At 37.9% G+C, this 64,794-nt stretch overlaps 1 protein-coding gene across 2 annotated transcripts; it reads right to left on the reverse strand.

The window, feature by feature from the left end:
• Positions 1 to 8,208: 8,208 nt before the first annotated feature.
• On the reverse strand, positions 8,209 to 55,538 carry LRRC9 (leucine rich repeat containing 9). Of its 2 annotated transcripts, XM_085314995.1 has the most exons (32): positions 55,442 to 55,510; positions 53,308 to 53,526; positions 52,577 to 52,717; positions 51,011 to 51,074; positions 50,302 to 50,372; positions 49,479 to 49,661; positions 47,901 to 48,056; positions 45,713 to 45,921; positions 44,631 to 44,762; positions 42,906 to 43,082; positions 40,291 to 40,408; positions 39,737 to 39,744; positions 39,200 to 39,327; positions 37,892 to 38,038; positions 36,797 to 36,918; positions 35,626 to 35,835; positions 34,114 to 34,233; positions 32,387 to 32,578; positions 31,420 to 31,545; positions 30,414 to 30,551; positions 23,491 to 23,668; positions 22,207 to 22,427; positions 21,355 to 21,477; positions 20,704 to 20,834; positions 18,954 to 19,062; positions 18,435 to 18,574; positions 15,450 to 15,586; positions 14,656 to 14,873; positions 14,396 to 14,464; positions 12,646 to 12,744; positions 9,001 to 9,184; positions 8,209 to 8,384 (listed from the first exon to the last, which is right to left on the reverse strand). In XM_085314995.1, the coding sequence occupies exons 1-32, from the start codon at positions 55,502 to 55,504 to the stop codon at positions 8,209 to 8,211; spliced, it is 4,509 nt and encodes a 1,502-aa protein (XP_085171121.1). In that variant the 5' UTR covers positions 55,505 to 55,510. The 2 variants fall into 2 exon arrangements, with proteins under 2 accessions (XP_085171121.1, XP_085171120.1); XM_085314994.1 differs by lacking the exon at positions 39,737 to 39,744 and having other exon boundaries at positions 12,622 to 12,744; positions 39,200 to 39,335; positions 55,442 to 55,538.
• Positions 55,539 to 64,794: the final 9,256 nt, after the last annotated feature.

Consider the following 64,794-nt stretch of genomic DNA (forward strand, 5'->3'; position numbering starts at 1 on the left):
GATCAAACTCAGATTTGAATTCAACATCAAACAAACTTGTTAAAGAAAGCTATTCCCAGACTTTACCTTTAATAACACAATCCATTTAGAATTGTTGTTCCTTTTTATTTTRTTTTATAAAAGCAATAGAACAAAACCACCAGACCTCAAATACAGCAGCATTTTATGGTGTAYGTGAACACAAATCGTACCATGGTGTATCACTTCCTTTAAGAATTCTCCCGTTGGTGGAGGGAAGAGCAGTGAGATCAACAAGAAGAGTAGCTAAGTACAAGGAGGTCATTCAGAAGCTATGAGTTCTATAGCAGAGGTACAAGAAAACCCTGTCACTTTCCATCCCATTAAACAAGCTATGAGCTAYGTGTTAGACTCACTGGGATTACCAGCAAACCCCTACCAAGATGTGTGCCAGCTCTTGCTCACATCCTCTATCAATTATTTAGTTCCTTTTATGCAAATACTGTTTCGTAGCAGCAATGGAGAAATCCATAACAGGAAGAAGAGCAATACCCATTTAGAAGAATTAAATGGTTGATGAAAAGGATGACACTTTGCAGACCAGAGCTATTGAAATCCTACAGTACTAGTACCTYTGAAATGCCTGTGCACATACACAGATGGGGAAATTCAAAGTTTTGTTTTGTTTTGTGTTTTTAACCATCAATTTTATACAAAATTATATAACAAGGCAATAAGCAGACTCCTGTATTCACAGTTCTGCCCAGTCGCAGAAGTGAGGCCTCTGTAGCAGATGTCTTTATTATTCAGGTTCTAAGCTTTCATTTTGTATTTTACAGGGCATGTATGTAACAGCTCTGGCAAATGGTGTTTATCTGAAGAGAGGCTTCACTATTCTTTAGATTGAGAAGCCAGAGAAAAACTAAGGGCCACTCCTGCATTCATTTTCCAAGCAAAATGTCCCATTGATTTCAGTGCATATATAGGATCAAAACTATTCTCTTCTGTGGCACCTCTAAAATTCCTGGGCCAAATTTCCCCATGGTGTATGCAGAGGCAAGTCTGCTCCCTTCAGCAGAAGTAAGCTTGTTGAATAAGATTCAACAAAGATGCTCCGAGGAGGCTTGCTTTCTTCCAAGATCCTTCCCATAAAACATACTGGTAAGTAAATGCAGACAATCCTGGGTGCATCCAGCCGAAGCATTGCACGTGTCTCTACTGCTAGCCTTTAAATCCTTGTCTGGGATTTTTCTCAAAGGTTTATCCCTTTTCTTGTCAGTAACCTAATTATAGTTTTCCTGCAGAACTATCCATGAACCGTTTGACCACTTACACCTAGGTTTGCACTGGCAGGTTTGGGAGTGGAGATACCTTACTAATGCCTCTCCACTGCAAGGCCATGGCAAAGTGGCTTGTCACAAACGTACGCAGTTCAGCGGGTGTGAGAAGAATCTCCGTCACCCTTCGTACTCCAACRTAACTTACAGAGTCTCATAACGATCCCTAAATTTATCCCAGAGAACCAGAAGCACGGGTGTAAGACTACAACTTCAAGGTCTTTATCCACTTTCTGCTGCAGCCCCTTTTGCCACACTTTCATAGTGTTCATAGTTGCATACAAGCAGTATGGATTAAAAGTAAACAAAATGTTATTAAATATATCAACTTAATAACTCATTGAATTTGAATTTTCTGGAATTGACATACATAATATTAAATCTACAGTGTTGTACCAGTGTGTCCTAGACATGAAGAGATCTCTTCTAAAAGCTTTGTAATGTGAGTGCCCTGTATATCTATGGTGCTTCTGCATTTAACTATCTTTAATTATACTGTTACTGATAATGGAAAATTTTTGCTAAAACAGGAGATGCTGAAGTGTGTTTTTATGGAGTGTAGTTATCTCCAAGAACAGAATTATGCTTCCATTACAAAATTCTACACTTAAAGTCCTGGCAACTGGCAAAGGCAGAATTTAAAATCTCCGAGAGACATGGAAATAATAAAAAAATTATGCACAAGCATAGATAAGTCCAGAGAACTGAAAAGAAGGAAAGCTAGAGGGCGTACACACACAYTTCTGATTTGGCATTCATCAAGTTGTGCATTTACAGTCTATAGAAAGAGAAGTTATTCTCCTGCAGCAGGCTGCAAGAGCAATTCTCTCCATCTCGAATGGCTGTCGCATGCCACAGAAGCTCAGAGCCCTTTAGGAAATCCTGGCTGCCTTAGGCACAGCATATTTCCAAGCAGATTATTCAAGGGGCTTTCTACGGGGTTCAAAATTGTGCGGAGAGTATAAGAGCAAAAATCTGTCCTGAACAGTCTCTGCAGAGGACTGTATGAAGTCACTGTCACCACCTTCCTCTCCCCTTGTCCCTACTGTTAATAGACCAATTGTTAAATCTTGCCTTMAAATCAGATTGTTACCTATGGGGGGGCTGTGACTGACCTTGCACAGGGATCTGCGGCACAAGGCCGTGGGTACCACATGCTGCATGAGCAGTCCTACTCTTCTTTCTCCTCAACACGGTATTTTCACAACTAGTTCACTCCTAAGAGGGTACCTTATGTTCTGTGGTGTTCCCCCACCTCCACCAGCTGCTCCACCAGCTACTCACTCACATGCTTCTTTCTCCCTTGGGCTCGCTGCAGGGGTAAAACTGTTCTCCTTGAACACTACTGCTATGTTCTTCTTCAGATCCCTCCTTCTGTCCTGCAATGAGCARACCTGACTGCTAGTAGGTAACAGCCAGGCAGTGACCTTTAGACATAATGTGATTCCATTTCTTTGTACCAAATATAAAACCAGTGACACTCAGACTTACTTCCCAAGAAATCAGGGCATCAAATTCATCAAAAAACAAAGATAACCTGATCGCAAAGATATGTGGTAGRCTGTGCTGTCCTCACGGCTGCTGAGCTCTGCAGCACTACACTGGTCTTCCTGGTCCTGCAAAATGTAAAAGAGGACCTAAACCTTTAACGGTAATCTCTTACGCTGGTACAAACGCACACTAACCTGGAGGAAGTCAGAGGAGAGTCTCTGTTATCCTGTGTGCTGTTAACATGCGTTGCTAACTGTGATCTAGAGAATCTACAGTACAACAAAGACACCTCGTGGCTGTCCTGCAAACCGCACAGGAGACAAAGAAAGCGACCGGTCGAGAAGAGGATCTGACCAAAACATGAGTGTCTGCAGTCTGGTAACAATCTTTGCACCTGCTACCTGCCACCTACTTGTAAATAAACTACTAATTCCTCATTCAAATCAAAAATATATTAATTGAGCATAATCATTTCTTAATTACAAAAATTAAAACATGTAATTCACAGAGAATGATGTTTGTTTCCAAATTAAACAAACTCAAATTATGAAATCTAAAAATCACAGTAACTTTAACAGCCATTTAATTTGACCTGATATGTGAAGTGAATGCTATGAAAAATATTTTAAGCCTAGAAGCAAGCTCTTACATTAGAGATAGTACTCTAAAACCTTCTAAGCACTTTAAATTAAAGAATAACATGGTAACTTGCTAACATTTACTTTTAAAACATTTTAAATACATTAAAATACTTACAGTTTTACTATAAATCAACAGTTAGAATAGCGTGTTGACAGTTTCATCATTTATACAAGTGCAACTGTGTGATATATTTTAAAACATAATTTTAAAAAATGTATTTTTAAAAATGAGTGCAACATTGAAGTGCATAATCTACATTCAGATGTACTTTTGTTACTGTTCCTTGTATTAGTGTTCATACTTGCTCACATATGCACACACGCATATATATGTATATACACACATACATGTAAAAGGCCCTATTTAAGTGCATGTATTATAACCAAGTGGCAATTTTTGCTAATACCTACAACCAGATTTCTGAGCAGCTGAACAAAATTGGCATTGTAAATTTACCACCATAAAACCTTGATTCCATACATAGTGATGACTTACTTTCTTCCTTAACTTCACAAGAAAATTCATTATACCACGAAGCATGGTATCTTCCTAGTGTATTAAAACTGAAGAGCAATTAATTCAGATCATGAGGCTGTTGAGAAGAAAAAACGCAAAACAGTATAGAGTAAAGGTGGAGAGATCAGACTCTGCTCTCCATTTCACCAGTGGAAATCCGAAGAAATCATATTGACTTCAGACTTCTTGTCAGGTAAGTTCAGGAATTTGATTATTGATTTACAGCAGGGTGAGTGAAAACAGAAAAAGCCAAAGGAATCTGTCTCGCTTGGGATCCAGATATTCTACATGTAGAATGCTTGCTTCACTGAACTCAAGAATTTTATTAGTTAATTCATGTTTCATTCATTCATAATTACTTTTTATACTGTGATTGTGAATTCAAGTACAAAGGGCCAAATTCTCCCTCCTGTAAGCCACTTAAATTTGTGCAGCACACCTCAGGAAGAATTTTTCCTAGAGTTTCTCATTTTCATAGATGTTATTGACTGTTATGGTCAATTTAGCTTGGAGAGGCTATTGGCTGCCTTCCTGTAAAGAAAGAAACAATTCAAAGTCAAACCATAGAGACTTTGCTTTAAAATAAGATGCGTTAATTTAGGGAAGTTAAGACATAAATATCCTGTTAAGTCAGATGCTGTGGTAACAACAGCTTTATTATGTACACTTCATAGATGAAATTGGGACTTGGAGCTCCGTCGTTAATACAGACAGGCCTAGATTTCACCATGTATTTTACTACACTCATGTGCTTTTGAAGCATTTTAATAACTTTTTTAACAAAGAAGAGATCATTCACCAAGAAGATCAAATACTGAAGACCCTTAGGGCCAGATTTGTAAACATACTTGGGTATTGCTTTGCTGGCCCTGCAAGGCTTAAATATCTTACCAGTTTCAATTCTGCTGAAAGTCAGTTATCACATTCCCCATGGAAGCTGGTGGCTCACAAATGGCAAGCAGAGTACTACGCCATTAGTAGTTCATAAACACCTTGTTGCATCTGCTAGCTCAGTCCAGTCTAACTTATTCATTTTTCTGGATGCTCAGAAAGCAGCTTTGAAAGCTGCTCCAGTTACATAATCACAGCACAAAAACTGTACAGACCCAACATGAGGGAGCCAGAACGTGGCCTGAAAGAACCTCGTAAGATAATAATGTATTATCTTATTATCGCTCTCACCTACAACCAGCTGATGGATGTAGATTGCTTGGTGCCATCAAAGGGTAAAAGGCAAACACTCTTAAACACAGGTGTTTCCATTCCAGTTCAAATACCTCTTTTTGGTGGAATCTGCCTTCTAATAAAATATGATTTACAACTACAATAATGAAAACTGGACATGCCGAAGGCTGGAATATCTTAATACTCAAAAAAGCAAACAAACTTGAAGTTCTGTTACAAGCAGAGGACTGTCATAGGGACTCCACTGATAAAGCAAAGTTCAGTTTTGCACAGGGAGTGAGGGATTCCAACTCCTTTTTTTGTACATGAAGCAGAGAGTGCCTTCCCCAAACATAAATGAACTCTTTAAAAGAGTGAATAGTCTAAGAAAATTCAAGCAAACCCTTCTGGTACTTTTTGAAATAAAGTGAGATGAAACTGTATCTTTCAAGAGCTTTTCCTTCCTGCATGGGTCATTTCTCTTTCTGATCATAAAAGAGGAAAAACACATGCATTTTAAWCTTTCAAGAGAAATAAATACATTATACATAGACTACACTTGAATAAATTAGGTGGCAGTAAATCTAAGTTATTAATAAAAATCATGTACAAGTGTTTTGATTAAATAGGTCACATATAGACTTAGGGCAAGAATTCAGCTGACTCCAAAGGGTAACTGTCTTAATATTGGTACATCAACCAATCACCCTGTGGCATCCACAGCTAATTTTCATGCAACAGTTCCAGGATTCACTAGCACAAGAAACTGAACAGAGTGAATTAAAGTCCACACTAGTGAACGAGTAGTAGCTCTCTCAAAAGATTTCGTAGCTGCATGGTACCTTGAATATCAACGAAGCAAAGGCAGCAGGACAGTGGACAGAGTTGGTGTTGAAAAAGCATTGGTAAAAGATCTGAAGGAACCTTAAAACAAAAACTTTCTGGACTCAGGAGACTTGGATCTTCCTCCCTACATAGATACATGGTCCATGTTGAATTTACATTACAATACAAATTAACTAATTGACCATAGATTAAGGAAGAGCTGCATGACTTCCTATCTTTGCATTTTTCTGGTGATATAAAACAACTGTAAACACAGTTGAAATGATTACTGTAGTCTTCCTGCTTTGACACATCAGTGAATCTTCCCTGAAGTTTTTTTTTAAAAAAGAAAGTACTAGGAACTAAAGACAGATCCAAAGTATCTGAAATCATGAAAACTGAATAACAGCATTCTTGTTTGGTTTCTTATTTAGTGTTGTATAAATTTCTCATTATTAAAAAGTTCCATTAAAATAGAAATTAATGTGCAAATATCAGTAATAAATGTAAAAATGCTAAGAGATAGTAGAACTATCCTCAAGATGAGAGTTCTAAACTTAAGAAACTCAAGGAAGATAATACTTCAAAGAAAACTACACTAAAGTAGGAAGTATACAATTAAGACAYGTGAATAGCTTAAACTCTGCCTGAAATGATGCCATGAAGGGAAAGGTTAAAAAAAGTCCTAATTTGTCCTAACATACCACTTCCTCTAATCTGGGATGACATCACTAGTATTGCTTAATCACAGGCAAACACTTTTTTATGACARTCTGAGTGTCTTTCCTGTATTCTAATTTTTGCATGTTGGATTTCATAAAAAGTGAKATTAAATTTGAACCTCACAGACTCTTTACGTATAGTTTTGTAATGTTACAATACGCTGAGGGAAATGGGAAGAGATGAAAGAACACATGTGCCATGTGAGAAAGGCAAACATACATAGCAGAAGAGAATTCTTGCTACACTTTCTCACCTACCTTATTTAAAAATAYATGATGTCCATATGATTTTTTTAATATGTGTGGATCAATCCACAAGACAGGGAAGGAGTCATGCATTCTGCTTTAAGTGAGAAAAACCCATTTTATGAGTGCAACAGAAATGCCTGTAAAAGTATCCTGGAGAGTATGCAGTTAAGGTAGAATTCAGTCCTGTGAAGAAGTCAGCTTAAATCTACACTTAGGGGGAATTTTTCCCTGTGGAAATCAGTCATGATGATTAATGTCACTTCATTGCTATCATTGCTGTATGTATCAACATGGTACTACCTGCTAGAATAAGGTTCATTCAAAGTGTTTATCTCTTCAGAGACTTTGTGGAAACTACTCCTATCACCTTTGTGCATATGGAAACACCAACTGTAGATGGATGTGTGAGAAACATMTTTTAGAACAAGCCCTTAAATAGCTGTCTCTTTTCCACTGACAAAATAAAACCTACAGTCTTTTAACACAGTTTGCTAGCAAAGAGAAGGCTTATACCATGCTTTATATGTATAATGATATATGAAATATGCCTAAGAACAATGCTTATTTGGGGATGAATCTTTCAAGAAAAGCAACCGTGCATATTGATTGCACAAAGAATCATCCCACTGATGTAGATCTACACAACTGATTTTGAAGGAATCTCTTCAGATAGYAGATTTTAGTAATCAAGATGGAAACGTAAAAATCATAGTGTCAAACCTGTCTGTTCATTTCCTCATTGCAGAAAAATATTTGATACAATAAGATAAACTAGTGTAGTATTTCATCACACACAGGCTGACTTCAGCTGCTGACACTCAATAATAGCAAGATATTGTGAACAGTATCACAATTTTCAGATATATTTAATCACAGTAACAGCKTCACTCTTGTATTCATGCTCTTGTACTTACTATTTTTGATAACTTAACAAAACAAGGCTGCAAGCAACAGAAAACAAAGAATAAACCCAAAAGTCTTGAGCTAGCAATAGAACAGGATTAACAGGGATTTGGGTGATACAAGCTTATTTCTGTTAAACAGATGACCCCATTTGATAGTCATTGTTCTAATTTCAAAAATTTAAGTTGTTTTCTCCTCTGTCTTTCTAGAGAATTGTGAGTTTTACCAAAAGCAAGAGAGAAAGCACATTTTTGGTGGAGCTGGAAACTGGAAAATTTGACATAACTTGGAGAAAAAAAAAGTAGTATTTTCTTGCACATGAGGCAAATGAAGGAAGAAGAGAAGGGCTTTGGATGCAAAACCAAGAAAAGGAAAAGCAGCATTTCAGTCTGGTAGCAGCCTCACCTGCCTTTATTTTCTCTGTTGTTCTGAAGTAGTTGGGTAGTTCGAGAAGTAACACTGTGATGAGCCAAAATATTTAGAAGATTAGCTGCTGCTCCTTTGGCTTGCCAAAGAGCTCTTTCTGCATGAATGCTTCGAGGATTATTTGTTATAATTCCTGGGTTCTTAGACTTATCTGCAACACAAAATGCACATAGATATTCTCCCTACACAGTCTTACCCAGCTACCAGTCATCAAGAATTCCACTCGTTCCCCTTTTCTTCCTCCTAATTTTCCTAGACAATGATTTTTATATCATTTCCTTTGAGTTTTCAGCACAGTYAAAATTTTAATTTACAGACTGAAATTTGTGCTTATTGTTTAATAAACAAATAAATCGTTTTAACTGTGCAGCTTTTGAAAACTGTGAAAAGCTAATTCTTCAATCAACAATTCAGACTGAATCTGAAGATCCAAAACTAAGGTGAAGAACACGTGGGAAAGACATACATTCCCCCTGAAAATGCATGTATTTCCCAGCTGTAGGAAGGTTGTTAGAAACTTACAGAGATGTAAAGTATTGCAAAACAAAAAATAATTATACTTGCTGCGAAATTCACTGCTTTACATGTACACAAAATTTGTTAATTACAGATTTGTTTGCAAGATACCCTGGGAAGATCAAAATGCCCTTGTTAAAACTGTTTTATATGGACTATGTAATATCTAGCATGAGGGAGTATAACTACGTGAAGTGTTCAGGAAAGGAATACTTTGCTTATGTTTACTTTTTATGTTTGTTTATGCTTACTTTTATTTGTTACAGTCAACACAGGTTTTTCAAGTTTGTGATGAAATGTAAAATCAGAGCCAAAGAAATGGTTTAAGTTTTCATTCAGATTCACATTTGTTATTCTGAGAGGAGAATATCTTGGAAAGTTTGCTGGCAATGCAGGAAGTCCACAGCCTTTTGGAGAGTTTGCCACTTGGGAACCCTTGATAAGACAAGGAAAGACAAAATAAAGATTCAGTATCTCAGCCTGTATGATAGAAATGTCTTTTTTTGGTTTGTAGTAGTTACACAGTAATGATCCACTTTTTGTCAGTAAAGGATGAGTTGTTCAAAATACCGTTATCAGCTTAAGATTTTACTATTGAACTTTCTAGACAAGTTGTTGGACAAAAACAGAAGCTAGTCAAACTGTCTATATTAAAAAGCATCAGTAGCCATAAAACTCCAACCAAATTGTGAATACTTCCAAGTACAAATCTACTGTAAAACGCTAGAGCCGATTTTACTGAAGATGGAAAGCAATACATTTTCATATGTAAACCAATTACAGAGGATGATTGGCAAAGAGTTGATAAAAATTCAGCTTTGGGAAGATCTTTATAATATTTAGAAATACTTAGTAGTTCATAAATCTCACTATGTGAACACAACTTCCTGCAGCGATTTAAAGCTGCGTGTCAGTCTGCTGATTTGCTAATTTTGTTAAAACTGTGTACAGTACAGTGCCAATGGTAACTGATTGCCTCCTGTAAATCAGCTTTAATTCAGCGTGAAAACCTTAAAGAGATTTAATCAATAGAATGAAAAAAGAAAATAATATTATTTACAGAGTACTCTGGTGTCAACCTAAAGTAGTACTAAATAAAGTGCTAACCTACTTTCTGTTGGGAAAATCTCTTTGAAGCTTAACATCAAAAGCACTTTTTAAGCTTAAACAATACCATACGGTTTCAATTCTTGCTTTCTAACAAGCACTTTAAAAAGCACAACTAAAATGCAACTGACAAACTTGAAAAATCTTTTGTGTTGTTCCACTTGAATGATCTAATGAGAAAATGGCTCAGTTCTGTTGTAGCTAATGAGGTATAACATCTTCACTGAACCTGAATATAAAACAGAGATTTCGCTAAAGATATAGTCTTAACATGCTTCTATTGCTTTACTCATTCTGCCATGTTTTTATTTAAGTGATGTCCAATGAATAAAAGTACAGGTCAGTTTTGAAATAAAACATTTACACAAGGAATTACTCAATCCACAAGTGCTTTGAACTCTTGTATACAAATGTTGTGGCCTCAAGTAGCAAAATGTGTTTCAGTAGGACACTAGCTTATTAAGATCCTGAATCTGCAAAGAGAGAGATTGCTGTAATCACACAGAGATTTGTGATAGCAGTTTTTTGAGGGATGATGTTCCCAGACAGAGCCCAAGTGCACATGGATTTTAACCTATCTGGTTTTGGCAGTGTCCTGCTGTCAATGTTAAGATTGAGATCTGACAAACCAGTGAAGATACCACTAATACTAGAATCAAATAATGATATTTATTACCATACTACATAGAAGTTAGTATCACACTAAAGGGTGTACAATGACATGCTCATGCCACAACAACTTACAGTCTACTGGCAGTGCTTCTCATCTGCAAAGCACAGTGCAAAGAGGTCTGAGGAAAAATTAGACATGGTGATGAGGAAAGGAGAATAAAGCTGATCTTACTGATGCTTCCAATCATACTTAGATTTCAAATGTGTAAAAGAATGGTTACTGTGTTCCACAAATATAAAACTGAGACTTGAAGAGAGGAATGGCTTGCAAAGCACAGAATGAGAACAGAGTCTGATCACTCATTACTCTCCATTAAACCTTCTGGGGAAATGAATAGTCAAAATGAATACTACAGTTTTTTGAGCTGCAAGGGAAGAATTCTGTTCATSAAATAAAACTCTGGAGAAGCTTCACACAGTGATAGGAAAAACACAGGTCTGCTGTGGTGACAACAAGGTCTTTCAGTGGGTGGGATCTTAAACAGAATCATAGAGACAATGAACCTTCTGTCTGTAAGAAGCACGTGCTGGCACAGCCTCCTCTCTGGCTCCTTGCTGTTATTATTGTTACTATTGTATTCAGAAAACCTAATAGTGAACCCTTGTCTCTGTTCCAGTGAGTTTATACTCTAAAATGAGATGAAACACACCCAATGAACGCAGACAGACTGACAGATGGGTGAGTACAAGAAAATAATGAGAAATAAAACTGGTCAGTGTGACAGAATGGTCTCAGCAGATGCCCAACTGCTGTCGAGTTTTCTTTTGGTTTCATAGTCAGGAAGAATTTCAGAGCAAGGTCTGAAGGAAAGTAACAGTGTAGTTTATCCATGGAGGCCCATCTCAACAAAAGGAGTTGCAGTGGTAAAAATATGGCAGTGAACAAGCGGGTGTTGATGACTGGTCAGCTCAGGGTATGCAATTGCAGTCTCCAGGAGTTAGGAGATGACTCCACTCTCAATAGGAAGCATAGCGATAGACCAAACAACCACAGAAAGGGAGACAAGTACTTTTATGAGGAAGGACAGTGAGAGCTAAGATGAAACTACAAGCTTATGGGCAAAGCAATAAATGAGGAATACTATTTTTGCAGCATTATTTTAAACGGATGCAGATGTGGCAAGACAGAATCTTTCAAGATCAAATAAGATGATACTGCATTATCAAAATATGGTTGAGAAGAATTATGAAGTAACTATTAGCATGAAGAGAATCTGGAATAAGTCAGGCAACAACCCCATTTACCAAGAAAAAATGGGCAGATAAGGTATAATGGTGAATACTGCATCTTGAAATTATAGCTTAGAACCTTTGTGCAGTATTGCTGTTATACTGCATTACATAATAACATTATGAGGTAAGAGAATTAGGTTCCCAGAAGCTTTTATAAAAATAAAAAAAAAATACGTATTTTATACCCTGCAAAAACATGGGTATTCTGAATATGTATATTTGTGTTCAGCATTGACACATCTGCATGACACTGGTATGCATTTGCTATGCCTGGAGGTTTGGCTCATCAGAACTGTACCTGCCAATGGATTTTCTTCCCATGACTTCATTTTATCCATGGTCAAGCCCATCCAAAAGCTGTATAACTTCATAAGCATACAGGTTGAGGGTGAACCCTGCTGTGAAAATGAGTGGACGTGCATGGAACCTCAGGGTAAATGTAAGTTACTACTGGGGGTAAGTTTCACATTTCCAGACAGTAAGATCTCTGGTGTCATCTGTACTTACAGACAGATAAGTCTGAGAATCTAGTGGGTCTTTTGTGTTCTGAATATTTGGTCTGTATTGCAATGCCTATTATAGGTAATTCAGTGAAGGTAATACAACAGCCAAATAGCACGCACCTGCTTGACAGAATGATAGAGACAATCTATCATATGTTCTTACACTCACTAAGTTCTGAGAGGAAGAGATGGAGCATGTAGTATGTCATTCTCCTGACTAGAAAACCTGATATAGACTCTCTGAAGCAATATAGAAGGAAAAAAAAATCTCTTTTAATGCTGTGATAACTACATTAGACATCCATCACAGGTGACCTGAATACTGTTCTTGGAGTTTGATTATAACATTTGCTTTACTTGTTCTGGTGGCTGGTGGTCAGCTCTCATCCTCTCTTCTGCATTTATTGCAGTTCCATCTAACACTTGCAGGGTTGGCAGTCGAAGCAAAAGCAAAGGACGGTAGTTCTTCTTGAAAGAAATCTGTATAAAGAAGATATAAATTAACTTAAAAATGGGATCCCTGTCCAAGAAGACAATCTGTTAGTATCCTGACCACCTGAGCAAAACCTTACATCAATGCTATTCTCCTAGAAACAGAATCAAACTGGGCATAAGTTACTATATACCTTTGAGCAATGCTTTCAACTTTACACAGCCATGAATAACTGCATGGACAAACAGATGTTGTGGGCAAATTTGTACCTTCTTAACAGCAGATACTTAAACCCCACTGATGGATACTAATTGATGCTTACTAATACTCTCTAAGATGCACTTCTCCTTAATGCTACTTTGTATAGAAGACAGCTAAGACCACCCCCTCGATCCCTTTCAGAAGTCTAGGCCTGCAGCTCTAAAGAAGGAGATCCCAGAAGAGTTTCCCAAGAGGAGTCTGTTTTGCTTTTTTCATTGGAAACAGAAATGCTGCCATGACTGTTCTAGCCATTACTGGGTGATGTTCATAGTTTGCTGGAGATGCTCCTATCATTTTATCATTCATTTCGGAAGACAGTTCATTTTCCTTTCTCTATAACCCTTTGAAAGCCGGCTTGAAAAATGTCACAAGTCCAAAACCAATTATTTTTAGTCAGCTATCAAAAACAGAGTACATGACTACATCATATGTATCATTCCAACCTGCCCATACCTTCTCTCTTCCTTGTGTTCCTAGCTTTAGTTCAGAACCTGCAGGTTTATAGTCAAAGAATTAAGGAACATTTAGAAATCAGCCTTTCAGCCTGACCTTCAAGGGTCTGCTTATGAAAACAAGCACATCAACTAGATTTTCAGCTCTGATTTAGAAAGCCATATTTATTTTCAAGCCAGCAATGAAAAAAAATGTATTTTTGATTTCCACTTATGTTTAATGTTACTTTAAAGCTCAGTAGTGCCAAAATACTTCAAGACATAAAGCTAAGCTTCCACAAACTTTATTCATACATTTGGCTTCACTGAGTTCCACTTGCCCCTTTATGGTTACCAGGAATGTCTTTTCTGCCCTTGTGGAAGGGTTAGCCATCCTCTGTCTCATAGCTATACATCTATAAAAACAGAAAAGGTTAGACTCTCCGTAATAGTGTTCCAATGGTTTGTTTGCAGGGAGAGAAAAGGCAAACYCATAATACTACACTGAAAAATAGCAGCATGATTGGAAAAAAGAAAACTAAAATTCCCCTTTGGGATATTTTTGAGAGTGCTGTACAAAACAACAAAAAAGATTACTATTGAACAATTTAAAAAAAAACACAAATATTTCAGAAATACTTTAACATTCTTTGTCCTGTTTTCACATATCTGACCTGTTTTGGAATATTGAAAGGACAGCCCATCACTGCAACATACTCATACAAACACATACATTTTAAATTTATCTTGCAGCACTATGAAGAACAGCGTGCTAAGAATGCACGCATTCTGATCACAGTGTGACACTGAGACAGGCACAGTGAGGCAATGTGATCATCAYGCTTGCTATGAAGCTTTCAATCTTTAAAAAGCGTAATAAGAGCAGATACTTCTTCATTACTTATGGAGAAATTCTTAATAGTTTTAATGATTTAAAAAGGGTAAATAAGTGTATAAACTGGAATATAGATCTGATTTAGATAAGAGTGCAAACTAACATACTCACTGGATTTCCATGTACTGAGAGCACTTTAAGACTGCGAATAACTTCAAGTTTTTCTAGTTCAGATAATTCCTGTCCAAAAGTTAAAAAATAAATCATATATCAAGAGTTCTGTGAAATCCTGCAGCCATTATATATATTTTGGGAAAAAATACTGGTAATTTTATTCAGGCAGGACATAGAAGAGAATGAGAATTTTGTCTGAACACAGTCCACAACATTTCACCCACTGAACCTATATGATTTACAAAAATACACTGTACCTGAATTCTATTGAAGTCCAGAAAAAGTTTCTGTAATTTTACCAAAGGCTGCAAATTGTTTAATTCCCGTATTTGGTTTTCCTCCAGATGAAGAGCCAAAAGAGCATTCTGTTTAGCAAGGGAGCCTTCTGAAATCATTTTAATGCGGTTATGATCCAATACCAACTCCTGCAAAAGCTGAAGGCCTTCGAGTCCTTCAATGTGACTGATAAAATTTCCTAGTATACCAAGAGTAAAAGCATGAAATCATCTCTAATGCAGTTGATATTCCTTTTTAACAAAACATTACCTTGACTAAAAGCAGCTTAATTACTTGTATGTTGTTTTGGACTACTTCAAACACACTGTCTTCCAGTGTCACTGGTTTTCTCTATCTGTGGGCAATTCCTATTTAATTCAAAATACCTTCCTAATTAAAATCTGGGCACCTGAGGAACAAGACCTAGGTCAATCATTATCATCAGTATTGCTTATAGCAAACATAAAATTTCCTTGGTATGGATCAACTTGCTGGCTATAAGCTGACAAACACTTCTCTCCCATGCTGTTTTCCCTGCTCTGCCCTTGTAAAAGACAAGTGAGGCACAGTGTCTCAGTATGGAAGAATTTTACTTTTCTATCTGTAGAATATCTTGGAACTAAGACCAGAACTAAAGTAAGGGCATAATTCTTAGAGGGGTCAAGACCAGAAAAGACTCTCCCCTATGAATCCAAGACACTGACTGAAGACTGGACATAAGGGATACACTGTAAAAATGCTTGGATGAATTTACAGAAGAGATGTTATTACCTACCCTGCAAAAACAGAAGTTTCAAGTTTTTCAGCCTGCTAAGTTGCAGCTGGGCCATKTTAGTAATTCCATTGTAGCCTAGATGAAGAACTTCCAGACTCTGCATTACCGGGGKCAGGTTTCCACCAAATGCTGCATCCCTAAAACAATAAAGTAAACTGGAGTATTATAAGGCCACAATTTGCCTTGGACAGAAGAACTTCAGCATTTCCCAGCCCAAAAAACAATTACAAAGAGTATATATGAATGATTAGAAGTTCACTAATCATCGGATCAGTGAAGAGTATACCCATATCCTGCCAAAAATCTGATGAAAATTGAAAGAAATCTACTACTTGGAGCTAGAAATATTCCATATATTAACTTGCGGAGGTTTCTGGGTCCAGACACAAAAATGAAACAAACACAGAAAACCATTCTTCTGCTTGCAGAAATCTGAGGACATGAAAAGAAAATAGCTGGAAACTGCTGTTTAATTTAGTAAAATACTTATTGGCAACCTTTGGTGTTTTCTCACAACAGCTGGATCGTGGCAGAGCAAAATAAAAAAACATGCAGTGTTCCACTAATTTGCTTGTAAAAGCTTAATTTCTGCTGCATGTGACAAGCAACTAGGTAGCATGATGTAATAGATAAAGAAAGACAAAGGCAAAAAGGGTTCTAATTTTAGCTTTGTTACTTCCTTATGACCCAGCTAATGACACAATGTGCTGAGCAACCTCTATTTCCATGATGCTTGGTGCTAGCGGTCATGACGTGAATACAATCATACAGCACAGACAAAACAATATCCAAACTGGATGTTAATATGTAATATTAGTTTGTGTTAATATTTGTAAATATGTAATATGTATTTTCTGTACATATATATTCTGATTCACACTAACCAGAATTCTACTTCTGGAGAAAGTGTCAACAGGAACTGCAGAAGGTTTAAGAACATTTTCATTTCCAGAATGACTCACAATTAAGAAAGAACRCAGCAGTCATTAAAAAGCCAGTACCCACTTAGTAAAAAATTAAAAACAGCTGCAGAAATGCAAAATAAATTGACAGCAGGAAATAAAAATTTGTAAAAAATTACGGGAGCAAGCACACGTAAGGAGTCATCAGTGGCCTGTAGCATTAAGGACAATAAGAAAGAGTCAAAGTATAGCAATAACAAAAATTACCCTGACAATGATGTCAGACCCACTGCTAGCTTAAGATGATAGAACTATCAATATATCTGCAAAGAAGCACAAGTGTTCACTAAATACTTTTGCTTTGCATTTGTGGAAAAAAGCCCCAGACAATACTATTCATATCACACAGTGACAATGGAATAATTTCCATTCCAGTATTGACTTAAAGGTTAAGTAGCAGCTATGGAGCRAGACTCTGACATGTTTAAATAAGAGACTTTGAATAAGCTACATTTGAGAAAGCTGGCTGAGAAACATTATGGATTATTTATGCTGACTTTCACTAAGTTTGCGAACATCAGCCAAGTTTCAATAGCCTGCAAGAAAGCTAGTATTTTGTCAATATTTAAAAAGAGAAAGGAGACGAAGCAGAAAGGCATTAATGTAAAAAGATCCCACCTATCAACAAGAGAGGCATTTTTGTAGTAAATAAATGATTATTTCAAACCTTTTTTTGAGTTAACAATTTGTGTAAAGAACGTTCATCTCTCATGAAGGAGCAGATGTTTAACATAAGCAAAATGGGCACAGAATTTTTTCACACTATTATGGAGGAAATCCAAAAAGCCCGTAACCATGTGTGCTTCTGTTCCTGTCATTTTTCTCCAAAGAATCTGAAACAAAGTCATGTTATTTCCTCACCCCAGAGAAAAAATAAAATAACGTCAATGCTGTATATATGCAAAGAATGTAGACAAGAAAAGCTGGGTAAGCTCTTGAAAAATATGAAAACAAATAACAAGGTTTTGCAGGATTCTCTGATGCTCTGTCACTATCACTTTATAAAACTTGTCCAATGTATAGAGGGAACTCTGCAGAGTGATTTCACAAGCCCTGTCTGACAGGATAAAACCAAATTTGGCTATGGTTGTTGTCTTATCTCTGAAAAACTGAGTAAATGAATCTTGACAGGTCCCAGAAGTTTCTGTCCTAACAGAGTGCACAGATGAGAAATGCAGACTGAAAGGTAATTTGAAAATGCTCTTTAGGACACAGGCTGACCTCCTGTGGATGGCAAAAGGAAGAAAAAAAGTATGAATGCCTCTTTAAGAGGACAAGAAAAAGAATACCACTTATAAAATGAGCGAAGGAAAGCAGGTTTATTGGCAGGATAAATGACTGCTTAGCCTAGATGCAACATTGTAGAGGAAATTTGGATGAATATGCAAAAAAAAGCTTATAAAAGCTAGTATAGTGTGAATCAGCTGAGATCACTGATTCTAGTAAGTGGCTATGACTGCCATCAGAATACTATACAGTGCAAGGCTGCTCAGTTTTCACAGAGCATACTTAGAAGAGTGCAATACTACCTCAGTATAATGCTCATACTGACAAAATTCTGTAGTGTAATGATATGCAAATCTAACTAAAGACTGCAAACATAGGAGATCAATGATCAGTCTGATCAGAGATACCTGCCCGTGCTCTCCCAGATMAAACTAGTGGCTAGAGACAGGTAGATTGTGCCCCTATTTGAAATGGATTCCTTCACAGGAAGGTGAAAAAAACTTCAAGATATGTCTACCCACCTATGCAGTAGGATCCAAAGAACAGATGGCAGAATACTGGGATAGTTAATTTGATGAAGAAGTGACCTAACCAGCTGTCCACAAAGAACCTAGGAAAGAAAGCCAACCAGATTATATCAAACAGTTCATCAGTGTGCAAAATGAGTACAAGAAGCTACTGGGCTTCTTCAAGGGAAAAAGGAAAAAGAGGAAGATCCTACRGTATTGACATGGAAGATACCTCCTTCCTCCCCAGTAAAGAAGAGAGAAAAGCATATTTTAAAAGCTGCTGGTACCTCCTTCCTTTGSAAAGTCCTTGCCGTCCATAGCCACTAGAGGTCACTTTTTGGTATAGCTGCTGCTTATTTGTTGCCTGATCTGGGAGCTTTTCTCTAGGCAGTATCGATTCAATGTGATTGTAGTTCAGACACAATACCTGCACAAAACAAACATAATTAATGAAACAGAATGCTGCTCTGCTAATAAATTAGCAAAATCGACAATTACAACATTTTTGTGATTYAGAAATTTGATTTTTAGGAAGATGATTGCTCAATCTAAAGTGCAAAGGGCTTAGAAAGTCTGGTGCAATTCACTGATTTTGAACCAGCTGACTGCAACAATATTGTAAAATTGCAGCAACAGTTGCAATTCACAGTGYACATTTTCCTGTTCACCAGCTTTGCGTTGACTGATTACTGATGTTACAAAACCCACAAACAACAGCGGGATAAGGGAGATTAATTTTTTTTCAATCAAAAGAAATCAGTTTAGCATTAGTACTATTCATATAGAAAAGACCATCACAAACCCACCTTGACATTAGGCAGGAAGATTAAACCACTGAAAGATGTGAGATTATTGTTCTGTAAATTCACACTGCAGACATTTCTAAACTGGTCTGCTGGCACCAGCTCTACAGTTCTGAATTAAGTAAAGAACATAATTATGCATTTAGAATACAGACAATACAGTTAAATAAGATATAAGGAAACACATAGCCTAAGCAGATCTCTAACATGGTGGCTTTGGTGTAAGAAATGCAAAATACCCATATGAAAGAAACACCCTAATGAAACCCTCACAACAAATACACATGTTTTTCCAGTATTAAACACGTGACTTAATTCTGGCACTGAAGGCAAGGGTCTATAAGAGTCTGCTCTGTTTGCTTCTACAGGATGTCACTGGAATACTAGCTCTGTCTATCTTGGGCTGTTTTCATCAATTTCCAGTTTGGAGCGGCCAATCACTCAAATGAAGCATTCTCTCCTCCACTTCCCCCAGGACCTGCCAAAACATCCCACAGATAGTAACTGCATATTGCAGCTCATCAGAGCCTGCTTTCAGGGTGCCTGTTGCAACGTAATGGTAGAAGCAAGATTCTCTAATAGTCAGAGAGACATCCCCCAAGTAACTTTAAGGAATTCACAACTGTACTGTTGACATATCTCTTCAAGAAATTCAGGACTTGCAATTGTAATACTTTAAAAGGCATAAAGCCAATGTTACAACATTTTGCTATATTCCTTTATAGCAAAGCCTTAAGGAAATGAATATCCTTGGGGAAAAGAAAGAAACTTGGTAAGAGCATTTTAATACTTATTATCTCTCTTCCATAGTCTTCTGAAGCCAAGAGTTGAACTAAAAGAAGTTAAAATTTCTTTATGAACAAGAGTTGTAGTCAAGATCCTACTTATCTCAATCAGACCACAGACACTGATATTCCTGGTATGGTGATACCACTGTTGCTTAAAGCCTTCTAGGCTATTTAAGATCAAAGGATTAAGGCTGTGCCATGATAACTGTCTTCATGTGTTATAAAGTGAGGGACTTGTACTGACAGATGCAGGATACTGGGAAAGAATAAAATCCAAATATGTCTCCAAGAAGACAGATATATACTTACAACACACAGAAATACTTTCCTRAAGATTTTTATTATCAGGGATGATGGCTTGTAAACAAATGTGACTACTGCTGTGCAAAATCCTCTGTTGCAGAACAGTGACTGTCACACTATAAGCAAATACTACTGTTCATTTAAGGATGCTTTTAATGCAACCATTTACAGGTTGTTCTTGCTCTATGTTCCTGTAGATGTATGATGGACAAGAAGGCTCTTTAAGAAATCAGAAGATGGGAGAAGTAGTACTGCACATAAATACGACATGTCTGTTCTCACTTTGAACAAACTTAGGTTGAAAAGAATCAGATCAAATGTTTTTTGATAAAATAGAATCTCTCTTCTAGATTCTGTCCTAGAGCAGCTACCATCTCTCCTCCCAAAATTTTACGTCAAACTGCACAGGCAGCACCACTCACTGAATGGAAAATKGAAGCATCTACAGAAAGAACATGTATTCAGTGAAACTGTGGAAAATAACCCTTTGTGAGGTAAGATTACTCTCATATTATGGATCAGTCAAGAGAACTCTGCCTACAAACAGTAGGGGATATCAGCCACATCTGCTAAATACAAGTTCTAGCTTTGGATTTTCACATTCTAACCATGATAACAGATGCTACTTTTAACAGATAATGCACTTCTGAAAACTACTGTACCKGATATTAGAGGTTGTCCAATTTAACTCTTGCATTTCTGTGAAGTTTGAATGTCCCAGTCTATCTGCAATCACATCAGAGGTGAGTTTGCCTCCAAACAAATCTTTTGCACTTTCTCCTTCTGTTGGATCCTGTGAAATGAATTTGAAATAGTCTGTTACATTAACGCAGATCTAGAACTATTATAGCAGTATAGGCAAGAAACATTTTAGCCCAGAGGGTAAAACAAAGAATTAAAAATGTTCAGAATCAAAGTAACTTAATAAAAGTTATTTTGCCTTTTTATCAGCAGACCTAGCTGACTGTTTTCTTATGGAACAAATTCATGGGGACAATCTGTATTCTCTCAGTTTGCTGGAAATACAGTCTTGTAAGTAATGTACACTAATTTCATTAGTGTTAGAATTGTTGATGCTCCATAATTACAATTAAAATTCTAGAAAGAACTTCATTGTGCTAGCTGCTATTGCAAAAGAGACAATTTCTACCCCAAGAAGACTAAAGAGAGACAGGAACAGACAATGGGGTATTGTGGAGTATATGATGAGATTCCACAAATGATATTGGCCAGTCTGATCTGCAAGGTCTTGATTTATAAAAGAGTGATTTTAACAAAAGTTACAGCAATAATTTGCATACGGAATAACTTACTACTGCAATGCCATCTAGGGCTTTGAGAGAGGGAAGATGGAATAATACAAATAATCGGTAGTTATCTTGTTTCCAGACTATTAGATTTCCATTCATGTCCAGAATTATAAGATTAGTTAAACCCTGAGGAAAAAAAAGCATTGGTTTTAATATCACTTTAAAATATCCATATACAGGGGCATTCAGGCTACTTTGTTTTCAGCTTTTTCTTCAGCTGTCATCTGCATGAGTCAAAAATGAGATATCACTTAACAAAATGCAAACTTTTACATTTAGATTAAAACCTCTTTGYGTTGCTCAGGCCACAAAGAAAGCCCTCAGTGAGTGTAAACTATACTGACATTCCCTTAAATGCCTTTGTGCTCTCTCACAGTTTTGTAGTCCAAATATAAATATAACTTAGCATCTCAGTCTCCAATGTGTGTCTGAATCCAGCCAACAAAGYCTGCAATACATATATTAGCATTCCAGGCAAGCTAAAAAGAAMTAAAATTGCTGCAGGTGTGGCTGTTTCTTATTTGACATGACTTGCAGAATTATTCCATGGATTGTAAGGTTTGATTTAGCCTATCAGGTATGCATGATATTTAACTCTGTGCAGAAAATTTTGGACACAACCCGGGTAAAGGTTGAGTACTTATTTCTCAGGAATGAGCATACTCAATCAAAAACAGTTTGACTGAGGTTCTAATTACTTTGGTTTCAACTGTAAAAGTGGATGAATGCAGCACCCACGGGCAGAACCTCCAGTTATGTTTTCAAGTATAATTTCTTCAGTTCCAAGTGCAGAAAAATCATACTTCTAATACAATAAAATCAAATTAATTTTTGAAACAGTATATCCATACTTACCTTTAAATGGTGTATCTCTTGGTTGGTAGAAATAAAGTTATTACTTATGTATAGCTCTATCAGGGAATAAGTTTTCTTTAAACCGATTAAAGAAGTGATTTTGTTGTTCTCAACAGAGATGTAATGAAGATGAGACAGRTTTTGAAACACATGTCTTTCCAGGCTGGTGAGATGATTGTTATTTACACTAAGTCTTGTAAGTTTGGTAAGCTTTGAAATTCCTTGAAAAATAAACAAGATGTACTTAGTGTAAAGTAAGTCGTACAAAAAGGTGATTGACACAGATCGTAAAACAAGATACAAGCGACACAGCTTATGTTACTAGGTTCTTACACAAACAGAATTAAAAGAGATTACTGATAGCCACTTTTCTTCAGAAAGCTCAAGATCTCTGCAGAGAAGCTACACTTGYTACCACCACTCAATATCCAGGAAATATTTCAGAGAAGCCTGCCTATTCATAGTCATCTTCACCCATCTGCAAGTGGCACAGATTCTTGGGGTGATAGCTGGTCAACTGGTTCTTTTCCTAACAGTGGTAAAGATGTATGTATGTGGCAGCAGCCAACTTCTCTCTCAAACTACAGTTTCTCAGTAGACTCTCTGACTTCTCTTTCACGTGTCAGGGATGATCTTTCTACCAYCTGATATCAGGGCAGATGCAACTCTCCCCTCCTGAGGAATGTGAGTTATCTCCAAGTCACACCATAACGTCATGCAACTATCCCAAGGCATGTGATGGAGCAGGAGGATGGCTGTGGGGGCACTGAGTCCAGCTCCCAATCAAAGTCCAGAAGTAAGTAGAATCTGTGGCACTGGAATGGAAATGTAGGAGTTACCAGCATCACATCTGGAAGTACAGATTGGGAGTTAGAAGGGGGACTGAAGTTAATTAGCACCTTTGCACTGAATTCACAGCTTACAGTAGACTTGAGATCTGATTTTCAAATTAGTAATAATAACAATGTCTGTCATGATGCATGTGGAGAATATATAACATTTATCCAATAGTAATTAGATCAGCCATGGAGTAAACACATATAARTACGCAGATTTAAAAAATACTTATTTTACTGCAAGAAAACTGTTTTGCCTTACTCCCTTTCTTCTGTTCTGCTAAAGATGCACTGAGAAGCTAAAGATCAGATTTTTCAATATTTGAAAAACTCACATCATTGGCAGCAAATAACAAATCATGCTCTATAACATTTCACTATAAAAATATATTTCTATTAYGTCCCAGCTTAACAGCCTAAATCATCACTACTGTGATAAATACAGTACCATCTAGTGTTGAAATGCAGTTTCCATCCAAAGTGAGTTCTTCAAGATTAAGACAAGACTCTAGACCTTCTATTTGAGTGAGATTATTGTTGCTAAATGATGCCCATCTTAAATGCTTCAATTTTTCCAAGTTGGAAATTTTGAAGAGATGTTGATCATCCAGATCTAAGACAGTGATCTGTAACAAAACTCAGTGTTAGAATTGAAAGAAAACTGCCGGTCAATCAATCCATAATTTAATTCCACCTATCCTGTGCTCAGTTTTTTCATGTACCTTTCATATTGATACTAATGGAAATTTCTTGGGTTCAAAGTGTGATGTTTCCCTATTACATAATGGAGCTATTCATCTTTAATACATTTCAAAAAAGCTCAACTTATTCACCAGAAACAAGGACTCTGCAACATAAGTATACTAGTTCCCAAATGCACCTCTGTGGTTTTAATTGCTATCTAAACATAGYCAAATTTTCTTGTCTGCATTAGATCTTGGATAGTTTTGGTCAATTTAAATTCTTTTATCAATGTAATGTCATTATTTTACTGGCTAGTCTGCTTTACAAATCCTCATTTACAACTGTATTTCAGTGGAAACAAGATTGCAGCCTAAAACCTAAGGATTATTATTTAGTCTAGTAGAGGCTGAATGCAGAGCCGGAACAAAATTTATCCTAACTTTATAATTCTTCATACTTTTGATGAACAGATTAAGTACTCTTTTCTCTTTATCACTGGCTAACAACTTCACTGATTTTTTTATCTGAAATATCCTAAACAAACAAGTAAATATAGATACCAAAAACATATTTTTGAGTCAAAGGACTTTCTTACAGAGGATCTACCTTGCAGTAAAGACAGGGCTGCCAATGATCTTAACCATAATCTTTTTCTGAGGAGACAACTGACGATACTGCAGTAGGCTAGCCAATCATGGCATGATGGGGAGAAAAAAAAGATWGCAGAGTCTCACTCAAAAAATTCTAGTTGTATTGTAGGGGCCCCGGATATCCAGTATCATATGTAGCCTAAGACAAATATTCACTGTTTCATTCTGTGCCATGAAACTGGCTTTGCTGATGATTAAAGAACATTTTTAGCTATATTATTCTATTTTCAAAAATTTTTATCTTACACTTTATGAATTCATTTTCTGATGTCACAAGAGCATAATGCTGATATATGCTAAAACGTTAATTTGCCTGGCAATTTCTATAAATGTGAATTCCCTATTGCATACTGAATAGAATGCTAGGCTCATCAACAGAAATGTATTTTCCTCTAGCTATTCTAGAGTTTACACAACAAATTGAACTGACAGAGGAGATTYTAAGCTTTTATTCTTTGTAGTTTAACATGATTTCAGACGATRGGTCAGAACAGATTAGGATGACCTTGGATCTTCCTTCATTGACTCTTACAGCTTTTTGTTAGCCTAGTTTCCTAAGGAAACRAGGCTAATGTGATCGAGTTCTCTATCAGTCCACTGATCTTACCATAACTTTTAAACCTATTGGTGGGTTTCAACCCAATCTGTCAGATGACTACAGCTCTGAAAGATACTGACTTCCTATAAATTCTATGAAAATGTGCAGCTAGATAGGAGAGACCTGAAGTGATGTTCCCAAGGAAGGAAAGGCTACAGTCTGGCTCAGCTAAAATGCTGGGCACTAGAGAATCCAGGAGASCTCAGTTCTGAATACTCTGAGAAACTGTGTTGAGAGGTCAGATCTCACTAAGCACTGGATAACTGAATAAACAAGGTACAGTGCCAAACCAAACCAAGTCCTGCTGCTCACCAAATAAYTGCCTAATTAGTTTATAACTTTAGGTGGTCTTTCAAGATGAGCAATAATGTTCAAAGGGTTATGGTATGTGGGTTAATGTTTGTTGGTTTGAAATTAGACCTACTATCTMTCTTCTTGCAATCTGGGTTTTCACACTGATATTTATTATAATTTTGTGAAAGTTTTAATCCTGCCAATTTGCAAGAAATGGATTTGTATAGAGAAAGTTCAATAGGCATGTGATAAAGCTTATTTTGTTTTAGCACTGAAATATGCTTAATCTCCAAATTTTAGGGTAGGATATATTTGCAGGCTCAGTATTAGAAAATTGTGTGGTAGAAAACTGTGGCTATATGCATTATGGAATTCATGTTTATAGAATTCACCAGGAAAAATAATGTTTCAACATGTGTCAACATTATACTTTTGTGACATCAGAAAAAAAAAGGTTCAAAATTGGCAGAATAAATAAGCTGAGCATAGCTACTGAATTTTCTAATGAAGAATTCTCAGGACCAATCTCTGTTGATCAGAGAGACAGAATGCAATGAGCTGGCTGCAGTTTCATGAGTCTCTCTTGTTCTTTTGGCCCAGCTGAAATTGAGTCTTGCAAGGGATGTCAAGGACAACAGGAAGGGCTTCTTCAACTACATCAGCAGCAAGAGGAGAACTAGGGAGAATGTGGGCCCGCTACTGAGTGGGGCGGGGGCCCTGGTGACAAGGGATGCAGAGAAGGCAGAATTACTGAATGCCTTCTTTGCTTCAGTCTTCACTGCTAAGGGCAGCCCCCATGAATCCCAGAGCCTGGACATGAGGGAGAAAGTCTGGAGAAGGGAAGACTTTCCTTTGGTTGAGGAGGAAAGGATTAGAGACCTTCTGGGCAGGCTAGACATCCACAAATCCATCGGCACAGATGGGATGCACCCACAGGTACTGAGAGAGCTGGCAGATGTTGTTGCCAGGCCGCTCTCCATCATCTTTGAAAAGTCATGGAGAACTGGAGAGGTGCCTGAGGACTGGAAGAAAGCCAGTGTCACTCCAGTCTTCAAAAAGGGCAAGAGGGAGGACCCTGGCAACTATAGGCCGTTCAGCCTCACCTCCATCCCTGGAAAGGTGATGGAACAGCTCATTCTGGATGTCATCTCCAGACATATGGAGGAGAAGGTGATCAGGAGTAGCCAGCATGGATTCACCAAGGGGAAATCCTGCTTAACCAATCTGATAGCCTCCTCTGATGGAGTGACTGGCTGGGTAGATGAGGGCAGAGCAGTGGACATTGTGTACCTTGACTTCAGCAAGGCTTTTGACACTGTCTGCCATAACATCCTCCTAGATAAGCTCAGGAAGTGTGGGTTAGACGAGTGGACAGTGAGGTGGATTGAGAACTGGCTGAAARGCCAAGCTCAGAGGGTCGTCATCRGTKGCGCGGAGTCTAGTTGGAGGCCTGTGGCTAGTGGCATCCCCCAGGGCTCAGTACTGGGAYCCATCCTGTTCAACTTTTTCATYAATGACCTGGATGAGGGGGCAGAGTGCCTCCTCTGCAAGTTTGCTGATGATACCAAGCTGGGAGGAGTGGCTGACACACCAGAGGGCTGTGCTGCCATACAGAGAGACCTGGACAGGCTAGAGAGCTGAGTGGAGAGGAACCTCATGAGGTTCAACAAGGGCAAGTGCAGAGTCCTGCACCTAGGGAGAAATAACCCTAGGCACCAGTACAAGCTGGGGGCTGACCTTCTGGAGAATAGCTCTGCAGAGAAGGACCTGGGAGTGCTGGTGGATGACAAATTGACCATGAGCCAGCAATGTGCCCTTGTGGCCAGAAAGGCCAATAGTATCCTGGGGTGCATTAGGAAGACTGTTGCCAGCAGGTCGAGGGAGGTGATCCYGCCCCTCTACTCAGCCCTGGTGAGGCTTTATCTCAARTACTGTGTCCAGTTCTGGGCTCCCCARTACAAGAGAGACATGGRGCTACTGGAGAGAGTCCAGTGAAGGGCTACGAGGATKATCAGAGGGCTGGAGCACCTGCCCTATGAGGAATGGTTGTGAGAGCTGGGCCTCTTCAGCCTGGGGAAGAGAAGATTGAGGGGGGATCTGATCAATGTTTATAAGCACCTGAAGGGAGRGTGTCAAGAGGACACTCTTTCAGTTGTCCYGTGTGACAAGACAAGAAGMAATGGGCAGAAATTGAAGCACAGGAAGTTCCGCCTGAACGCAAGGGGGAATTTCTTCACTGTGGGAGTGATGGAGCACGGGAACAGGTTGCCCWGAGAGGTKGTGGAGTCTCCTTCTCCGCAGATCTTCAAGGCCTACCTGGATGTAACCCTGTCTAACATGCTCTAGGTGACCCTGCTGAGCAGGGAGGTTGGACTAGATGATCTCCAGAGGTCCCTTCCAACCTTACTGATTCTAYGATTCTTTTCTTATCCTTGCCACCAAAGTCCTTACTATCTAAAAAACTGCTTAATATTCTTGAAGCTTCCTTTAAAATACTTCCAGAGCATTTAAGAATCCCTGGATCCTCAAATAAAGCAAATAGATTAAGGACTTGGTCTTGCTTCAGAGGAAAATTCTCTAGAAGACCCACTTAAGTGCATCTTATATTAAGCACATTTTTTATACCTTAGAGTTTTTAAAAAATTCAAATTTTCAATGGCAGAAACACTCAAGAGCAAAATGAGTGAGCCAAAAAATTAAATTAAAAAATATGAAGGCAAGCTGGAAAGGTTTTATAGTGTTTAAAATACTTCAAGTTTATACACTTTCTCATTTACAGTTAAAAAAAAAATCTTCTCCATTAAAGCTAAAAGACTAAAGCAAATACTCATGAGTCCTACTGGTTCAGACTAYGGCCCATTTATTCTAGTACAAAAGCAAACAAAAAATAGGAAAAATGGCAGCAATGAGAATAAAGTAGTTATTAAAAATGCAGATAGCTGAAAAGGAAAGCTAAGAATATCACTGACAAATTGATGGCAACACAATCAGAGATAACAAGAAAGGACTGCACAAATACATCAAGGCATAATGAAATTCAAGCAAGGATATAAGCTTGATATCACCTCAGAATTGTAAAAAAAAATAAAAATAAAGAAGAGATGGATAATCTCAATACACATTTTCTTCCGTCTCTGGGAAGATTCAAGGTGAGATGCTCATAATTTACCTGGATAAAGAAATGCTTTGTATTTCATCAGTAACTAAAAAGTATCTAGAACTGCAACTACTGATGCTGACATTTTGAAAGCAGACAATTTTCAATTAAGCATATTAATGAACCAGTTGAAGAACACTCTGAGTCAGTCAGTCAAATTCATCTTACAAAAACCTTACTGTACCTGGGAAGTTCTGGAAGATTACAAACAGACTGAAATATAGACTAAAGCTATAACAGTATTAAGGATATCATAGGACGACCTGAATAGGCCATCGGTTAGCTTGATATCATCCTTAGGTATCCTGGAAAGGCTGATATGCAACACTGTAAATAWATAAAAGTTAGTGGCTTTATTAATGGGTGCATAGTGCATAGGAAACAAGGAAAATTAATATAAAATTGTTTCTGATAAAATTATAAGTGTATTGATAAAACTAGTATCTTTTTCCTGAGACTATGATAAATAATGATATCCAAAATGAATGCAACTTTTGTTAAATAGATAAAATCTGGTTAAATGGTTGATCTCAAAAAGTAAGTCTAGAAAGAAAATCATGATTTTACGGAATATGTTTACTGGCATTCTGTTGGAAATTCTTTTTGTCAATCACTTAATAAAAAACTCCTCAGAAGTCCTTCCTAGTAAATTAGAAGATGACACAAAGATGTTGACAGCATCAGGGCAGCCATAAACAACAATTTTAGAATGGCCAACATGGTGGCCTACACAGCATATATCTGCATAGAAGATATTGTAAATCATGTTGCCAGGAACAAAGAAAGTCACACTCACAACATGAAAGACAGCATCTCAGAAACACTGAAAAGGACTTAGAACTAATGACAGAAAAACAGATGGATATAAGTTTGCTCTGTTGCTAAAAGGGCATCTATGTCAGTTAATATTTAATCTTTGGACTATTTAGTAGAAGTAAAAAAGAATTATTATTTCTAGGTATGTCATTGTAAGTCCAGTGCTGGAAGATTATGTCTAATTTTGCAGGAGGCCATATATTAAAATGATGAGGAGATACTGGAACACGTTCAGAAAGAAGCTAGAAGAGTTTCATGCAAATCGAAAAAGCACTTTATGAGATTTTTAAGAAGCAAGCTAAGTTAGTTTCTTTAAGATTAAGACAGAGYGGCATAATCCGACTAAATAAGGAACAGACTTCTGGTAATACTCTTTAAAACATCAGAAAGAGACAAAATGAGACCTAACGGATGGAATTTGATGGGAATCAAATTCATATTAGAAATAAGGAGAGTTTCGTAAACATGGTAGAGAGACGGAAGAAACATGGTAGATTCACTGTTACTTAAAATCTTTAAATCAATACTAAGAGGGAGTTTCGTACYGGCAAACATCGCTGCCAACAACAGAGGTATTAGCATCTGTGGGGGCTGGCTAGGCTCTCTGTTAGCACACAATTCACTTCAACCTGAAGTACCCCTCTAAACTGTCAGGAGACGCATGTCCCRAAGTATTTTGTTTCTGCACTGACTAGGAGAAGCCTAGGGTGGCTAGCTCAAGGGTGGCTATTTACACTGTAGATGACCGAAGTTAGGTGAATTTAACCTCAAACCAAATGCCTTTCCATAAGATCTGATAAAGCTCAAACAGACAGTATGAATTTGATGTAGAAATTACCATACAAAGCTCACTTGCCTGCCTTATGCATATAATATATCTAAAGGATCCTAATAGTATCCTCTAGTCTTAAAATGTATTAATGCTAAAAAGGTAGTTGAATTGCAAAAATGTTATTTAATAAATGACCTTTACAGAGTCTCCTTGACCTCCTATGAGGTATCTGGAAATGACCATCCCCAGAAACAATGTAACTATTGGTTAGACTTGAAAATGTTTAAGAATATATTTTAATTCAAAAGCATCAATCCATAMAACTAAGCCTACAAAAGAAAACTTTAACAGAAATGAATCTAAATGCTAGTCTCAGTACATTAAATAGCATCAGCCCTACCATTGAATACCAGTTATTAAGATGTGTCTTTGAATCCACCTTGTTCTTGCTAATTTGAGACAGAATTTTAGCGCATGGAAACAGACTAAGAATGGGAGGGCTTTCTTCATCAGTCCTMGAATATTCTAACAGAGATACCTGAAGAAAAAGAAGAAAATACTTACAGCAAGTAGATAACATAGACATACTGTGCAGTCCACAGCTTAACATATAAGAAAGGGCTTAATGATCTTGTTATTCTTTRAGGGGAAAGGGCACATATTAGTAGACATAATAAATCACAGATCTAGTATGTTTATTAGATTTGCTCCTCTAGGTCTTACATATATAACATTTTTAGAACTTGAAACACAAAACAGAAAAGGTAGACCACACTAAAACATGCTGTAGTAACTAGAGTCTGTTTTCTTTTGATTAGCTGTGAAGATACTTATCCAGCCCTTCGCAGAAAGACATGAACTTACTCAGCATTTACTGAGAGTAGACATAGCCTCACTGGGACTGTGTTTTGACTGTACAAAAGGTGCATTACTATGATGATGCTCAGTTCAAGCTGACAYGTCCCACTGAGAGCATTAACTTAGGCTTAGCCTAGGCTTCAGGCACACTTTGGGATACAGTCCACAGTTTAATTAGAATATGTTTGTGCTCAGGGGTTAGGAAGAATCATTTCATTTCTTCTCATAAAATACTCTGCAAATTTACCCTATAAAGGGACCTTAAAACAAATGTCCAGGATTTGGGTCTATATGTTTAAAAAAAAATTAGGTTTAGGCTGTTATTTTTCTCTTCATTGTTTCTGTTTGGCAAATACAATTACTTTCTTGTACTTTAAATTCAGCAGAACCTGAAACATGATTTTTTCCAGTATCATGCCAGGACATAATTTTTGAGTACTAGCAAAGCTGTTTAGAAGGCAAGTGTTTAGTAAATAATTTCTGACCTACTGCCAGGAGCAAAAACAAAACACAGCACTTGTAAGTAACAGCAAAATGGAAAACCAAACCTGGGTTATATTTGATCTTGCAATATAGTGTAATGCTTCTGCAGCTTCTTCTTCAGTAACCGGGACTCCATCTAGGACAGTGAGAGCCTTTAATCGCCCAATGACACTCAAACGCAATGAGGCTGGCTTGAAGAAAGAAAGCGTTACGACTTTTTAAAATTGCCAATATAGTTTACATATCAGAATAAGACTTGCATTTCCTTTCCATTTAGCCTACTGTCAGTTCACGGAGCTCTGACATAATCCTTAGCAGAGTCACTGTGTCATCCTTGCTTATGTAGCATGCCAAAAACACAAGAGATACAGTACCTTCAGGCTAGTTTTGATTATTCTGATTTTATGTGACATTGACAGGAATAAACTGCTCTGGAGTCACATGGGCTAACTAGAAGGTTTTTACCCTACAAAGCTAACTGATATATGAGATGTTTTAGTATTTGTTTTATGATCCAGGAGTTTCATTTATGAGCCAGAAGCACTACAAAAGAGAAATAAAGCTTCACTGGACATGTAGAGAGATGTTTAAGGGATTTAGAGGTGTCACCAAAACCTAAAGATATCACCACAGGTCTATCCTGTACATACAGGATATGCTGAACTGCCCACTAGTTTAAATATAATATATGAAATACACACTCCTCATGTAAAGAATAATAATATCTCTGCTTGTGGATGGAATATAGATATATTTTGACAATCAAATAAGCCAAATATAATCTTCTATCAGCAAGATCAGCAAATACATCCTGAGGGAAGAAGGATTTTCTACAGGAACTGAACCACCTAGACATTGTGAGATGGTGAAGGCCATGTGAGAAAAAAAAGAAGCCATAACACAGTCCAAAGGCTTCTTACATTGCAAGGAGCTTAGAATWAAAAAGGAACAAGACCAGTTTTGATGCTATATCTGTGTTTATGTATAACTGGTTAGRATGCTTTCCCAGGAATTCCAAGTACTGATACGTACCTTATGCCATGGGTTGTGTGTGATGTCAAGACTGAGCAAGTTGGGAGTGTGTTCACGTAAGACGTTAATTTCTTCCCTAGCCTTTTTCAGCTGATTCCAGCTCAGGTCAAAGAACTGCAGTTTTCTTAAGTGTCTAAGGCCCTCAAGAGTGATCACGTGGTTATGGCTTGCATCAAAATACTCCAGGTTGGGCTGCAAGACAACAGATTTGAGGATACTTGCAGGGCCAAAACTGTAGCAAAAGAAACTTTGGTTAGAGTAACCGGACACATTTAATATTTAAACAGATTTAATTAGATCTAATGCCTGGGATTCTCCTTGCTCAGTGCCGGGTCTGCAGAGGGAGGTCTAGAATGCTCCATTCATTCCCCCTAAGGACAACAGAGGAGCCATTATCTCAGGGAACACCTTGGCATACCATGTCTGCTTGACCGGCTGTCAGAAGGTTTTCAAAAAAGGAAAGACTACACCTAGCATTCACGTCAGAAGCCTCCTAACCAGCACCAAATAACCTCAGAAAAAAGAGCAATCTGGGAATTGGGTCCCTGAATTTGCAGGGATCTATATGGGCAAGCCCAGAAGCCCTGCCTAAGACTTAACAGAAGTTACAGTTATTCTGTRCTAATATACAGTTATATTTTGTAGTCTGTAGACTACAAAAGTAGCTACGAAGAAAAAAAAATGCTGCATGGCATTCCCAAGCTGAAGGTGAATACCTCCCTTCCCACCCTGCTTCAAGCCTAAATAGTTCACCTTATTACTATTATTCATCTGTATTTTGATACCTCTTACAATTATTTCACTCTGTATATTAGARGGCAAGAGGGCAAAAGCAACATCACCAAGACCACTGAGTAGGCCAGTGGCAAAGCCAGAAACAGAATTCAGGTGTCCCATTCTGTGTTGATCTATTTGTTGAAATGGCCATTACAAAAAACTGATGAGTGATAAAGCGATACCATTGTAATATCATGATTCTAATTGGAGACAATACCAACAGACATGGGAACTGCTGGCTGCTAATACTGTCTCAGTATTTGCGATCCTAGTTTAGTACCTTATTCTGTTCCATTCTGTTTCTTGGCTCACTTCTGTTCCTGTAATCCCAGCCCACAAGGCTCCCAACTCTGCATCTTCCGTGTGAGGCCCTGCATGGCCTCTCTACTTGAGCCCTGAGGCAGTCAAGGGCCTGGAGGGAATTGCAATGACATCCTTTACCCAGGCAATAACATCCTACTTCTRCGCCTGCAGAGCAGTGTAGAACAGAGCTGCTATTTTGAAGAGTGGAGTCACCTTCCAGTTGAGGAAAAAGGTTGTGCTCAGGTAAATCTACTATCACAGATCACAGAAGAGCAAGGTGTCCTACAGTGCCACTATGCATTCCAGCCTCTATACAGAACGAAATCTCCAAGGACAGATTTCAGACCTCAAAGAGAGGATCAGTTCAACGAAGGAGAAAGAGATCCTCTYTCCAGCTATCGCCCTGCTCCTGGAATACTTCTTTGTCCAGAAAGGTCACATTATTATAGTATTTAGTACTAGCGCTGGGAAAGGTTCAAATGATCTTGCCTATCACTGCTACAAACCTGAGGTAAGAATCTGTTTGAGGACACTGAATTTTGGACTTGCTGTCACGTTACTAACTTTAACTTGTACAGATTTTTTTCCCATAACTAGAATAATATTCTTGCAATGTTCTTTAAAAAACTTAGAGCTTAATGCCTCACCAAGTCATAAATATCATCTAAGGAAGTAAATTCATTAAAGCTGATAATAAGCTTTTGAAGTCTTTTAAGTCTAGAGATGTCCCGTAGCTTGCTAAGGCTGTTTCCATGCAAATTCAAAACCTAGGCAGAAAGTACAGCAGAAATTAGATTTATCAGCTATGTAACCAAATTTTGTAATACTCCAAAGCTGCCTTTGAAATGAAAAAGTTTAAACTGCTAGAGTGCAAATATAAATACTATCCTATTCTACAAACCGCAAGACTATAAAATGTGACTCCAAAGTAACACAAAATAGTTAAAAGATAACTAAAGGATATGATGTTTCTTTTTCGCTTATTTGAAGAACATTTGTTCTGTAACTTCYCCCTGAAATAACAGGGGCCTGGGTAGATGGAGAGTTAGACAGCCAATCTGTTCACAGGAGAAAGGAACAGGAAGATCGTTGTTCAGTTCACCTCTTTATGGGAAAATATTCATTTCTTTAATGGAAATGCTTCTGACTAAGGAAATGGTAACTCTTCCATTATTAGAGAGCAGTATGGGAAGAGGTGAGTCCAGCAATGACGAGCAACAGATCTACTGGGGCTAAATGCTTAGGAAACAGCAAAGTGAGAGAAGAATTCTTAGTATCTCACTACAAATACAGATCACTTGAAAGACAGTACTTTGGTAAAACAGGAAGAAAATTATTATTCTGCTGTTTCTTAATGTTGTCTCTACATAAGCCTTTTCTTTCCTAAGGTTTATTTGGAGACTTTTAAGAAAATGGTATTGAAAACAATCAGCAATATAGGAAATGCTATCAGCTCATAAACTAGAGTTAAAAATGGGACAGTGCAGAAACTATTTCACAATTTCAAGTATCATATTTAGCAGGACTACTTCATCAGAAAAGAGGGCTACTGAAAATGCCACACAACAGCTACGTATGCAATGTCAGAGTTAGACACATGAACATCTGTGTGAATAAGCATTTTTCTGTGCTGCTATTTTAACAATGTGTATTTCTGAAGCTAAAATCTGTAGCTTGCTACACAGCTTTAACGTTTTTCCCCAGGTTACATCTGTATTCTGATGTTAAATCTGACAAAGAAATTTGTTTTCAAGAGCAATGAGTATAATGGCATAAACTCATGTATTCCAGTAAATTCAAAGGAAAGGCTAATARTTTAAGTCATGTCCTGTTCTCAGATCCACTTCATTTAAGCTGTTTTTCATTTAAATTACTTGTGCTTTACACAACAGGAAATACAATCAGGATTCAGTTCAACAATCATAATTCACATTGAAACTCATAGGCAGGGGAAAACATTTTGATTTCATACAAGTTTACAATTTCTCTTCGTTCAGTATCATGCTACTGATGTCAAGTAAATGTAAGTAGCATCAGAATCAAGCTCAAATGAAAACCTTAATTTTTAATTTTGGTTTAGGTCACGGGGAAATCTGAACAGCACAGTATCAATACTATAATACATTTCTTCCTTTGTAAATTTGACAGCAATTCCTCACCTTTACCTGACTGAGAATACTGGCCTTAGCCACTGAAAGCATTGTTTTTTCATCTAAGCAAGCAATCTTAGGCCTGGCTTTTACTGGCGGTTCCATGTTCAAAACTTCATCATCACACTGCAAATCATGAGACAGAATAAATCCTTCTGTGCTTTTCCTTCCCTCTTCCACAATTACATTGTATGTAGAAAACAGAGACTGATCTTTGACCTATTTAAAATAAAAAGCATTTGGAAGTCATAAGCATTCTTTTTTAATAGAAAACAAGTTAGGGAATCTTCYTTCTGTGGCACTGATCTGCTAAAAATTGGGTTTAATTGCTATTAATAAAGTGTATTACATAATGGTTTTGTTTGTATGGGCTGTTGTACATGACAGAACTCTGCCTAGAGAAAAAGTACAATTATGCACTGAAATCCCTAAAGTGCAAGAATCACAGTACAGCAATCTACAGCTGGACCATGGAACAAGCCATGAGTAACTGAATTCCACTCTTCACTCCTCCTCTTTCTTTTGTCAGAATAAAACATCCTAATTCCCATACTCTCGCTTCTACCTGACACAGGGACTTGGAATCTGAAGTAAGCCCTTGCATCTTGGTAGCAGATGACTGAATAATAGAGCACTACATGGCATGCAAAAACGAACAGAGGTATTTTGTTTGTTTGTTTTTAAATGATGGAAGAACTTGTTCAGTATTCCAGCTGGTGATAAAGTATATTTTCCTTTTTCAAAACCACATATCACACAACTGAAAACAACTTAAAGATCAAYTGCTCCCCCAAGACCTCAGAAAACAAGATTGTTTACTCTGTTAATAGCATCAGCTTTACCTTTCACAGCAGCTCAGAGAAGCGAGCTCTCAGTGAGAGAGGACTTAAGTTTTCAGATGTGTTAGAGGATCTTTCCTATCTCTGCAGGGCTTTTTAAGACTTCCAAAGCAGAGCTTTATCTAACTCCCACATTAATGACTATAAAGTTTCTCACTGACTTCAATGAAAGTTTTATCTGGTTGTCATAGAATAGACAGAGGAGAATAAACCTTGAACCTAGACTAGTCAGGTCCTGTGAGTAGAGCAAAATTTAGTTTTAACTACTTGCTTTTTTTTCTTGCTCTGTGAAATCTAAAGCTTTCCCTCTAACATCACATTAAGGAAAGTAAAGTTCATACCAGTGTAACATACTCAAACTCAGCAACATATTCTGGCAGGACTAGTTCAYGATCAAACACAAACCACTCCCACTGACGAAGTCTGCAGTCACACTTTCTCCGTTCCAATGAAGACCATGCTTCTAAAATAGAGAAAATGAAAAAAAATATATATAATTGTTTGGTATTCATTTCAAGCTGTGATGCATCAAAGGTATTTGTTTTCATGAAAATGCTTCAGTTTTATTCCTTTTTACCATTTGATTTTGCCTTGCAGAATCACGTAGGTTAGTAGTAGTACTATGTGGATCTCTAATGCCCATATAGAAAATGCAACTGGCAGACTACAGCATGGAGGTTGCAGCCTGCAAAAGAACTAGCTTAGATCCTGAGAGCATGGACAGCTCTCTTGCACTGCTTTCACTTCTACAGTCTCCAAAACTTCTCCATCTTATTATGGTGTGATCACCTTCCAAATCTGCTTCCATTTCTTCCCTTCTAAGAAATCAGAAGGGATTCCAACCACTATATAGACAGATGTTGCTCCTTGTTAGAACCAGGAAGTTTGGAAGGTACATCAGCACAAACAGATAAAACTATTACACAGTTCCCATTCTGTGTTCTCTTGTGAAAAAAACAGGGTAAAGCAGAATCTATTACTCAGACAACACAAATGATACAAGGATTTAATTTACTTTGTGTATTTCTCACCATTATGTTTTTATTTTGCTTAAAAATAAGGACTGTGTATCTTAAAAGTGAAGAGCTCTGTAGTTTGTGTACATCATCCTTTTCTAATACTCWTCCAATCCCACTGTACCAAGAAAGAGTGGGTATGAAATTACATTAAGTAGGCTACTCTTAGTGTGAACTAGAAAGTAAATAGCAGTATGGCACAGCTTGCTTTCACTTTATGAACTAAAGTAGCATGATATGTATTAAGATGGGGAACTTCTCGCTTGTCATTGCCTTTGAAAACACGTATTTCAGCTGAGCAGAGACTGCCTTCTGAAAATTAAATTGCTTGACACAATCCAAAATATATGAAAGATGATTTAAGAATACAAATATTGATTTAACTTAATTTTATGCTAACAAGTGCCTACAGATACCTACTATTGTCAGAAGTAGATGTATCACTTTCTAGGCATTTCCATGGCCTAAATACTGAATTAGCCCCTGGATAGTTGACTTGACAGATGGGATTCATTGCACAAACTGGAGCACTGTGGCCAAGGAAAACTTTTGCAATTATCACTTTCCCTAAGTGCAGGAAGAAAAGACAGCTAACATTAACACTTCTAATTCTAGCTTGGGAGTAGGATAATAGAACAACAGTGTTTAGTGCAACAAGGAACAGGCTACATTGTGAGCTCGCAGATGAATGGTCTAACAGGGACCTATGTTTTACATATATGTATTTATATATATAATATGTATTTAAATATMTATGATCCTGTGTTTATGCTCATGTTTTTCATGAAACAAATACATCTGGGAGGGAACAAAAAATGATCACATAGTGAATGCCAACATTTATAACTGGCTAATATTAAAGACATTGAAATAAAAAATGCAAGTAATTTCACAAGCAGTAGAACCAACCAAGCCAGGTATCCTTCAGATTTGTGTCTTCTAACCTTTCCCCCCAACACACACTGTAGTAAACTGAGTCCCCCCAAGCTCTTTCCTACCGGAAAAGCCAAGCAAAGGCCAAGCAAAAGATAGTATGTACAGTGGCTAGCCTATTGCTTTATATATGGTGATAGACTGATCAGGAAGCCTGTGCTGACTGTCCTGTTGGCAGATGCTAAATGAACTTTAAGAAAGCTGAGAAATGTCTCTTTCCTGGAGAAAGAGAGGAGGCAAGAGAAGAGGTGCCCTAATTTAGGTTAAGTCACAGTTCCACAGAAGTTATGAATGGTTAATTACCTTTGAGACGAAATTTGATGATTCCTAAGCCGCTGCAGCGACAGAGTTACACAGCACGAAGGCCTATCCTTTGTCTTTAGGAAACCAGGCTAAAAAGAAATTGGCTGCTATTTTTCCCTTCATAGTGTCCTATGCTGGACATGGGTTAGCCCAATGTATTTGTGGCTTTCCTCAGTCTCCCCTTTCTTGGAGATGTTTAATTTATAAAAGATTAGACATATCTAGTTATTTCTCAGATCAAGACATCTCCTACAGGCGTTTCAAACTCTTGCCTAGGAATTCACTCCCAGCAGCCCCCGTGTTTGTAGGGCTTCCTAACAAACAAAAATGTCATTGAATTTCAGCAAAGTTTCAGAGTTCCCTTCAAGGCTACATACGTTACCTCATGATCACCTACAGTACTTAAAAAATGTCCTCAGACTTAAAACACAAGACACAGTAATTACTGATACAAGGCCATCAATTTTACATCTTTCCAAACTGTTGAATTACCATGCTTGAATGACTCCACAGGATCACTGCTGTTTTTGCCTTCAGCTTTGTTTTGTTGTTTCAAAAACTCTATTCTGGGGCATTCACAGATGCTTAGACTGTTACAGAGAAGAACAGCTTCCTGTGTGCTAGACAACTGCAAAGATTAAAGCAAGGTCAGAGTATCTGTATTTTATTAATTGATTGACTGTTTCTTAAAAATTTCAACTACTCTAAGCAGCATGAAAATATACCCATAMATTTTGAAAAGGAATAGCAGGAGCGGAAAGTGAAGAGTGAAGAACAACAAAATAGGTTCAACAAAGTAAGAGAAATGGACAAGAAAATCAGATTGTTAGCTCTCTGGGACAGGGATTGTCTTCCTGTAAGCTTGTATAGCATGTTATGCCACGGAAAGTAATCTCAGTGGGAGCTAYGAAAACTAGCTGCATATAAACAAAATAAAGCAGCATAGTACAATAAATACTATATTTGAAGACATAACCTTGCCACCCMAAAATTTGATCTCTGGCAGGTGTGCAATAGGTTGGAAAGGACCCAGGATGCTGTATGACTAGAATTGAGACTGAAAGCATGGAAAAACCCATGCTATGCTTTGCACTAGCACTGGCAGGGAAGAACAAAGTAATAAAACAATATTGTGTGCAAACAAATGCAATGGAAGTTATAAATGACTAGAAAAAACAATGACTCAATGTGTTCCACAGGCAGCAAATACAAGTGATGTAGCTGTTTTAGTGCAGTCTTCCAAACTAACCTTGCATCTGTCCCTGCAAATTCTATCTGGGGCATTGATGAGAAACAGTGAGTGAGAAGAGACAGTCTGCAACAAAAGGAGAATGGRCAAAGAAAGGAGAAGAAGAGAAAAACTGGAAAAGAATTAATCATGCCTTTGTTGCAAACGATATAAAAATGTGAAGAATGAAGCAGACGTAGCATGAATAAACAAGAAGAGAGAAAGAAAATAGAAGAAAGATGAACAGGAGAACAATGAAAGGAGAGAGGAAAAGACAGYAGCACTTTTCTGTCTGCTCTCCGCTGTGCTATCCTTTACTAAATGATAGCATTCCTCTGTCAACAGTCCGGCATACCGTATCCACTTCCAGACTCTGGAAACCATCCTCTAGTATTTGTAGCAGTTGCTTTTCTTTAACAGGCACTTCAGGATTAAATACATAAAAGAGATAGTCCACCTTCTCTTTGAAGTTTCTTAATAAGAACAACAAAAGAAATAGGGAAAGGTTTTCATTATTCTGTTGCAAAAGCAGGCAAAAGTCAAGAATAGACATTCTGCCCAGATAAAGTTTATGTATTGCATAGTATTCACTAAAAATAACTGATTGCACAAATTTCATAATACTGGTGTTCCCAGTGTTATACATTAAAGATCACTCGCAAAACAAAGTTGTTTTTTCCTGCCTCTCTATAATTGATAAGAGTAGTCTCCATTTCCTGTACCATATAAAAAATTCTATTTTATTTACCTCTGAAATAATGTCTTTACTGAAGATCCCTAGCTGGAAGGTAGCAGTAACCCAAAAGGAAAGAGAATAGCAGAATCTATGTTGACAGCAGATTCAGAACTCTGTATGAATACTACATAATTGATAACTGTTCTTTTTTTCCCTTGAAAAAAAATTAGTTCATAAAAATGCCACTTCTGGGGACTTACCATACTGCAGTCTGAGTGTCAGCACGTTAGTGTGAGGATTTGATTGATTTCTGCAGGATTTCTCTGCCAAAATGAGCGTCAGACCTTGAGATTTCAGTTTAAGAACAGTGTTGAGTGAAAGCATGGACAGATCCCTATGTAGTTCCTTGGAAATGAGTAGGCTTCTCAAGGCATGGACTGCCTAAGACCTGCTGAAATGGGCTCCAATACATATGTGTGGATCYAATCTGGCTAATCCATACTAGCAGCTAATACAGTTAGATAGTTCTTCATTCAGCCTGCATGATATCCTATCAGCATGATACAGGCTGCACTGGGAAGCATCCTGAAAAGTTTTGTTCTCTCTAGGTAATAAAAAGAGCCTCCAAAATATTAGCAGGTGTCAAAATCTGACTCTTCTCCAGCCAGAATGAAGTACATGACACGGGCAGTTGAATTGTCTGGTACAGATTGTTATCGGAAATAATCCAAGGAAATAAAGCCGTAAGAGGCGTTTGCAGCCTSATGTAAAGGAAACCATGGGGTGAACAAATCTATTTCACATTGTACTGAAAGGGACTAAGGGCTCTCACAAGCCAAATAGTAGTGTTTCAGCTATGGAGGAACTAACTCTTAAAAGATTTATAAGAAAAAAATTGGAAGGTAGCAAGATCTGCAAGGCCATCTCTGTCCACCTCTGAATGTTTATCATGGCTATACAGTTCCTAGATCCCCTAAACAACAACAACAAAAAAATGCATCTTGAGTCATGTCATGCCATGCCATTACCTGAAATACTGCCTCTCAGAAGGCGCATGCACTGAATCCCAGGAAATTTGTTTTGAGCATTGGAGCTWAAATGTCCTGAGCTCAGTGGCACTCTTGTGACTCAGCTGCTGCCCCTCAGGGAGATAAGATTTTGCTTTCATGATTGACAAGGTCTTCCTGCTCCTTCCAAGCTCACAGCTCTAAAAGGAGCTATCAGCCAGAAGATCCAGTCTGATTTACAAATGATAAAATCATATTTCTGTAAAAGGCAGCTTCTGGCTTTCAGGACCTACTGAACTGGGAGCTATGTCCTGACTTTTTCACCTTCTATGTTAAACACCATAGGTTTGTATTTAATCTGGTTTATTTTTCTATATACACACAACACACACATTTATAAACGTTCACACATATGCAGAAAATATACATAAAAAGATGGAAAGTACCATATTAATTGTAATAACAACCATAACTTACACAAATACAGACACATCAATTCAGGAAACTGCTCAGTATGCAAAGAAAGAACTGCATRTGCATGGGGTTCTGTCTCACAGCCCTAAGTGGGCAACCAGGTGCACTAAGACCATTGCTCCACTGATGACACAGTTCTGTAAGCTGCTTTAGATAGATGGTTCTCAAGTGCTTACAYTAAAGATTGTGGCTGCTGTCAGGAGTCTCAGACTGAGTTTTGGAAGGAAGTGAAATAAATTACTTACTTACACTTATAAAGTATTACAACTACAAGAATTTGAGAAGCTGAGACCTGCATAGAAAAACCTGCACTCATCTGTAGGGATACAAATTCACCTAGTGATGGTCCTAATAGATATATGCATGTGCACTCCTGTGATATGATCAAATGCAGATGCACATGTACCTAGGTGGGCTTTTTTTGTTAGTAATGGTGGGCCGTGGTTTTTGCATTGTTCATCTATCATTGCTTTCAGAAATCTGGCCATTCATGACAATATTTACTCTGCTTTCACAATTGTATTAGGAGCAGATGAGGTAAGATCCAGATTCTAACAATACAAATTTGAACCAAGTCTCATGCCTGGTATTTTCCACTAAGCTATAGACCTTTGAAGACTTCAAGCCAGTCATAAAAACAACAGAYATAGGAACTTCAGGGAACTTCAAGTCACTTTTACTTAGGTAAAACTTCTTAGTAATGCTAAATCATGTAATGCTTTGCAAAACAGAACTATGCTTTGAAATCATGAGGTTTCTTTTGTTCACATGCCAGTCCTACACTGAAGAGCTCCTAAAACTTAAGACACTTACTCTGCTGCACTGAAAAGTTCTTCCTCCAGAAACATTTGATACTTCTCTTCAAATTTCAGCCTCAGAATTTGATTGTGCACTCTGAAGATGCGATTTATTTTCACTCCCATGACACCATATCTTCTGAAGTCCCAGAAACAATACCGTGATTGAATTAGATCACAACAGTAACTAAACCTGTGTGCAGAGGAGAGCACTAAGTTAATACCTTCTTCTGTTTCTTCACTGAATTTTCAGTGCAATCGGCAACATTTTTTCTATTTACTATTCAAAAGRCAGAATCACAAGCCTCTACTCTGTTTCATTTTGTTATAAGTTTGTTCTCAAGTGGTGACAAATAAGTTTACTTCATTTTTTTTTCAAATATTGCATTTGAAATTAAGCATCAAACATCAATATTTAATTACATGTRATCACCATGTTTCTTTTCTCTATTTGCACTAAAACATCCAAGGGCTGATCACATGTTGGAGAGTTCACAGTCTTCAAGACATCTCTCTCCTCATTATTCTGGACCTACTCACCTGAAAAGCTATTGTATTTAAAATCTGTTTTAATCCTTCTTCACGATGCAAAGAGCCATTCCTCCATATTCAATGCAATTATACATAAAGTGAGCATAGTTTGTGAGAACCTACAAAGGTTCCTCTGGTCAAACTTGAGRAAGGAGGGGTGATCCTCTGGCTAGCCCAGAATCTAGGAGCAGAAACTCAGCACTCCTTTCTGCCACCTATTCCTTTTGGTATACATGTCAAATAACTTAGTAAATCCATGTCCCCTTTCTCTGCCTCTGAACAGGAAGATGATAAACTCCTGTACTTCCAACTGGTACTGCAAGATTTCTTAAAGATAATCAGGCAATCAACCATCTTCAAAAAAGAAACAAAATCTAGAAATGCAGCAGGCTCCCTCTTTTTTCAATCAGTGGAAGGTTTTCTTAAGAGAAAAAGATATGTAAACAAGTAAAAATGTTTACTACAACTAATAAAAACATTGCTCTCAAAAAGATTTTGTGCTAAGATTACTGATGCAAACATGTCTGGCATTCAGCCAAACAATAATCATTTATTAATTTCTCCTTGCCAAAACAAAACAAAAAAAATCCTTAGCTTGACAAAGTGGCATTAAAAGCATAATGTTATTTAAAAACAACCTCAAATGGAACCTGTAAGCACAGAACTACCTGCAGCTGTAACAAACATCCCTGAACACAAAAAAGGGCACAGCTAAGGTGGACCAGCTTGGAGTACTCAAGCAGAAAACAGTTCTTGAAATACTGCCAACCTAAATTTCAATCTCCCCTCAACAGTGTCAAGGTTATCCACAGAAAGATTAGGTGAGCAATTTTTAATGCTTCTTTACAACAAGCAAAGCTGTTCAGAAACTTAGAATAATCACTATCATTGTCACTAAAAAGCTATTGGGTAACTTATTCTTTTTTTTTCATTTTATTTTTAAATCAAAGGCTTCATAAATGGGTAATGAAGAATAAAGGCAAAAAATAATCAGTCTTTGTAGACTCAAAGCCTCAGCCTAATACATAGCCAAGAGAAGGAGAAGGGAGAATGTGTTTTMTTTCTCACCAGGTGTTTGTAAGTGGAATCTAAATGGAGCACTGATGCTTTAGAACACTCCAAATCCCTGTAATGAATTTGCTTTGTTAAAAATGATTGACTTGGAATYATAAGAAACAGGGTTTAAGTTGGAGTATCACAAACAATTTACCAGGGATTATTTGATAAACCTTCTTCAAAGYGAATGTTTCCCACTGTTTCCAATTCCATCAACAAGAATTGTTCTACCAAGYTAAAACTCTTCTTCTTTTTCTTAATTTCCATCTCATAATTTCTTTCAATTCTGCAAAAGAAACAAGATGAYTTTTTCCTGGAACACCACAACAACAGGACATGTGTTAATTTTGCTTTTTAAAAAMATAATAATATAGGCAGATTAATAATGGCAGACCTATTTATTTTTAAAAATCTGAAAGTGATGAACTATGCCAGATTACAACTGCRGATAGTAAGATCTTCTACTGATCCGTCACAGCAAGTTTCATCCACTTTAGTCCCAACATCGTGCTGTAATCCTTACTTTAAGGGAATTATCTCTTGGAGTGAGAAAACTTATTAGTTTGCTATTTAATATTCATAAAAGTGTGAGTYTAACTGCAGCATTATTGAAACCTTGCTGGACTTGGGCGCAGTGTGAGCCACCGGACTGAAATTAGTGACAAGTCAAAGCAACAAATTTCAGAGTTTCAGACCTGTGCCGACATTCAACACTAGGTCTATGGCAACACTGATATCATCCACATGCCCTATTTCAGGGGTTTATACTGCATATAATCCTGATGCTGGCCATTGTTTTTAGGCTAAATTTCACTCATGAAGTCCTAAGCCATAACTAAGAATAATAAACTATTAAAATCAWGTTGGAATTACACAGAGGAAAAAAAATTACAGCATTTTGGTGGATCTCTGTAGTGTTTAAAGGTCCAGAAGACTTTTCCAAGCACTTGTCCAATAAAACTATCCATCCCAGTTATTTTGTTCAATCCTTTTGCTACTTACTGAGATCCCCAGCAACAAGTTTTATAATAGGAACATCTGTCTGCTAGCAACTGGACCGAAACCAMTAATTTAGATCACTGAGAATTGCCACTTCAATGTCATTTGCAGTACTCACAGTTTGGACCTTGAGTACAAGCTCCTATTCCAATCTCCTAACTACCAGATACCATCACACTCAATTATTAATGTTTGAAAACATCAAATTACTGTTCTTACACAATGCACTAAACATACTCATCCAGTTTTCTGTTCCAGAATGTTACTCTTTCCTTCAGGGCATTTATTTTTTGTAAGAATGCCTTCTCAAGACTGGACTCTTCAGCAGTCTTATCTGCATCATCACTGTCATGAACTGAAGTTTCAGTTTCCAGATTCTTACTCTTTAGGGAATTATTACTTGATGTCTGACTACACATTTGCAGCTCAGCCAGTTCACATTCCAGCTGACAAAAGGAATGCATCAGGATTCAGAGGCAAGAAGTTAAGTATGGCATAAAAATTATTTTATTTATGTTCTCTCAAAAGATAAGTGCTCTATRTATGTACTAAAAAGCATACCTGAAAACATCAAATCAGAAAATCAGTTTAATAAATTCATACTCTGAATTTGTCAGTAGAAAAAGCTCAATTACTTGGCCAAATGGACAGCTCTGCTCTGAGCAACTGCACATATTCTTCTACTGGATCCTAGCTGAAATCCTGGTCTTATATCATTGTGTCACTCATGCAAGACTGATCCCTTCATACGACTTCATTATGATGCAAGTCTCAGCAAGGAAAAGAATTAGAAGGAAAGTTAACTTGGAACTGCAACTTCTTTTAACTTCAAACAGCTAACAGCAGGGATCATCTCTCTCTCTTCATGTTTGATCACCAGCATAACTACTGATTGCTGAGTAAAAACAGTTAAAATCCTTTGTGTTCTTTGCTAAGAGCTAATCTTCTGGATTAATCAAGCCACTGTACAGCTGAGACAGTTAAAACAAGAATAAATTACCTTTCATACCTTTTTAATATCAAGCAAGGATTTGGCTGCTGAAAATAAAATTTCCATGAAACACTTATTAAAGAAAGCAACTTATCTCATTCTGCCTACACATCCCAATGTGAATATTATTTTAAATATTCACATATGCACTAATTATGAGCACTTCTTCTGTCAAAAGAATGTCACTGAAGCACATGCCTGCATAGGCATGTGAGCCTGACACATGGTAAACAACAGAAGGAAGATAGGACAATAAGGACATTAGCCTGACCTTGCAAGAGAGCCTGGTCTGTTGACTCTTGATCAAAAAATATTTGAAAGAGTCAAATTTATGTAATCAGCAATATGTTTTTCAGTTATCYGTCTGCAGACATGTGAGAAGAGCTCACTCAGAGTGCATAAAAGACCTTCTTGGAACATTTAAAAAATGCTGTATATAAAATCTGTGATACAGACCTTTTCTTTTTAGAATTGTTGCAGCTATGCTGATGCAACCACAATCTGACTCTGATCCATTACGTTGCTTATACTGTTCTTAAAGAAAGGGTTAACTCAGCAGTTGGAAATAAATAAATAAATAAATAAAGAGTAACTTAAGACCTGGGTGATAAAGATCTTTCCAACCTGCAGAAGTTTTCCATATCAGAACAAACCCAGACCTTTCAGAATTCTCATGGCACCAAACAGAATAAACAATACTCATAATCTGGGAACTCATCAGAGAAGTTCAAGACAAACAYCTGAGCTGGATAAATAAAAGCAGCAACTTGAAATTTAGTTTACCACACTACATGTGTATCCTACCCAGTCTGATGGATCTCTAAGCTTTCCATCTAGGACCCATTCCATTTAAAAGCTCATTCGTTAAGGCATTTACTTCAGGTGTGAGTGACCAGGTTCAAATAATCATGAACCTGGCAGAACTGAGACAAGAAATTCATCTCTCACAATACATTAAATGTCCTAAACACTTAGCCTTTAGCTATTCTGAAGAACAGCTATCTTTACAGCAGAAACTCTGTCTTACAAACTCCTAGATTACAAAGATTAGTAAAAATTGATGCGTTTGCATAAGGTATTTTATTAAAGGTAAGTTTTATTAAGTTTTCTCASAAAGAGAAATTTCCATTATGAAAATTCCTTCCTATGGCTAAATATGAGTACAAACTCCTGGGCGTTAACGAATCTGGATCTAAAATAATTTAAGGGTCTAAAAAGACCAAATTTTTTTTTAATTAAGATTTTAATTTACATCAATGAGTCAATTAGTTTGCAAGTATTCTGGGCTAAGTTACACATATACTCCAGACAGAATCTGGATGAACGAACCTATTAAAAGAATGTTACCATCCAAGAATCCATCATTCTTCCCAAGAGTTATTGCTATTTCTTCGAAGTGATACATTGCTGATATTTCAAGCTACTTAAACTTACATGTTTTATATTGCAGCTGAACAATTTTATCTTATTTTCTGGCAAATTCTGCAGTTTGCTTTTGCTTTCTTTTAGCTTTTCAAGCCTGTCATGAAGCTGTCTATGAATGCTTTTTACATGCATGTTATAGTACATTTTTTTTTTCATAACTGTGGTCTTTAAAATGAAAAATAGAAAATCATTCATTAGTTATTAACATGATGCAAACATACATGTATCCTATTTCTGAAGAATACAGCAAATTACAGCGTCATTGCTACACATATTCCATTCACATTTTTAGAGATCATTTCAGATACACCATATCTCATTTTGACTGTATTTGAACATCAATCATTGGATTGCTCCTTGCTAAGAACATGCTTTTATAATTTAATAACAAACTAGAACCACTCACTTTTATAATCCACTGTTTCTATGAGCACTGTAACTAAGAAGCTTATGCTGTAATTAAAGATCAAAGTATGAACTCATTCCACGTGCTTCAGCTGGCTCTGGTCTATAACCAAACACTGTTTGGTAACACAATTAAGAAAACAAACTCAGTGTTCTGGATAAATCAACAATCATATTTCTCATTTGAGAACAGCTGAGATTGCAAATGCTTCCTCCCACGTGCCTCAACTTTTGTCCCCAAGAACTCCTATTTCTGAAGTAAGGCAAATTAACTGTCAAATGTTTTTGCAGTCCTATGGGTCCCAACAACTATACAAAGAAGGTTGAGACTAAGTATTCCACACCAAAATACACTGCTTGTTTCAATGAAGAGTGGAAGCCATTCAGAAAGTTTTCTCTTAGCTCTTAAGTATCAACTTAAATTTGTCGTAGTTTTTAAAACGTTCTCCTTTGACAGCAAGGCATGTGAAAGTAACTTCATTACAAGATTAGCCAATCAGAACATGAACCTGTAAYATTTTTTTGGAGAATACTTGAAATGTCTGAAAACACAAGATCTGCACTCTCGATTTCAGTTAATTCTTTCATGTTCTTTAGTCTCACATGGTTTTGATATCCAGGTTACCGGTACATGAAATAACTAACAAGTTCTTTGTTTTAAATATGACTTCATGTGCAATTTTTTGTTGCCTTTTTTGTCCAGTACTGAATAGCAATGGTCCAAAAACGTTGCCAGTCTAGTAAGTCTTGGCATTATGTAATTGATTATATGAGTAATTAAAAATTTATTTGGTAATAGCTGTGTCCTTTCAGTTTTCAGTGAGACAAAATGTCTTATTTCAATATACTAAAATCCAGGCAAAAAATAGTGTTCAATACTATAGCCAATTGGAAATACTCAAAAACATGAATTACAACTCCTAAAGTTGCAAGAGCTCAACATATTACCTAAGGAGCTTTCTAAGCCCTTAAATTTTAGGTTTTATTTTTTTCCTTCCCATTGTGCTTAATATTCTTTATCATCAAAAATTCAAGATCCATGATAAAACTCAAATTTTGACAATATAACATAGTACTAACTAGTAACACAAGGCACCCATCTCGGCTGAAAGACATGYAGTGGAGCTAATCATCAGTAATAAATTCATTCATACTTCTGGTGCACCTACGAAGTAAACTTACTTCTGCCAGAACCTTTATTTCCTTTTGAGACACATCATATGTATCAAGTCTTTGAAGCTCAGGTATATGATAGAGCACATGGATAACATAATTACGGAGAAGACAAACAGGGTTGGGCCCATACTGAGGATCATTTAGGCTCAAATCTTTTAAATTAGGTAGTCTTGACAAATTAGCGAGTTCCTGAAAAACAATGAAAATGCTACAACAACATACCAATACTCTATTTTAAAAAGCCTAATTTTAGCACTAAGACCAACTGGGATTTTAATTATAAGGGTTTATATTGAATGAAGAATGCATCAGGAAAGAGGAAGGAAGGTAGGTAGTACAGAGGCAAGAGCATCTGTGAATATGACCTTTCACAACTTTGCATATCTTAAGATTCACATAGAGCTTTGGAGATTCATTTGTTCTGGTTGTACAAGTTATTGAAAAAAAAAACAAATTAAAAACATTCAGCAAAAGAAAGTTAASGATATTTAGGAATTGAAGGTCAGTCTCTGTAAAGAAGTAACTCTAGAAAAAGTGATTATATCCTTGAAATATTGACATATTGGCATAGAAGAGCTGTAAATGCACAATGGGTATTTTCTAACAGATTTCTAGCCCTTGTTACAAAGAATATTTTGGAACAGAAATTTTTTGAATGAGAGAGATCTAAAAACCTTAAGARAATAGTGAAAGTTAATACTGTATTSTTTTTCAAATTAACTGCTGTCACAGCTGTGTGTTATGGGTTCTCTCRTATCATAAGAAAAAGTCAGGTCTTTTCCCAGTAACAATTAAAAACATCAAAATTAAGCGTGAAGTCTGAACATACCTTGAAGGAAGATAGTTTGTTTGCAGAGAGGTTTAATATTTCTATTTGTTTATTGAAGTCCAAACAATTTCCTAAAATTAAATACCAATATAAGCAACAATTAAGAAAAACTATTGGCATTGCCCRTTTGGATATCTGCATTCATCCTACGGATTAGTTTAAACCACATAACCCCTCTCCCTCCACTAAATGCATACTTCATTAACACAAACAATTATGTCAAATGTAGYATATGATTTTCCATTTCCACCTAAAAAGCAGTGATAGTATACATATTTTTTTATTTTATATATTTATTATAAATAAACCAAGAAAAACAAATAGATTCTCTAGTATCTGTTTAGAAATGCAGGAAGAATTTACATTCCCATTAAAAAACAAGTAAGTATAATTTAGATTATATCTAAAAGCCCTGTATACTAGAGGCAGTGAAAAAAAAAGATGCATAATATATGCATATCCCACCAATACCTGTATTCTGTCTCCTTCGACTTGGCTATAGCAATGACAGAGTTTGGTATAAACAAACGTGAGCCCTAGGGGGTTTTCCCACTGACTTTGGGATGAGTAAGACCAAGTACRCTGGACATGATTCTGAACCATGCAAGTTGGTAGGAATTTTTTATTAGAATGAGAGAAATAACAAACCATGTACATAAATCCTCAGTCAGAAAGCTCATGCTAGAAACACCAAACTGACATCACCTACCTATTTTTTCTATTAAGTTTCCAGCGAGGTTGACCTCTTGTAAATTCTGCAGAGTATGTAAGCCCTGTGAATGTTTTAAACAATACAGTTTTAATCTAATACAGCACTACAAATGCTGAGGAGCCTTTAGGCTAAGAGGCAGACCATTCAAATGTGAAAACAGACTTGACTGGAGTCTAAACAATGTTAGTCTCTGTTTTAAACTACAGCTTTCTTTTGACATGGAAAGGGAGAACATGTATCGCCCAACGGGAATTATCTTAGAAAGCCTCTGTAAATGATACTGCAATGAAAATAAACATAGTTCCCCAGCTTAGTTTCACAACTGCATATGAGAAACCTAACAGATCATGTCCCATATCATGACTACTCATTAGCTTTTGGCTGCAGCTCATGTCTTGGCTTTGAGATATCATGATAACTGAATCACTCATGTCAGTCACTTCTTTCCATGACACTGCAGTTCTGTGCAGTGGGATGACACTACTGCTTGTTGTGTCCTCACTAATAAGAAAAATAATTTTAGAAGTACTCTATTGCTTTTACATTTGTCCTTTGTCAGCTGCAATTCTTTGGTCTCTCCTTTCCTTCCTTCTCTTTGTGCCCAGCTTTGATTTCTCTTTCCTCTTCCTCATAGCCTTCAAGGTTCCTGAAAATCTGTTCTTATTCATCCCTATTAGCATCTCCTTCTGCTCTAACTACCTTTATCTTGGTAAGGTATCTCCCTTTGCCTTCTTTTCATGACTCTCCTAAGGGAAAGTGGATTGATATGCAGCACTCCTGCAGCAGGGCTGTAAAAAGTCAGGTATTTCAGAGCACCAAGTGGTCTTTTGCCAGAAATGATGCTTATACAGTCCTTCTCCCGTTACATGCTAACAGGCTGATTCCAGAGTTCTTACTTGTTCTGGACTAGCCTCCATTTAAAAGGTTAGCATGAAGAATGCTAATTTTTCGAGAGGGAAGAAGGGAATCAATTATTCATACAACAGCATTAAGAAAAGCCAGGATAAAACTTCTTCTGAATATAAGTTCATCCTCCAAGAAAAAAAAAAATCCAAACACTTTAACTCTTTCTAGTGCCTACAACCTAGCATACATTTACTAAAATAAAAACTAAACTGAAATTCTTGCACATAATGCTGAAGAGCAGACAAAAATCCAATTACAAGAAAACTAATATATATATATGTGTGTGTATATATATGTGTGTGTGTGTGTGTGTATATATATATGTGTGTGTGTGTGTGTGTGTATATATATGTGTGTGTGTGTGTGTGTGTGTGTGTGTGTGTGTGTGTGTGTATGTATATATTCTCCTGCTCAGGGATCATACAGGTCTTCGAAAACGAATTATTTAATTAACACTGTATATGCAGAAAACCTTATTTTCCAAACAATGTTTCAGCCTTAATTCTTGTGTACTGGAGTTTAAATTGTCCCTTTTGTTGTTCAATAATTCTAAAAATTAGTTCCACTTATTAGATATGCATAGCTACTATATTATTAATATACTATACATTATACAGATTGGAAGGAAATAAATCATAAGGAGGACACCAGACTCACTTCTATATTCTTGATCAGGTTATTATTCAACCAAACTACATTCAGCTTTGTTAGGGCTTCCAGATTTTCAATCTTGGAAATTTCATTGCAATAAAGGTAAAGCTTTTCCAAATTTACACATTTTTGTAGGCCGTCTATTTTCTGCAATAAAAGGGGAGAGATTAATCGGCAGCACTGAACAACAGAATGTCACACTTTTTGTCCATATGCCATCAATTTGCACAGAAAATAGTAAGGTAGCTCCAAGTACTTTGTGATCACACCCACTGAGCAGAATTCTACTGACTTAGRAACAACTAATCCTTTTCAATAAAGCCCTCAAAGAGCTAGTAATAGAAGCTAGAATGCTTCATGATAAATGAAATGTGTTTCAAGTACAGTATTATTTACACTTGAAATATCTTCATTGTAATCAGCTTCCTGATTACTCCATGAAAAGGTTTCAATGCAATTATTGTAGTTTAAAAATATTCTTTCTARTAAGAGGAAAAAAACCAACAACTATAGATTCCAAGATACAAAAACACGTAGCGTGTAACAGAGGTAATTAGATCCATGCCTATAATGAGCTTTTTGGATACTTCAGTAAAGAAGTGCCAGATCCTGACTCCCTTAAATAGTGTCTTTTTCTTGGAACAGATGAAGAACTGCTCCTGAAAGAATATGATAATCATTGTAAGGGGCTAAAATTGGCTAAAGCTGGCTAGAAATAAAATTCATACTTTACTTACCACTAAACAGCATTCAGCAATCCACAGCTCTCTGAGTAGCAGGCAGTGATCCAGGTCTGAAATCTTTTGAATCCTTTGCCCAACAAGAGTGAGTGTAGTCAAATTTGGGAAATACTTCATGCCTACAATTTTGGGATAACCTGAGAAAAACATCTCCAGTGCTGTTGTTTTTAGTCCCTCTTGATCAACTTTCTCATAAGACAATCCATTACATGTGCACTGGAAATGAAAGGCAACTACTATTCGTTTTATGTCCATGTTATAAAAAATACATTACAAAGTAGAATGATTGTCGTAAGAGTCAACTCCTTAAAATCAATTGTGTCTTTTAAAATTTGCTCTGCTCTAAGATGTATTTGCAATTTTGGCCACATTCAGTATTTGATGATTAAATAGCTTTCTTCTGCTCACAGTCACAGCTATTTCATGAGTACTTCAAAGCAAACTTCAAAATGCAGCTTCAACTTAAAATAATTTTCAGTCATGCTAACTTTAATGAAAACTAAAAACCACTACAAATGTATAACTCTATAAAATAGTATATGTGTTTGTATACATGTGTATACACACGTGTAAGAAAGAGGATAGATCATAGATTCTGGGCTCCCCAGTACAAGAGAGACATGGAGCTACTGGAGAGAGCCCAGCACAGGGCTACGAGGATGATCAGAGGGCTGGAGCACCTGCCCTATGAGGAATGGCTGSRAGAGCTGGGCCTCTTCAGCCTGGAGAAGAGAAGACTGAGGGGGGRTCTGATCAATGCGTACAAGTACGTGAAGGGAGGGTGTCAAGGGGACGGGGMCAAACCCCTTTCAGTTGTCCCCTGTGACAGGACAAGAGGCAAYRGGCAGAAATTGAAGCACAGGAAGTTCCACCTGAATGTGAGGGGGGAATTTCTTTACTGTAAGAGTGACAGAGCACGGGAACAGGTTGCCCAGGGAGGTTGTGGAGTCTCCTTCTCTGGAGATCTTCAAGGCCCGCCTGGACGCAACCCTGTCTAATATGCTCTAGGTGACCCTGCTGAGTGAGGAGGTTGGACTAGATGATCTCCAGAGGTCCCTTCCAACCTTACTGATTCTATGATTCTATATGCTCTATCAGTCTTGTATCTTTTCACTTCTGAAGTGGTTGTATCAAGTAATTATAATGACACGAGCTTTTGGCCAGGAAAAAAAAAAAAAAAAGATGACATAGAATTTCATTAAAGATGAGCTTTCAGCTTAAGATTACAACACAAAACAGCAGGTATCTACATCTGTGTCCTTTGTTAAAGCTCTCATTTTAGTCAACATGAGAGCTAACCAATGCAGCCAATGGATCCTGGAAAGCCATTCTGGTATCCAGACAGTATATATTTACAGTAAGTTAACTCATTTTATATTGGTTAAGGATGGGATTCAGTTAGCTGCACAGGATATCTAGTGCTATTTCAKATGCTTTAGGGTATTCTGCAACTGCTGTTCCAGAAGGGTGCAGTCTCCTATATGTCCTCTGTAATACCTCCCAGCTCTGCGTGGTGTCTTAGATCTCTTKAGGCAGCTAAAATGGCACTAGACAGCTATATTTGCGCAACTGAATTGTATCACAGATTTCTGTTGACTAAAATGAGGGCTGAAAAACCAAATAAGTATGCAGACAGCTATCACTAGACATCTAAATTAAAGTGCCTTACTTTGGAGTTGGACACCATTTAAAAATTCTAACTACTAGGCAAAATTTTCATCATCTTAGTTAGCCACCTGGTTTTGCCATAGAATGCCCAGGAAAATGCATGACTGAGTCCAAACTACATGATTCACTTTGATCTAATTTGTATAAAAAATATTTTTATTTCAATATATTAATATTCTGGAAGGCAYGCCACAAGAAGCAGAGACAAAAGGTGAATTGTACCTTAAAAATCCTCCTTGAATATGGGTATCTCTCCTGAGACATTCACATTTTTACATCTTAACTACTAGTGTTTTTCCATAGTTCTGAAGCCTTTAGACCATAATAAACTGTTATTAATGCATGCCCTATTACACCTCCAGGTTATTCCTGAATAACTAAYGTTCAAGCAAAGACATACTGATATTTATAGAAGTACTAAAAGCCAGATAAAATTAAAAACAAATATGAATGAAAAGCTTACCAGCTCCTTAATTATTTCCTCAAGGTTCTGGTTTTGGTTATCACTTTGCATCATCTCTTGCATTCTTCACAGTGATTATTCATTTCTTAGTACTTTCTTATGAAAGGGACAGTATAATTATCAGCCGTGTATCCACCCACATAAGCCACAGGATTTCCAAGCTGTTTGAAAGGAAGATCTAAACTCCTAACAGACTTAGTACCAAAACCTGTATTTCTCACTGAATCACAGGAAGATTAATCTTTGATCATTGATCACAAGGGAAGAAAACTGAAGATGTCTGAAGTATTTAGACTGATTACTTTTCAGATTCTGAAAGTCCAGAAAGTGCTACAGGATAAATTATTTTCACCACCTCCACAAGGAAAGATGATGAATTGAATCCACTTATCCCTGTACTGGGTTCAGTAAGTTGCACTTACACAAATAACAGGTGCAGTATGAAYGAACAAATCACTTATAACTTACCAAAAATAACCCTCAGTAAAAGCCTATCTGCATATAGGAAAATATGTTGAAATTATCTGTAAGTAATTGARACAGTAATACCTTTCTTACAATGTTTTTAAAGTAATCACAGCCACTATGATTAACCTTTAGCATTATCAACCTTCTATTAGTATGATCGAGGCACCTTCTTTCACCCTTTGAAAGCATTTACATGGTATATTAACCATAGTATGCACAAACTAAATCCAAAAGATCACTTTAGTCACTGTTAATACACCACCACACTGCTGCTGTCTTTGAATCCCTGCCACAGTATTTAATGACATACAGTTCCCCTAGCCAGTAATTTAGAACAGGAAACAAAGAGTATTTTATCCAGTTACAACAGCTGAGGGAATTGCATTGGATTGGAATTAGCCTTTGGGTGGAGGCTGGTTCCTCTGGGCTTCTAATCAGAGCAGAAGGAAGCAGAGTTATTTTTTCCATCTCGTTTAAAGATAGCTAAGAACACAGCTTTGCAAGCTCTGCTTCCGTACAGGTAACTTCCACATTATATTTTCCCACTCACTGATGGCAGGTGTTTTGCCCACCCGAGCCAGGGGTGGACGCCCAGCCCTCGGGGTGCCTGGCACAGCAGGGAAGCGCACCTCATCACAAAGCAGGGCGCCCGCGACGCCCCGGGCCCCAATCTGCCCTTCGAGGCCGACGCCTCAGTGCCACAGAAGGGGCAGGTAACGGGACGGTAATGGGACCACAACGGGCCGGGCCGGGCCGGGCCGGGCCGGGCCGGGCCGGGCCGGGCCCCGACCCCCCCGGGGAGCCACGTACCTGGCGCCCGGGCCCACTACCCAGAGCGCCGCCGGCTGCGCACGTCGCCTAGGCGACCGCCCCGCCCCGCCCCGCCCCTCCCACCGGTAGCCAACCAGAGGCGAGACGGTGACGCAGAAGGCCCTCGAGGGGCGGGGCGGGGCGAGGCTGTGGAAATGGCGGTTACCTCAGGAGGCGGTGAAAAGCGGGCAGAGGTAGCTCCGCCCCTCCGTCCTGCGCATGCGCACGGCTGCACGGCGCTCGGCTTCCCGCGCACGCGCAGCGCGATGCGCACCGCCCCCCTCCAGGCGCGGGCGGCGCCCCCTGCGGGGCGCGCGGAGGCACAGCGCGCGCTTTGGGGCCGCGGCCCGCGCGCCCGACGGCTGAGCGCCGCTCACAGGCACCCACAGCGCGCTGCGCGCCCCTCACACGCATCTACACAGCACTGCGCGCCCCTCACACGCATCTACACCCACACCGCGCTGCGCGCCCCTCACACGCATCTACACAGCACTGCACGCCCCTCTCACACATCTGCACCCACAGCGTGCTGCACGCCCCTCACACGCGCCCACAGCGCACTGCGCGCCCCTCACACACATCTACACCCACAGCGCGCTGTGCGCCCCTCACACGCATCTACACAGCACTGCGTGCCCCTCACACACATCTACACCCACAGCGCGCTGCGCACCCCTCTCACACACCCACACCACGCTGTGTGCCCCTCACACACACCCACACCACACTGCGTGTCCCTCACACACATGCACAGACCGTGTTGTGTACCCCTCACACACCCTCACACCCTGCACTGTGTTCCTCACACACCCGTACATTCACACACCGTGCTGTGTGCCCGTCACACACTCAGAGCTGTGTGCCTGTCACAACACCCCTACCCCGACCGACAGAGCTGTGCCCCTCACACCCACACACAGACCTGCGTGTGCCCCTCACACACACCTTCGCCCCCCACACTATGTGGGGTGCCTGTCACACACCCACACCGCACTGTGCCCCCCTCGCACATCCCCACAGAGCTGTGTGCCYGTCATGCACACACCCCTACACCCACACCGAGCTGTTTGTGCCCTCATGCACACACACGTGCTCACACCTCGCACACAGCTGTGAGCCCTTCACACCCAGAGCCGTGTGCCCTTCACACCCGCGTGCGCGCAGGGCAGTCGCAGTTCACCTCCAATGACTTTCTCGCTTTGGTGGTGCCTGGGCAGCAGAGTGCGGCCACTAGGCTCGTTTGCCAAATGTCAGAAAAAGAGAGTTAGAGAGTTTTATTCCGCCTCATGTCTCTCCTGGGGCCGGGCCGCACGTCGCGTTTGTGCAGCGGTTTATCTTCAGGGAAGGATGGAAACTGTGCCAAGCTGCAGCTCGGAAGCTTCCTGTGGCTTAGTTTAAATCAATTAGGAATGTGAGTGTGAGATAAAATGGGCCATTCTTAAACGAAAAAGTACTGTGTTCACTGAGCCATTTGCAGTGGATTAATTTTATCAGTTTAAGAACAATTATAATTAATTCACTGAATTTATTTTTCTGCATGCAGAGAGACTGGTTGAACATTTTTCAGTGGCAGTATTTCTCGGCAGAAAATTGGATTTCTGCTGAAACAAATGTACTTAAAGATGTCGGGTTTGTGAGTTAAGGCGGTTAATTTCATTGAAACTTGCAAGGGTCTCTGTTGATGTTTTATGTTTATTACCATTTTCTGTGGAGGGGGAGAAAATYACTCAAGCAGCTTTCGTAGTTCTAGGAAGGCTGATAAACCTTTTCGTAGCTCTTTACTTGCATTATTTCTTCATGTCGCCAGATGTCCCTCCAATTCCACTTAAGGTGGGCAGTTTTCATCCATTTCTGCATTGTAAAACATATTCCAGCTGAATTTTATTTTTTTTCTGTCTACAGGTGCAATATTTCACTTACTCAAGGACAAAAATACAAGTTTCTTTTAGCAGAAGTTTGTAACAAGGCAAATCTAGGCATCAAATTTACTCTCCCAGTTAAGATATCATATGACAAATACACAGTGGAACAATTTTAAATTAAAAAGGGGATGTTAACGCAAAGGGGATGTAACTGAAAACAGTGCAGCTTTCTCATTCAAGGAAAAAAAACACGATCATCCACTCTTACCATTATTTCCTCTCCAGAGAAGCTTATATGTAGCTTTGCCTAAAGGGGGCATATTCCCTTATCATGTTCTGCCTTCATATTGGATTCTGGAAGAAAGATAGTCTTATTTAGCAAATTACTCTTTTTCTTTTGTATCTCACTGGCAAAGAATCATAAGGGCAACCCTCTCCATAAGGCATCTAGGCCAGTTGATATTAGTTAGTATTTGCTTAGTATTTTTAAAGCAGTAACTGAATGATCAAGCATTAAACTGGACATTTCGTGTAAATCCGGATATTCATTGGTATAACCAGCAGCAAARTGCAGTTGCTTTTGTTTCTGAGTGTGTAGCCATGTGACTCATTTTTGGCAGAGTGAGTAAAGCCAAATGATCTTGTTTGGTATAGGAATTACTGTTTTGWCTGGGAAGCATTCTTCTCTGACCAGAAGGGAATTATTGTAAGAACTCACATCTTTGTGAAACACCATCAGTCCTTTCTCGGTGACTCAGTCATCTCAGGGTGACCACCTCTGGCTGCCTAAAATCTATACACATAATATCCCTAATCTCCTCAACTGCAGCAAACACGCCGGGCGGTATTAAAATATTAATCATGAGCACAGCTCATTAAGACTTATATGATATTACTGCTAGATAATCTTGTGCTGGTTTATAAAGCTGTTAAAACATACACTATTTGCATATATAGTATTTTCAAAATAYCTGGTATCAGTTGCTAGGTTTCTCTTTTAATGCAAAGGATTTTCAAACTTATCTCAGACGGACTGAATTAATCATTTTAAGTGTGTTATCTTTCACCTTCTGCTATGGCACATTCTGCTCTAATTCTGCTAATGCCTTTCAATATAATTTGAAACCATTTCATAGCACAGTCAAAGCAACTATTTCACTGCTGATGGTGCTTTCAAAGGACTTTTGAAACTGTCCTTGTTGTAGTTTTGCTGACCACCAGAGAAACTTTTGAAGCTGATGTTTATCAGATTCTCATGGGTCACTGTGCATCATGGACATGCATTTCTGCCTCTGCCTTTTACTGCTCTTGGTATTTTTATAAGGTGGTAGATGATTTGTTTTCACTGAGGATGCAAAGCAGTCATCATTAAATTTGTTTCTAGAAAGGTCTCCAGCCTTAAAATAGTATTGTTTGTAATCTGTGTGTAGCTCTGGCTGCTCCTGCTATATATCACTGGAATATTTCTGACTTCCATTGTGTCATTTCATAAACCGAGTGTTTCCAGTATCATCTCTGCAAACCAGTGTATATTTAAATGAAATGTCAGATTAAGTGGCTAGAAGCAGTGATGCTAGGCCTTGTATAAATATTTAAAATACATTGCATTTTTAGAAACTAGGCTCTCCAGCCGTATTGTTAATAAAACTGTAAGCACTTAAACTCGCTTTTAGTATGAGGTAAAATCTGTGAGGTAATTTTTGGTTTGTTTCATCTAATTTTAGCAGCCATTTTGATGTGAGACATGTAATGACTTTCAAAGTATATAAAATACTGGGTTTTTCATTAAGTCTTTAGGAAATTTCACCCTTTCAGCTGTTATAGGCAGCAGATAGGTTAGGGGGATAAGCACTGACAGTAGYTGGAAAAATGAAGCTAGTTATATTGGTGTTTCCAGCTAATAATGCAGAATCCCGACTCCCAGAGGCGTCAAGAAAAGTATTGCTGAAACAAGACTGAGAAAAGGTTCTAGGGTTTGGCCCAGTAGAGGTGATGCAGAAGCTGTGTTCAAGACAGTCCCATGACCCTGRGCACGAGTGTGGAACAGGGACAAGAGTGCTTTCTTGCTTACTTTTGGCACCGCAGTTCTTRGCTGGGGCATTCTGGCATGCATCCCTGGGTAGCTACAGCTTAACCCGTAGGATAGAAGGGGATAAAAGCATGTTGTCTCAAGTGTGTCACTAGAAATAGGCAATGGTCACAGACAATCCAGAATTATYGCTTTAAATGCATATTCATATTCATTTACAGTAATCATGTTTATTAATATAATAACCATTAGAACAATGAGTATAATAACACTTATTATTTTTATCTAGAACCAGCTCCTGAGTACGAGTTGTGGGTGGACAAGGCCCTTCCCCAGCAGCCCTGGCTGCATCCCTGTGCCACAGAGCACATGCTGCAGAACAGACATCAATCACTGCTATGGTGCTCTGCTTTCTCTGCAGCATTTAAAGCTCCCCTGACTTTTACAGGATATGTTCACCATTTTTCTAAGGCAAATGAAGTAAATAGGAGCATATAGCAGAATATGTATGGCTGTGCTTTGTATTTTGCGTATTTGTAGATCGTCTGGATTGTGGCACTTCCTCGTTGCTCTGAATGATGGGCCATAAAAACTGAAGAGTGAACTTAGATGGGCTTGACATCTGTATGAAATTTCCCTGTGATACACGGCAAGCTACTTATGAACCTTTTGATAACATGTAGGAGGAAAAACTGAGTTATCATCTCAGATGACTGACTTGCGAATAGTTGTTGGAAGTCTCATGCAGGGAGACAAAAAAAAAAAAAAAACTAATAAAACTTCTTTAGTGTTTGTAGAAACAATAGATAAGATACTACCTAGACAATCTTTTGTTATTGCAATAACTCCTTGAGCCAACTCAGGACTGGATGTCATGCTAGCAAACAGAAATGAGCTCAGCATTGATCTATAAATTAGCAGTTGCCTAGTGACTCATGATCCTGGCACACTTACTTTATGCAAACAAAAAATAGCACTRCACAGTAATGGATGTATGCCAATTTTTTGTCAGGGTCACTGTCCTAGAGCTTACAGGAATTTTTGGCGTAAACAACAGAGAACATATCTTGAAAACAAGAAATGTTAATGAAAGCAGGGAATTGTTCAGAAACCATCATCTAGATATCTACAAAGGAATATTATCATAAAAACAGCAAAAAAACTTATCCAAAATATTTTAAAATAAGYAATTTAACATAAAATAGAATTAGCAGGGCATGTATTAATGGATTAGAAACTGACTTAGAAGTGGATCTCATGAGAAAAAATCATTGTAATGATTATTAATCRATTTAATGAAACTAATCATTTCATTGGCCATCTAAATGGTAATATAGGTCTTTGCCAGTTAAACTTGCAGATGGCACAGACTTGTTGRGTAGTAAATGAAACTACATGTACAAAATGGTCCGAATCACCTAATCAAATGATCACAGTCCAGGAATACAGCTAAATGCAGGGTAATACACTGAGGCTATATACGCATTAGCTATAGGATGAAAAACCCTGCCTTGAAGTGCTCTGACTCAGGAAAAGAATATACTGTCATCATAGCAAACTACTTCCACCTGAGCTCCTAGGGCAGTGTGCTGGTTAAATTGACCAATGTGATCCATAGATTTATAAAGTAGGTGAACACTGAATAATACAAGGAAGGTGTCTTTCTTCGCTATGCAGCACTGGTACGACAGATCCTTCAGCAACGTGTTCATATCATGACTTCACTCCAGGCAAGGAGTCCACAAAATTTAGCCAAGAGCTAGAAACCAAACTGAACGAGATACTGCTAACAGACCCTAATGATTGAAGGGAAAGTTGAGGCTGGACTAAATGACTGTATATGGATACACATGGAAAAATACAGCTGACAGCAGAGTGCTTTTGAGTGTGTCAGGGAATGGCAAAATGAGATCCAGTCACTGAAAATTTAAGTAGATATTGTAACATGCATCATCAGTATTAGTGGGGGTAGTGACGTGTCAATGCCAGATGATGTGCTGTCTCGTACACCAGAGAAGGTTCAGTCTGGCCTTAGTGGCCTACTTACGAATACAAATCATACGAATGGTAAGGTTGGAAGGGACCTCTGGAGATCATCTAGTCCAACCCTCAGCATAGCCCATAYAGGGACTGAACCCACGACCTTGGCATTAGCAGCACCATGCTCTAACCARCTGAGCTAAACCTAGTTACAAAACTGTATGGAGAAGCAAATAAAAATATTTAAGGGAGTTCTTGAGCAGATGTAGTATATTCTGCATTCACACTGTAATGCCTGTCACTAGAGGTATCTAGGGAGCACGAACTCCTAGAACACCTCAAAAGCACCATTACAACATTTTAACTAAGATCTGGGGCAAAAGAATTGCATTCAAAAGCAGCAACGAAAAGCAATGAGGAATTTTCCACCAATTTTTCTTCTTACGTTTTTTCCATAGTGACTGGCATATCTCTTTGTCTCTGAGGCACAGTGGAAATTGAAAACCTGCTGGACTGGAACAAGTGTATTCAGCTTTCCTGGATGAAATACTACCTTAATTGGTCTGTCTGCATGGATCGCTCACCCAGACTGAAAGATATGATGAAAAAAAAGCATGCTAGATCTGATATTATAAAATCCTCATTGAACAATTTGCATCTAGTGATGAAGAAGCCTGGTAACATAATTCGTAGAACAAAGATATTGCAGAACTTATGTATCAAGACATGGATTTGAGCATATAATGGTCTTCCTATATAGTCAGCTTAAGGAAATCTTAAAAAAATATTTTCCTTTCTGTCGTATTTCTTTTTTCATCAAACTTTTTTCCTCTATCATAGAAACAAGACTAGCAAGCAGCTTGAGAAGTTACGTAATTCACTCCTTTGCTCCAAGGCAGAATTGACTCTTTCCAAACTTTCCCTAACTAATATTTTTATTTTTTAATTTGTTTCTAAAAGCTTGCAKTAATGCATTCCAAAATCAAAGACAAGTAGCAAAGGTTGATCCAAATTTGCGGAAAAAGTTAGTGAGTCCAAGACAAAACAGTAGTATATCCAATGGCACTTTGATTTTTACATTGCCTTTTGCTGAAGAAGAGAAGAACCTGGAGGTTCCTAATGCTCAGCTTAAGTCAGGCATTTCCATTACTTCTCAGAACTCTTTATACGAATTTATAGATCTTTAGGCTGTATTAGGCATCCATTTTCTTGTTCATATGCCTGAATTGGAGATTGGTAGCAGGAAATGGAATAAATATGCTTTTGTCTTATTATTCTGTCAGAGAAAAAATATAATTTTGAACATGTTCATGTATCTAGAACCTCCAAATCATAAAGCCATTTTTGAAATCATCTAACAGGGAATCATCAACCTTTTCACCATTTCCCCCCCCCCCATAATCATTCATCTAACAACAGGTTCACACTGTAGAAATATTATATCATAACACAGTCTGAAGGATGTGATTTGAAATTATTAAAAACACAATATTCTGAACAAGTTGATGAAATACCCCTCTAAAAATTCCAAAGGCTGTTAAACATTGTTATACTTTTGGAAAAGAAAGCTGAAGAATGATTAATCTCTATTACTATAAAAACAATCTACTTTTTGGAAAAGAGCTTCAGGACTTCAGGTGCTCTGTTTATGAAATAATCAAAAAAAAAAAAAAAAAGGAGAATTCATGTCTTGTACTGAGAATCACTACTGATGTATTTCTTTTGAAAAGACATAGCAAAAACGTATCTTTCATTCCTTTCTGCATACATAAAAATATTCTAGGGCTAAAAGATTGCCTATGAATTTCTCTTACAAAAGTGACTGTGCTATGACATGTGTCAAGATACTAATATTGCCAAAGCAAARGAGAATTTCCAGAAGCCCAAGTGATGGAATCCATGTGCTTCTGTCAGCAGACATGCCAGGCCTGTGGTGCACCTGAGTATTAAGAGACCTGACAAGTGCCTTTCCTCTGTTCACGGCAAGAAAAGACTCAGGAGTCTCAGAAGACTCTTTCTTTTTGGAGTGAAGGATGTGTCTTTGCCCTGATGCTTCTATCATCGGCTTTGTGACATCTGATGCTGAGAGTTTTAGATGCACACTATTTCCAGACTTTCATCTTCTATGTCTGTAACTATCTGCAAGGATCATACCTGAACCTGGTGCTCTTTAGTCTTTGAAATGCAACTGGAAAAAGAACAAA

Source organism: Rhea americana, unplaced genomic scaffold (assembly GCF_003343005.1).
Source record: "Rhea americana isolate MKP2758 unplaced genomic scaffold, rheAme1 scaffold_42, whole genome shotgun sequence".
Taxonomy (NCBI): domain Eukaryota; kingdom Metazoa; phylum Chordata; class Aves; order Rheiformes; family Rheidae; genus Rhea; species Rhea americana.